This window comes from Anneissia japonica, unplaced genomic scaffold, assembly GCF_011630105.1.
Source record: "Anneissia japonica isolate Jap-2015-1 unplaced genomic scaffold, ASM1163010v1 scaffold1356_len1145284_cov175, whole genome shotgun sequence".
In the NCBI taxonomy this organism is placed as follows: Eukaryota; Metazoa; Echinodermata; class Crinoidea; order Comatulida; family Comatulidae; genus Anneissia; species Anneissia japonica.
Window position 1 is genome coordinate 666,337 of NW_022706987.1, and position 64,398 is coordinate 730,734.

Consider the following 64,398-nt stretch of genomic DNA (forward strand, 5'->3'; position numbering starts at 1 on the left):
GTATTGCTTTAGAAATGTGCTTTCAAAAAGTGTATTAGTCCATCGTATACGTAAGGGCTTGTATTGTTGTTTTTTTTTACTTGCAGCGTTTTGGAAATAGGTAGGCCTAATAGGTAAATTGTAATGAATATAATCAATAACTATAGCCTCTAAAACCTAATATTATTGAAGGGTCCTTTTAAAGTTTGAATAGGATTTTTTTAAAGTTAATTTTTTAGATCATTATACATATTGAATGAGCCCCCAATAGCCCCGGGCCCCAGTGCTGTGGTTACATAACGTTTGCTATGCACTGTATCATGTGCTATAGAAGTGGAAGACCATAATGTATTGGGAATGTACCTCTCTCTCTGGTAGGGCCTACAGTACAATCAGTTTAAAAGTGTAAGGTATAGGATAGTGTGGATTTTTAAACATTTTTCTAATGGTAATGTTCAAAATAAGTGTCAATGAAAGTAAGTATGATGGTTGGAAAAAATGGTCAACATTTTATTTTGAATTCTCACCCTGAACTTCGCTTGGGCGAAGTGGGCGAAGGTCTGGATCCGCGTCTAGTTAGCATGAATTTTGTAAGCCAGGACCCATAGTGTTTTGTTACGTTTCTTCACAGAGGGGGGAACGAACCCCCCTCCCTAACCCCCTGGATCCGCCACTGTGATTAGAATCAAATATAGAATTTAAGCTAACAAAGACAACACATCCAAAACAAGCCTGTTATATTAAGGCCTGTATTGAAAAAAAAATGTAAATTAAAAAATTTCTGCCAAATTCGGCCAAATATAGTTTGGCCGTGACTTTTCAAACGTTACGGCCAGGCAAAATTTTATACGGCCAGATTTGAGGAATCTGGCCGTCAAAAAGGCCAAATGGCAACCCTGATTCCCGCTATCTACGAATTAAAATTTTCCCTGGGGAGAACCCCCGGATCACCATTTCTTTTTGGGATTTATCGATTCATGGAAAAAAAGAATACGCATGCAACTACTCATTTATTTACAGGCCCGTAGCCAGGTCATTTCAAGGGGGGGTTCTCTGGGCGTGGGGTCCAGGACACTGAATAAGGGCCTGGGGTGGGGTCGGGGGCGAAGCCCCTGAAGCCAGAGCAGTTTTTGTGTTTAATGGGTCTATATAATGTTATAAAAGCAGTTATGTTTTTAAAAAAGATCTATGTAATAAAAGGTGGTATATAATAAAATTTGAAAATATTTTCTGAGAATTGGCATGTTTTAATCAAACCGACAGACAAAAAAAAAACCTCATCGCATAATCAATATCAATACACTCAACACATTTATTATTATAAAACAAAACAAGCTATTATATAGGCCTATAAAGTAATTTACAAAGATTTACTACAACTGACAGGGCCATCGTTAAATTAAGTCAGAGCCCAAAATATAGCATCATATTGAAAACGTCATCTACCATCATGGGGACCTAAACTTTAATTACAATTATTTGTTTACTAGGCCTAATTCGAAATTATTGTTTTAAGACTTTAACCTAATACAAACTGCTGATTAATAATAGCTGAGATTTGATGCACATTTCAGAATTAATAATCGTTTTTAGTATCTTACTGAATATTTATTGTCTACCAAATGAAATATGAATTATATATGAATCTTTAGAAATACAATTTCTACAATATTAATCTTGTTTTTATATAGATAAATGTTCGATAAATACTATCTTTCATAAAATAAACGAAATTCAGCGCGTCTATTTTCATTCCAATCAATGGCGTTTGTAAATATGTGTACTGACGCCATCGTCGAATCCCTGGACTTTCGACGGCAAAGCTGGCCTGCCTGGTCCCAGGCCAACCAATAATAATTAACAAAATGTATTATTTTTTTAAAATATAGGCCTATGGCGCATCCTGTACATGCACTTCAACTTTTACAACAAAAGCCTAGGCCTAGTAGTACGTCTGACTGTACTTAAGCCTATGCCTACACTAGTTTGATGTCGTCGGGGTATAATTCTGTCTCTAAATGCAGCGTGACCACTAGGGAAAATCAAAATTCAAGATTGGGTCTAAAAAATCCCAAGATTGCTTTTAAAAACCCAAGATTCGCAAAATATTAGTACTGTATATAAACTTCATTTAAAAGTCCTTCATTTTTTAAAGCTTTTTCAATGAATCATATTCTGTACAGTATTTTGTACTGTATAATCCTTAACGAAGTGTCTGATTTTCGAGACCAGAAACTCGTTCGCTTTTTGCCATACTATTAGAAAATTTAAAAATCTATTACTCTGTGCGTCCGTGTGAAACCGGGTCTATGGCAACTATAATTTGATACTACGTCTAGAAGTGTAGAGATGCGGACCTATAAAAACTGTTGCATTCTAAATGATTACAAGATGACCAAGCATATTAATGAATTAGTCTAAAATGATATTCAAAGATATTACACTGTACAGCTAACCGCTAATGTTTGTTTTGCATGTCTATTACACACCGTCACTCACAAATGTATGTAAAAATTGGTCGTAAAATTTGATAAGTTGACCATTAAAATATATTGTAAATATTTATTTAAATCCGTACACCGATTTTGTTTCAAGTTGTCTGTTTTCAATATTATAGCTGTTTCTTTACGATGACAATATTTTGAAATCGTACTGTATAACACTCCAAAATTTGTTTTATGGGCAAACAACAGAAGGCTCTAAATTTTTACAAGTTGACCAAGCGTGTTGCTGCATCATTATTTTTCAGTTACGATCACTATTCAGGCAGAGAGCAGCTGTTTCGTTACCGGTTGGTACATTTCTTACAAACATTCAGCCAAAGGCCAGTGAAAGTTTTTATCGATGTTTGCCATGATCATTATGTGAGCTATCGAGTCATGGTTTGCCGTAGTTGCGTTCAATTTAAATCTCCGAACTTCTGAAGCTGAGATATTCTAGAATGTAGGCTTGTATTGTAGGCTACAATTTAAAAACGGGTGACCAAATAATGAATTAGGTGCTAAATTTTGATTTAATACTGGGTAAGTTAAAAACAGACATTCCGTCCGAGTGGGACTCATTCAAAAATTCTAGGGGGTTCGCTAGAAAACAGGGGGGTTCGCTAGAAAAGGGGGGTTCGCCCGAACCATAAAAACCCCCCCTGGCTACGGGCCTGATTTATGTAGGCCTATGTATACACACATAAAATAAAAAATGAGAAAAATTTACCTGACCATTTCAAGAGGGGAAACCTTGTATTTTGAAGAACTTAAAAAGTCATTTAAAAGACCTTTCAGAAGTCAGGGAAGGTCATTTTCCGCATTCTAGAAATCGAAATTTTCCCGGGGGAACCCGGACTCATTTTTTCTATAGGGTTCATGGGTTCTATTGAATCATTTTCAAGAGGAGGAAAACCTTGATTTTTGAAGAAATTAGAAGTAATTAAAAGACACCTCAGAAGTCAGGAAAGCTCATTTCCCGCTTCTAGGAATCAAAATTTTCCCGGAGGAGAACCCCCGACCCCCTTTCTTTTTGGGATTTTGGGAAAAAATTACCTGACGGTTTTCAAGAGAGGAAGCCTTGAATTTTGAAGAACTTAGATTAAAATCGCCAGAAGATACTTCAGAAGTCGGGAAAGCTCAATTCCCACCATTTAGAAATTAACATTTTCCCGGGAAGAACCCGAACCTCCCTTTTCTCTTTGGGTTTATTGATTCATTAAAATAATTTTCAAGAGGGGAAAACCTTGAATTTTGAAGAACTTAAAAGTAATTAAAAGACTCAGAAGTCGGGAAAACTCATTTCCCGCCTTCTAGGAATCAAAATTTTCACGGGAAAAAACCCCCGGATCCCCCCTTCCTTTTTGGGATTTATGGATTCATGGAAAAAATCGTATGCAACTACTCAATTTTTTTAATGAACGTATACACACATAAGGCCTATCTACTGTAATAACAAAGGGATAAATTTACCTGACCGTTTTTAAGAGGGAAAACCCTTGAATTTTAAAGAACTTAAAAGTAATTAAAAAACACCTCAGAAGTCGGGAAAACTCATTTCCCGCCTTCTAAGAATCAAAATTTTCCCGGGGGAGAACCCCCGAACCCCCCTTTCTTTTTGCGATTTGTGGATTCATGGAAAAAATCGTATAAAACTAGTAATTTTTTTTTTATGTATGTATATACACATAAGGTCTATCTACTGTAATAACAATGCGATACATTTACCTGACCGTTTTTAAAGAGGGGAAAAGAATTTAAAAGTAATTAAAAGACACCTCAGAAAGTGAAAACTCATTTCCCGCCTTCTGAGAATCAAAATGTTCCTAGGGGTGAACCCCCGGACCCCCCTTTCTTTTTCGGATTTATGGATTCATGGAAAAATTGTATGCAACTACTCATTTTTTTATGTATGTATACACACATAAGGCCTATCTACTGTAATAACAGGGATAAATTTACTTGACTGTTTTCAATTTTAAAGAACTTAAAAGTAATTAAAAGACACCTCAGAAGTCGGGAAAACTCATTTCCCGCCTTCTAGGAATCAAAATATTCAGGGAGGGGGGAGGGGGGGGGGAGAACCCCCGGACCCACCTTTCTTTTTGGGATTTATGGATTAATGGAAAAAAAAATCGTATGCAACTACTTAATTTTGTTATGTATGTATACACACATAAGGCCTATCTACTGTAATAACAGGGATAAATTTAACTGACTGTTTTCAAGAGGGGAAAACCTTGAATTTTGAAGAACTTAAAAATAATTAAGACACCTCAGAAGTCGGGAAAACTCATTTCCCGCCTTCTAGATATCAAATTTTTTCCCGGGGGAGGACCCCTTTTTCTTTGAAGCTTATCGATTCATTAAAAAAAGAATACGTATGCAACTACTATTTTTTTATTTTTATGTAGGCCTATGTATACACACATAAGGTCTATTTCCTGTAATAACAATGGGAAACAATTACCTGACCGTTTTCAAGAGGGGAAAACCTTGAAATTTGAAGAACTTAAAAGTAATTAGGACACCTCAGAAGTCTGAAAAACTCATTTCCCGCCATCTAGGATTCAAAATTTTTCCGGGGGAGGACCCCCGGATCCCCTTTCCTTTCTGGGAAAAATGTTGACCCCCATCCCCTAGGTTTTTCCAGATCTGCATGATTCATATTCCCATTCATCTTATAAGTGGGCCCCCCCCCCCCACTTTGAAAAACGTTCCGCCGGCCCTGCAGGGGCAGCAAATCATGGAAAAGGAAGGAGAGAAATGGGTCGAAGGTACATCAAAACAAGCAAACGTTGGTTTGAATTTCATGTACCATTAGTGTCTGTGGTCAAGCATTTATACGCACGTCACATGGCACTACCCAAATTTTTCTCGGCATCCGCCCCAGTGGTGGAACAAGTCTATTTGGGACTCTGTGACCCTTACAGGATAAGGAAGTTTAGTCCATGCCGCATATAAAGGGCTATTATATAAATCTAACTACTACATGGGCGCTGTTTCAAGACCCTCCTCGGTCATGGTTCTGGTGGTACATTGCCAAGTCTTCTTGGATAATGACAATAACCGTAAGCCCTGTGAACACAAAATAGTGTGCACGATAAAGAACCCAGGAATTCCTTTAAGAGAAATGGGGATTACACCAGCGTTCTGATCCAAGCCATTAATCTCTATTATGATAGCTGGATTGCTCATTGGCTGGTTTTAGTGAAGTGGTAGTGAAGTTTTAGTGGTTTGGGCTCCACATTTTGGGGAGCCCAAAATGTCACAAATATTTCATCACAAAGCAAAACTTTAGAACCACCAACAATTTGACATACGACGGTAGCGCTTTTGAAAACTGCAGAAACGGGCGCACCGAGTAGTTAGAGGATGTGCAAAAAACATTTCATAAAATATATATATATATATATTTTTATGAATAAGTATGGCAAAAATCGTTAATGCTAACAATAATTTAAACAAATGCAAACAATGACTTGTCTAGGCTTTCTTCTGTACAATAATTGGCCTATGAGCAATCCAGCTATTAATATCAAATATCCGTAGCAAATAGGCCTACAAAATTTCAGTAGCACCTAATAATTTGTTTTGATGGTGGAAATTCGGATTGCCTTAATTACAGTACAGGATAATCATAGATGTGGAATTTCAAACAAACGAGACAGGATGAAGAATTACTGGCGAATTTCCCGGTTTTCGCAATAATTTATAAGTAATCCGACCAAAATTAGTATGAGTTAGTGACAATGTAACCAAATATCCTGATGGAAAAGTCATTTGTTCTGGACCCATTTATTTATGGGTCTAGACCTACGATAAATTTCTGTAGCATTTTTATTTCCATACGTACGTAACTAGGCAAAATTTACGTAGCGTTTGATTTTATATTATCATTGCTCACTTCTCAATATCAAGCAATTTTCATGTCGCCTTAATGCTGCTAAGTATTTTGTTTTGGCTTAAATTTTTGGTATTGGAACTGAAAAAAACAGCAAAAAGTAGACCAAGTGCAATGATAATGCACATTTTACCAAGAGAGAAGATAGTATAATACATACTCCAAGTATCGAAATGCACGCCATCGTGTCGGGATTCAATATTTCGACATTAATTGTGTCATCATCAGGAATGAAAAACCAATAGAGGGCAGCAGACAACGTGTTAAATAGCGAATAACTCCGTACAGTAACTATGCATTTGTTTATGTTTAGTGTAATGAGAAAAAATAATAATCAATGCATGATTTCCTTTCCAATGATACCACATACGTATATTTGACGAGTTACGTCCGTCATCTTGTTTTTCAAGATAGCTACCACTTAACGCACGCAAAAAAAAAAAATTGGCACCAACATTTTTCTTGTTCAGTATATAAAACTCTGAGTCGAAAAAATGTTGTTGCCATAAACTAACATGAATTACATAAGCCCCTGCACTATCATGTATGTTTGTCATGTGAAAGGATTGTTACTTTGAAGAGTGATAAAACCACTGTTTGACAATAGTGCCTAAATCTGAACAAAATAGAATAACAAGCCAGGATGAAATCTTTAGTGAGGAAGTTCCCAATGAGAAAGTGAAGGCTTTGGTAATATTACCATAGTAGTATGTCTCTAACTTCTGTTTATTGTTTTCTGTTATCTTCTTTTTCTCTTTGTATATCATTTTCAATCTTTATTACTTTGTTTTTGCTCAGCACTCCCTCAAATTGGTGCATTGAGACACTGAATTAATGTGTCATGTAAGTTGTTGAAGTTTGTGTTGGTGGATTGGATTATTTCATATTGTATCCATGTACAGTACTAGAAAATTGCAACTTAGATTCACTTCAGTTTTTGTTAAAAATAAAATTTATTTACAAAATAAAGATAAAAACCTATGCAATATTTTGTATATTCATCGTAAACATGACTCAAAATACTGTCTCTTATACACATCTTACTGTAATAACAATGCGATACATTTACCTGACCGTTTTTAAAGAGGGGAAAAGAATTTAAAAGTAATTAAAAGACACCTCAGAAAGTGAAAACTCATTTCCCGCCTTCTGAGAATCAAAATGTTCCTAGGGGTGAACCCCCGGACCCCCCTTTCTTTTTCGGATTTATGGATTCATGGAAAAATTGTATGCAACTACTCATTTTTTTATGTATGTATACACACCTGTCTCTTATACACATCTAGATGTGTATAAGAGACAGCTCTAATATCGATTTAATAAGCCTTTAAAACCCCTAAATTTTCAAAATTTTTGAGGGCTTGCCCCTCCCACAGAACCACTTTGGGAACCTTTTAATCGAGGCTTGACCAAGCCCACTTTGCTTTCGTCGGGGAAATCTGACCCCTCGTCGGGGCATCGGCCCTCTCGTCGGGGACCTCGCCCCCCCCCTCACCGTCGGGCAAATCCTTGCGCCACCCCTGCTGGCCAAATAAACATAGAATTGAAGAGTGATAAAATCACTGTTTGACAATAGTGCCTAAATCTGAACAAAATAGAATAACAAGCCAGGATGAAATCTTTAGTGAGGAAGTTCCCAATGAGAAAGTGAAGGTTTTGGTAATATTACCATAGTAACCATTTGTTTTCTGTTATCTTCTTTTTCTCTTTGTATATCATTTTCCATCTTTATTACTTTGTTTTTGCTCAGCACTCCCTCAAATTGGTGCATTGAGACACTGAATTAATGTGTCATGTAAGTTGTTGAAGTTTGTGTTGGTGGATTGGATTATTTCATATTGTATCCATGTACAGTACTAGAAAATTGCAACTTAGATTCACTTCAGTTTTTGTTAAAAATAAAATTTATTTACAAAATAAAGATAAAAACCTATGCAATATTTTGTATATTCATCGTAAACATGACTCAAAATATGTGGAAAAACTTACTACATAAAATATCTGTATAATAAATTCATAGCAATTATTAAACATACTTTATTAACAATAACAATACATTAAAAAATATCCATGTACATACATACACATATATATATAATATATATATATATATATGATAGATAGATAGATAGATAGATAGGTAGATAGATAAATAGATAGATAGATAGATAGATAGATAGATAGATAGATAGATAGATAGATAGATAGATAGATAGATAGATAGATAGATAGATAGATAGATATGTGTGTGTGTGTAAATACTGCTTTACCTTAAAACAAGTTGAAAACAGCAATTATACTTCAAAAATTATACTATAATTTGAAAAATTACTAACAAATCAGCATTTCTGAATTGGAAAGTGGATAAAATTGAGAAACTGATTAGTACTTTGTATGTCTGTAAGATATTAATTATGTTGAAAAATCTAGTGCCTTTTTATTCCCTTCAATAAAATTGAAATTATTTCTTCTCCCCCCCCCATTAACCCCACTTGCTAGCTAGAAGCTTGCACTACCAGAGTTATGTTTAGTATTTGTAAAATGAACCCACGTAAACATAAATTTTCCTTTACTGTTAAGTTAATTGCAAAGACTGTTTTACAGTATGCTATAATATATTTTGGTTATCAAATATAAAAATACTCATTAACAATATATTAAAAACAAAACTGAATGAACCCTTTTACTAGAGCAATAGTTATCATAATAATCATAATAAAAACAACTTTAATCAGTAACTATGAATTAAGTAGTAAAATAAAGGAATAATTATTAACTTATTAAAACCATATATAATAGTAATCTACAACATTGATGAAAAGTTAATTGTGTTAAAAAAAGACAAAGCAATTCATAAGATTATCAAAGATCCCTCCACCATGTATGTATTTCTGATTGTCATGAGCTAAGAAAATGAAAATCTACTGGAAATATTAAAGTCATACTCCGGAAGAAAAATTTTGATTGATTTTTGTAAGACACAAAAAGTATATTTCACCAAAAAACTCAAGAGTGGCCAAAGAGATACAGATTTTTGAACATCTAAAAACTGATGAGGGAGGTGGTTGCACTTTTAACACCCCCCCCCATTCTTGAATATTTAATAATCTGTTAGCCCCTTCCGAGTTTTTCGTCAAATATGCTTTTTGTGTCTTAGAAAATCAGTTGTACAAACTATCAAAAATATGGATTCCTCTGGAGCCCGACTTTAAATGATATGATTACAATTTCGAGTTTGCAACAAAAATTGTTTATGCCTGTACATACATGATCACGTATTAATAAAATCAATGTACTGATTATCCTATACCCCAAGTTGTGTTTGTTTGGAAGTGACGATGGACTGGATCTTGAAGGTCAGTAGCACCAACAAGGACTATCTTAATGTAAACTCTGTCAAAAAGTTACTGACACCACGCCAAGTGACTGGGGACAGGATTCTGTATCTCAGTACAACCAATCAGGGCTTTACAAGTTTCATGATATAAAAAAGCAATTACAACACCATCTTAGCTATATAAAACAGTGTCAAGGGATAACGAGATATGAAGTATAGAGAATGCGTGAGAAGAGCTGAATATCGAGAGGGATGGAGATCCATGGTTGTTGAACTGCTGACAGCAGATGGCACCGACAGGTAACAGGTTGATAACAAACCAGTGTTCATGTACAGTGTATGCAATTCAGTTGCAATCAAAGATCTTATAATAACAAGATAGGACTCTTCGCGAATCTACACGTAAACAAATAGAAGCGTCGATGTTCAGTAAAATGCAATACGAAGTAATTGAGAGAGGGCGTCCTAGTTGTTACTATGGTTGTTGTTCCAGAAATTGAAAGTAGATCATAGATGTCAAAAGTAATTGTAATTGTTAGAGGATGCCCTACACTGCATTATTACAGAATTTGCACGCAGAAATCGAGGAGAACACTATCTTTTAATTCTAAGATCTTTGGTTGTAATCTATGTGTATAGTTCGCGGAGAACACTATCTTTTAATTCTAAGATCTTTGGTTGTAATCTATGTGTATAGGGTATTTATAAGTAGGGCACTGCTAGTATTCTCGCACCTTTTCGAATTGTGAATTAAAAAATACTGGCAAACAAGTTTGCACAACAAGCACTAGCAGTTAAGAAAAGATATGAATCTGGTGATTTTAAGGGAGTGTAAAAGAAAAGATATGTATCTGGTGTATTTAAGGCAGTGGATATTGTTACACCAGTCATACAATACCAATTCTTAATTCTATACACATTATATTTATTAGATTAGGACAGTAAAATCTAATCAGATTTAGGAATTTGTTTAAGACTGGTTAACAGCCACTGCTTTTTTTAAAAGTAGGCCTACATTTTATTAGAAGTTTGCATACATTATCCAAGTTAACCTATCTCAACTGTGTTGTAAGAAGGAATAGAAAGGTATATGTACAATCAACATCTGCTTTTGTATAAATTAGTTACAATCATAAACACTCTAATTTCATCACAAATTCAAAACAAAGTAATTTGCCTGTGATATCTTTGGTTTTCAATGAATGCATTTTGTTATCACTCTTTCACGGAAGCCAGCCAGAAATGTAATTTTAAGTTGATAAAGATTTTCCATTTACAACTTAAAGATACAAGTGCCAGTCAAGAATTAAAAAAAAATCTAATTGGGGATGGTGTTAGGAAGGGGAAGGTAGGGCTTGGAAGGGTGCTTAATGTATTATAGGGCAGGGGTGGGCATAAAAATCGGTTGGAGGGCCAAAGTGAATTTTCGATTTAACACAGAGGGCCGTACCTAAACTTTGATGTTTCCAGTGAGCTTCAAAAACCTCTGAGCACTGCATTTACACCACTTTATTCTGAATTTTAATGTTACTTTTTACATATGATCGGTGTCGGGCCGTAAAAAACAAGGTGTTTTCTAGCCAATGTCGATCGGCATGCCGCACATATAGGGTTTTAATTTCTATTCGCCCACCTGTGGTATACGGTGTAAATTGATAGTAAATTAATAACTGTTTATAAATCTCTTACAAACTCCATTTCTTTGTCTATATCCTTTTGCAATATTCATAAAGGATTACAGAAAAATTACCAATCTGTCTGCTATTGTAATGCTATTGTTTAGGAATTCTACTGTAGAAACATTCTCAAGATTTAATAATTAAAAATACAGTAATTTTTTTTGTTCAAAGGAACAAAAAATCGAAATTTTAGAGCATACAAAATGTTAAATAGTTTGTTAAAAATACCATGTTACTTTGTTGCCTATAAGTTCTTTTTGGTAAATTATTTGTTTTTTTTTCTCTCTCTCTCTCTCTCTAGTTTGTAAGAGCTCATTAATTCCAGTTGCAAAATATTGTTCACAAATAGTAAAAAAAAACCGATTTAATTATATCTCAGTTTACAAATATTGTTTTTGTATTGTTCAGAAATATATTATTAGCATAATAATTCAAGTATCATGTTTACATAATAAAATGCACTAAATATTATATTTATATATTTATGTACATTTGTACACGGTATAAAAGAAGTGTTATCAGTTAAAAAATAATTAACAATTTACAGTTTAGACTTCGCCAATTTGAACAATTAATTTATGAATTAAAATTAATTTAATTAGCATAAATTTCTTATTTGGAATTCTAGATGCACAAATCTTTTTTGGAAACACCGCAATGTTGGAGTTCAATTCTTTAATAATACACTTCAACAGTAACAACGGAAACAATATCATATACAAAGCAAAAAGAAGTAAACATTATATAACTCAAGGTTGTCTGAAGGTTTAAATATTTTTGTACTGGTTTTTGTACAAGTTAAAAATTGTATTACCACTACAGACAGACCGAACCTGCATATCTTCATAATGATGCGATGTGCTGTCTTTCAACGACATGGTTATACTACCAACTCTCATATAACCATTTCGTCCGAGAGGATGCTGGCGCGGAATTGGTTCTCTTGTTTTCTTCTCAAGCTGCGTCGCACAGCATCAGCACGCCTGTATGGTTCGTTTTTTAGATCTAGAATTGAATGAAACAATAACAATTATCATTCTCTTGCTTTTATTCTTTTGCTTTTTGGTATATAAATATTAAAAATATTTGTGTATTATTATAATGGAATATTTCAAATGACTGTATATCAAATATTGTTTATAGTAACAAAAACATGTGATAAGATAATGTACAAAGCACAACAATTTGTGTATCTGCAGGATTAAGCCAATATCCTCACCAAATTGGAAATTCATCACGAAGAAGAATATTTTTGAATTATCATAGAAAACATGGATTGAGTTACAATGGCAAGGAAAAGTATATTTAAAATACTTAGTGGTCATTGTTATTCAATGAACGATGAAATAAAAATATGATAAACAAAATAAGAATTTGCTGATGATGTCAGGCTGTGATGATGTAGTAACATGTGATGTTTAGATCTGCAGTAATATGGGAGGTGTGACAAAGTATAGATATGTATTAATTTAAAGGAACATGGCAATAAATGCAAAGCTCTGAGATAATGGGGATTATGTTGGGGGTCTCAGAGATATGCAGGGAATGTAAGAAAAAGTATGGGTATAGTTGTCTCAGGAATAATATAGGCAGAAATTGATAATGTAGGGAGATGTCCACTGCAAAACACAAAAAAAGGTTTAAAGATGTGGAGTGATGCAAAACGTGAGCATGGTGTGAGGCAGTGATAGACAATAAGTCAGTTGCCATAAATAAAGTATATATAATCTTGCAATTATGTCCGAGTGAGAAGCCACTTACAGTACTCAGTCCCATAGCTATATAGTGACCATCACCTATACAGAGTACTGTCTGTTACAGATGTAGAAGCAAGGTGTTCATTACAATTACCTTCGCCTCCGAAGGAGGAGGAAAAGTTATTGCAATAGCGCGTGTCTGTTTTTGGTGTGTTGTCCTTCCAGGCGCTTAACTCAAAAACTACTGGGCCGATTCCAATGTGGGAAACTTTCACACATTGACAATATTACATGTATTTCACTCCTCGAATTTAGTGCTGATCGGAAGTAAGATGTAGATTTCTTTGGATTAGGCTTCGTTTGGCGGATGGAGTGGAGAAGTAAGAAGCAGATTTTAGAATGTTTTAATATTTTCCTGATTAGAGTGAGGCAGGGATAATGGGATGTAAATGGCACAGTGATAAATATATTTGAGGTAATTCAAATGATGATGGTTTAAATAATATAATCATGAATATAATCAAAGTTATTAATTATTGAATGACTCTCTTTAAAGGACTCTTGGAAAAAGGACAATAATTTAGCCTTTGTTTTTAAAATGTGATATTTATAAGGTGACCAAGCCTGCATTTTGAATAATGGAATATATTATGTTACCACACAGTGCTGGAAATAAAAGCCATAGTTACCCAATTAGTGTTTTATGATTTTTTCCTTGTATAAGAGAAAAGAAATAATGGTAACCAATTATTTCAGCAACAATGGGAAGTATCTTATGTTATACAAATACTAATATAGTAAATGCCTTTCATTGTTACAAACTTCAAAAACAATTAAGTTATGTAGACAAGCCAAACCAGTCATTTCTCGCAAAAAAAAAAATCAATTTATAGTTATTAATAGATGGTTACAGTGTAAAATGAAAGTTATATAATGGTAAAAGAATCATTTAAATCCGACATTTTGATATGAATTTACATTTGGATTATCGCAAGGATGTGAAGACTTACCTGTAATAATACCTTCTAGTGCACCATCAGAAACCGGTTTAATTCCAAGCTCTTTTTTGTTAACATAACAATTTTGAAGCTCTGCTACTAATGCATCCTGAAAGACAGTAAAGCAAGAACCTTTGTCAGTCCATTGACTACCAGATTAAATATAGAATTTCAGAATATATTTTTTGAATGACTACAGTATTAATTCTTTATTTATTGGCATTTTTTTTTTTAAAGACTTGAATGAGTTGTGTTGCCAGGCTCGACAGCATAGGCACTGCAAACAGCAGCCATGCCATTAGTTGTCACAAGAGACAAATATTTTGATGGGATTTTTTTGGTTATTTATTTCATTACTAACGAACAGATTAAAAATCTGTTTGTTTGAACAAATAAGTCAAATCATTTGTTTTGTATTTAAAGCAATGGAACATGACACACTATTAAATAGGAAATGTTGCTATTTAATGGTGTGCATTCAAACTTTAATTCCCAATGCAGGGTTGGTAGCTGCATCTTTCTTGGAAATAAATCGTAAATAATATTTTTGATAATCATTTGTAGCGTTATATTTTTTGTGTATCTTGTAAGTTTGTGTTTAACCCTTTGTCAAATAGCTTCTGAAAGGCTGTGTGACACTGGTTCTGGTTTAGCTACAATAAAAACATTTTCCTTTTTTTTTAAAGTATTGATAGGACTTAACCCAGACACTGCAATAATTGGGACTGGAATGCAAACATCTTCACTGGTAAGCCAATCTTCAATGTAGCTCTATAGAAATAATCTGTCTCATGATCAGTTGCCATACTCTTTCTTGCTCACAATTAAATAGTTCTGGTTAAAAAATGTCGGATTTATCTACACATTCTGCTTAGCATCCCATATTTAATGAGTTTAATATTTTCACTTTTGAAACCCAACAAATCTTTTGCACTCTTCTGCAGCCTTGGAAAGATAGCACAGAGTGAAAATAATCCCCATTACTCCCACCTAACTTTCTTTCACCAATGCAATATATCTCTTCGCAACACCCTAATTCCTATCCCCTGTTGCACCTCCCACTTTGAAACATCATTCCTTGCATATTCTCTTACCCTTGCATACTCCCTTTCCATTCACCCCTTCCACAATCTCCTCTTCCTTTAGGTCTGAACATGTAGACCAATATTAACTCACTTATACAGACAAATCATACCTATCTTTTTTTAAAATAATTTATTGAAGTGCACTGTATTGTAATGTTTGTCAGAGGAAAATGGCCCTTGATGGCACACTGAAGTAATGAATTGAACCGAATTGCAAGTATTAGGAAATAAAACACCTTGAATGTAGTTTAATGACAATTGATGTAAGTAAGAGCTTTTTTCATTTAATCTACATTTTTTACCTGGCCCTTCCTGTTCTTGTTTGCATTGGCATGAGCTTTCTTCGCTGCTTCAATATTGGCTTTCGTATCATTTGCTGCTTTCTGTAAATAATTTTTTTAAAGGATAATAATGAATGATTGTCATTATTGTTTTTTGCCCAAAAAATACATAAAAATAACAAACACAGTACAGTACCATTAACCATTAAACTATTTCAAATACAATTCTGTGAGTTAAAAAGTGTGTACAAAAAAGGACAGCAAACTTACAGCTAACTTTTTTCGTTGTTCATTCTCTTTTTCTGCTCTCTGAAACATAAACATTATATTTAATTGTCAAGGTTTCTTGATAATTTTATAAACATCACAAAATGCTTATAAGCACTTTTCGTTCGTATAATCATAAACACGACACATCATGAAGTAAAAAAACTACCTTGTAGGCCGATGCAAACCGTGAGAACATGGGGAAGAATTCCGTAGGTGGACACATCTTGGGGTTTTCACCAAAATACACAACTACCTCACTGTATGCTTCCTAAAAATACAACAAAATAAACCACTTAGTGTCTATATTTTGGTTTTGAACCCTAACATTGGGTGTACAATATAAAAATTGATGTTACTAAGTTGGTTTCTAGTGAATGATGAGAATAATGATTTTAATTATAATAATATTTTTATACATAGTTTTATAACTGCTTTGTAAATGATAAATTAAATATTTTTGTTGTGTACTTACATGATCTGGCAATTAGTTTAATAATTTTATTGAAAAGGTCAAGCTGTGCTTCAAACTAATTTTATTATAGTTTTAATTAAAATAATGATTTTAATTATAACACCAATACATGACTTGGGATAATACTTTGCAGGTAGTTATGCCATAATTAGACACAATTTGAAATACTGTACTCCATGAAGAGTTATAATTGACGAAAAACCATAATGTATAAAGTAAGCACAAAAGTATTTTATTTGGCACAGTTAACTATTTATAGAACAGTAAAATAAAACAAAGATAACTCATATTTATAGAGTAGTCAAGAGTGTAAGTTGCTTGTGTCCTTATGCAAGACAATACCTATGTTTGTCTCTCTCTTCTCAGGAGTGTAAATGGGTACATGAATGTTAAACAGACTTGCGGTGTGGGAGGACCGGCAACCCCCCTCACAGCCTTGAGGTCTCGCCCGAACGCAAAGGAAAAAGAGAGATTGGCAATCCGGCCTTGTAGCAGAGCTTCAGGTTTACCATTACCATTAGGGGAGACTTTTTTTATTCCTTGTTTCGTGTACTTATTTTGTTAAAGATTATCGCAGGAGGGTGGAATAAAAATAAAATAAATTTTGTATTTTTTTTTAGCGAAGTTTTGCCAAAATCATCCGGACGGAGGAAAAAAATTTTTTTTATTGGTAAACGTAAAATAGGATTGTTAAATGCATCAAATTATATAATTAAGAAGAAATATATCTTTGGAGATTTCAAGGCAGTGGAGGGCATAATAAAAATAAAGAAAAACTTATTTTTTTCTGCCGGTGGGTGCGCTAATTGGCCAAAAATTAAATTTTATTTTGATTTGAAATCATCGTTTGCAGTCAGCGGGTTCACTAAACAAGGTATAACGAAAGACTTGCCTCATCATATAAAACAATGATTAAATGTAACTTACAGTAGCTTTATTGCCTTCAATTTCAATTTTTTTGAGTTTTTCCTCTGAATTAATTAAGAAGTCTCTTAAGAGACTGTTTTCACTGTTGACAGCGAACTCCCTCTTACATTCCTGCATCCCTTGTTTCAACTGATGGATGTCAGCTTTTAAATTGTCTAATGAAACTGCAAAAATAAAACCAAAAACATTTTAAATATATATATATCATTTAAATCTTAAAAATAAACAATTTAATTAGTCCGAATCAATGATTGCATAATAGTGTGTTAATAAAAAGGAGGAAGAATGCTGTATACTTTTTTCACCTAAATATAAAAAATAATTACATGATGGGAATGGTTGTTATAAATTGTAGTATATTTTGTATGAAAAAAAAAATGGTTGTCATTGTCACAGGTTGGGTGCACTCTGATATTAGTCACCAGACAGGGACAGATCAACAATTTTTTAAACTCATGGGGTACCAATTTCATAATATAATATAAATATACAGATAACTAAGTATACAATAATGGTATAATTCATGTTCAGTATATGCTGTTACTAAACATATTTAGTATTTTTTCTGTTAAAAAATGAAAGAAAGCAGTGGCAAAAGCTGGGGAACATGTCCAGTTCCTCCTCCCTATATCATTTTCTAGCATATTAGGCTTGTTATGACAAGCTTTTGTTTCAGATGTTCAAATGTGTTTCTAGTTTGTGCCATGATTCTTAAGCTGAGTTCCAGAGAAGTATGTTTAATATTACCTCCAACTTTCTTCTCTGATAATCCCCCTAAAATGGCATCTGATTTCAGGAAAGGCATTTATGATTTCAATGTCTACACAATCTTCTTCTTCTATTTCTTATTATTATTTTTATTTACTTTCCTTGCTTTTTTTTTCCTTCCTTCCCTCACTTCCCTTCCTCCTCACTGTAACAAAAGGGTGATGGCAGTTTCTTTAGAAGAAAATATATATTTTAAAAATAAAAAATAGTTAATACCTGCCGATGCCTTTTGTACATACTGCAGATCAGTTGTAAATCCCGGCAACTCAGGAAATCTTTGGTCAATCGTTTCAACGATAAAATGTAGTAACGTCATTTTCCTGTCTGTCGATTTTGTGTCTAAAAGCTGAAATAATATTCAAAACATCTTTAAAATAAATAATAAACTGCAAAATTACTCCGATAAGATAGTAAAGAGAGACTCTAAAATAGTATGCCATTATGTTTGTCACCTGTAGGAATAGAGGATGACAAAAAAAACAAAACAAATAGTGGCAAACACATGTCACTTGCAATGCTCTACAAACTAACTCCCTCTGTGAGGCTTTAAGAATGGACTTGTTTAGTTACAGTATGAGAAATATCTTGTATCTTGCAGGATTTGAACCATGGACCTTGAGACTGTAAGGTGAGAATGGAAACCACCCAGCTACAACCCTATCCATAATAATTACCAACACCACAGTTCCTCTGGTATAAGGCAACCGCCTTCAACACAAAAAATTGGGCTGATTTTAAGGGGTGAGGATATACCCGGTGAATACCGTTTTCAATCAAAAGGCAATTTTCCATCACAGCATGCCTAATCCAATAGTTCATTTTTTGTTTAGTATTTTTAAAAGTCTCTAAGCATACCCTCGACTTTTCTCCAAGGAAGGCTTAAATTAGTGGGTAAGCTTATAAACGAGGATCTACGGTAATATTTTTTAAATTAAAAAGAAACCTACTGTGTCAAGGCTAGATAACTTAAATCCATACGCTGCTCCTCGTTTTGAACTATTCAGGTAGTTTCCAAAGGCTAAGATCACCTACGAGTAAAAATATATTTTATAAGCTCATTTTTGTAATATTGTTTTACTGCAAAGGGAAAAAAAAACAACACACAAATATTATTAACATAAGCGAAAGAGTATAGAAAGGAAAAAGAGAAAACTTCAATTTGTATTTACTGTACGTCACTCCCCTAGTAACAATGGAAGTTGCCATCGTCATCACAAAGTGTACCCATTGCATTAGGATGTCTCAGGGAAGTTCACTCCCACGAAAGATATTAAAACGCATTCATTTCTAAAAGTAGTAACATTAATCCAACTATCGGCCTCTAAAAAGGAATCCAATAATGTTGAACACAGATAATAAATAAACTGTGCTGGGCACAACTGGTGACAGTAAAAATGGCAACCGAAAGCAGCAGGTGTTTTCTTATAGCTGTGTATAAAGACATTTTGAGCTTATTCGACTGGTTCGTTTTGTTGAGTATGAATTTTCGTTGAGTATTATTTTCATTCAACTGGTTCGTAAAATAGACTTCGTTGACAACGAAAATTAATGTAACCAGAATGCGTAAATCAGCATTAAGTTATGCAGGTGACAGAAGGCTAACAGAATTCAAAAACTGGATGAAAACATTTTTTACGAAAAACCCATATTGCCACAATCCGAAGCAGCCTTGATTACGCAGCGTGTATCACGGTAACTATGCAGCCATTTTTTTTTTTGTCGAGTATTTACCAGTTTTCTATTCGACTGGTCATCTTCGTTAAGTAGGATTTTACCACTGCGCAGGTGGCAGTGGTTTAACGAAGAACGACCAGTCGAATATGGCCATATTTTGTTGACACTCAAAATGAGCGTGCTTTCTATACTCTTTGTATAGTAAAATGATGATTGTTGTCCTTTGAAATAATCATTTTTTTCATTTTCACAAGAGGTGCATACACTGGTACACCTCTCCATCCTAGTGTATGCTTTGTGCATGATGAAAAAAAAAATTTGTTTGTTTCTAAAAAATTGCGCTTAAGGCTTACCTCTAACACTTTCTTGATAAGTTTGGAATTCTTAATTGAAATCGAAGCTGATATAACAGCATGTATTTGCTGAAAAAGAACAAAGCACGATTATTTCCAATTCTATTCCATTTCATTAGGTTATTATGTCTAAAAAAGGGTCCTGGAACTTCTGAAGAAGCCAATACTTCTATGACTTGGTGAGCCAGAAATCCCAGTGTTATCATTGTTTCTGTTGAATCAATGAATGCTATACAAAATATTTTACGGATTTATAATTGCAATTTGAAATTTTGTTCAAAAATAAATTGGTTGTCTGAAAATTGTACTTTTCTTGCAAATCACAGAGCTATTTAATAATAAAGATATAAAAACATAATAAAATATAAATAATAATAAACTTATAGGATACAAATGGTTCTGATTGCTATACGCATAATAATCAGTTTTAGATTATGGTGCATTATTACTGTAAAGGACAAATATATTTTTTGTATTAAAACATTTACAGTCTATCGGGTACCAATTTAAACTTCTAGGCAGAGAAAAACATAGTAAGGTGGATAAAGTGCCTTACGTAAGGACACGAGTAACAGGAAAGCCCCATAGTCATGAACTTCAGTCTTCCTTATAGAAGGCAGATAGATACGTACCGGTTGCAGGGCATGGATGATATCCAGGAAATTCCCAATATACATCATGATGCTGAGTTTTTGAGGAAGACGCTCCAGACGGCACAACTAGAAAGTTAAAAAAGTTTACATTTCAAAATGAGCATTAATTATCATAAGGCAATTTAATAAAAAAAAATATAATAACTAATACATTCAAATGAGGGAAAATGCTGTGCAATGCATAATTAGAACAATAAAAAAAACCATTTAAACAAAATAACTTAAATAATAGTCCACATCACACATACTAAAAGAAATAATAAATTTAGTAAACTTCTTTTAAATGACAAATGTAAAAAAAAAGGTTATATTTTTCATCTTAATCATCTCATGCCACAGATCACACTTATTTTTATTGTTTCAACCATATCCCACGGCCATGTGGTTGGTCTAATTGTCAGTGGTTTATAAATACAGTAGAACCCTATTTAGGGGACACTTTTTTTGGCCGTGAAGTGAGGGAAATGTATCTTTTAACACTACAACCAACCCCTATTTAGGGGACACTTTTTCGGTCCCGAAGTCTACTGCAGTTACATCCAACTATGACAACATAGGTCACATCTGGCAACCTTGATGCTTCCCTCACTGAAGCATTATCTACATGTTTGGTGTCCTCTAACACCCAAAATGAATGAAAATGATTTAAAATAATTAAAATGATGAAGCTCACCGAAAACATGAAATTATCTTCATTGGTTAGTTTATCTAGTGGTAGATGATCTTTTTCGTATCGTTTGTAACTCTTGATTTCCTGGTCTGTGGGAATGAATTTACTCAGCTGTTCCACTTGATCTAATGGCAGAGTGTGCAAGTCCATCCTGAAGAAGGAGGAAAGAAAAAAATAATTTTAACATAAAATGTGGAGAACAAAATCCAAACCAGTCATTTGTTGCAAATCATGTTTCTGAGATAACAGCCAAATTTTGCAAAGTCAAAATTTTAGAAATCTATTTTATTGCACTAACCTACACTTCACATATCTACATCATACTATTTAATTTTTTTCCACATTTTATACGTTAAAACAATATTTGTTAATGATTTGGCGATGGTCTCTGCCCAAGGAAAGTAAAATCGCAACTATGTGAGGGCTGTAGCCCTCCTAGCCGCCCAGCAGCGTCGCCTCTGATTTCTTTGTATCTGTACCACCTGGTAAACCGGTATCAGCATCTCTCATTGTCTGTACCAGTACAGCAGAGTATCCTCTACTTATCTCAAATGATGTACTGGGTCCTTGTGTACGCTGGGCCTACGGTTTATAGTCCTTATCCGAGAAGACTTGTTTTACCACCAGGAAAATATAAGAGTTTGCCCCTCTAAACAGCCCTGATAATATAGGTTTAGGTTGCTTGGTTAATCAACTCGTCAAAAGTCATCTGAAAATAATATATCAATTAAGCCGTTCTTACGCTCTAATTGCTGCAACAATTTGATCGTTTCGTAGCATGATCTTGCGTCGTGTGATAGCCAGGTTCTGTAGCCTGTTTCCATCTAGCAACGATGTCTTCTCCTTACGACTTAACGTCTTCAACTTGCCATCAGGTATATCTTTGGAATGCGTTTGGCTCTTTGTCTTAAACACCTCTTCAAATTGATTAAAATCAATATCCTATAAAATAAGTAATGCAATGTACAGTAAAAAAAATGCAATTCACTCCAATCAAAACTTAGCAATCTTGTGTCTCAGCTAGGTGAGTATCAGAAAAGAAACAATAAAAAAAACCCAACACAATACAATTAGAGTTTCACATTACAAATTTGCCGCTCAAATATTGTTGCAAGGTCCCGCAAAACGGAAATGTGAAGGAAATTAAAATGTGCGTTTGTGGGGGAAAACGCATAATCTTGGCTCTATTCTGAATGGTCAATTGTTTATGTTTAATACTCCAAAAAGGTCAATTTAATTTCCATTTGATCATTTAATGTTGCTACTTAAAGATACAAACCAATGGGGAACACTGGTAGTCCTATAAGTGAAATATTTAGTTTGTAATTAAAACCCAATAATCTATGTGTGACAAACCCTGTACTTGAAACTCACAATGAAAATTCCGCTATAATGATAGTTAAACCTACTACTTAAATACTAACCCAGTTGGTTATATTACAATACCCAATTCTTTAGAACATGATGCAAATAAGTAGAGGGTTGCTACCAATAAATTGACTTTACAGTAGCCCAATGTCATCACCACTAGTGTTTATATCGTATTGAGGAATTTAAGCAGTAATCGCTATTTTTCAGGGAGTGTGCTTTATGATACTAAGAGGTGCTACCAATCTGGTAAAGAAAGTAGAGCTAATTGGTACCTTCATAACTCTATCGTCATCTAATTCACTGAAGACTGTGCCTCTGATTTGGTTTGGCTTGAAGGCCACCCAATTGAGAGCTGGTAAACGATACTTAGTCTTGATTCTTCTTTTGATTGTAACAGCTACAACAGAAAAATTACACATCACAGTTTCATACTTCGTGTACAAAAAAGGAGAGGGAATACAAATGTACAGGACTGAGACAATCTGGCTATCAATTCACACAAGCAAAAACCCTCTGTCCACTTATAGACTCGGAAACGGCTGAACGAGACTTTAACATTTGAGTACCATTGGAAACGTATCATGTTAGTTGAGCATTAAACAATGAATTGCACATTTATTTATAATCAAATAGTTATGTATTATGCGCTATATAAGTCTCCAACCATTACCATTACCATCAATATAAGTCAATTTAATAGTCTATGCAAAAAATACAAAATTATCACAATGTATATACCTGGTTTATTGGTTAGGAAACTTTTTTTTCTCATAAAAATTCATAGGTAAATATCTTACTTAAATGAATGACTAACACGTTGAAAACTTACATCCAATTGGTGCTCCGCCAATCATTCCAGGTGGTGGTGGAGCTCCTGGAGGAGGGGGAGGTGCACCTGGAGGCGGTGGGGGTGCTCCCGGAGGTGGAGGAGGTATTCCTGGAGGTTGAGGAATTCCTGACGGGGGAGGCGGTGGCGGCGGTGGTGGGGGAGGTGCTTCTGCTTCAGGTGGAGGGGGTGGAAGTGGAAGATCTGTAGATCAAAAAAATTAGGCATGATTAAAAAGTGATCGTAAAAACGATAATATAATGAAGAAGTGAGAGTTTTATTTAAATGTAATGACTTGAGATATAAAAAAGAGAATAATTTTTAAAATATAAACAAAATAAAGAATAAAGTGTTGTAGTTATTAGTAATTGAGATACAAAAGATATAGCTTAATTTGAAATTACAAATAAAATTAATAACAAAGGCATTAGTTATTAGTATTAGTAATTGAGTTAATATATAAAGATAGCTAAATAATAATAGATAAAATGAAAAAATAGTTTTAGTTATTAGTAAATAAGATAATGTAAAAAAATAGCTTGATTTAAAAAAAAAAGATAATTAAAAGCAAAAATGAAGAGTTTTATTTATGAATTGAGTTAATTTTGAATTTCCCATAACCATACTAAACTATTTAAATGTTAGTCACCATCGGACAAAATTCAAGGCCATCGTAAATTCTCGTGTATAAGACAAATACTGTAGAAACAGATACAGTAGTATCAAAGCAGGGTGTAATCTCTATTGACAGCTGAATATATGCGATGCTTCACATACTGTACACACACAATAATATAACTGATTTGTGAACAACAATTAAAAGCAAGAAGCATCAGGAACACATGTTGGGCAGGAATCCAGCACATTTCCAATTAGGTACGAAGCTGTACATACAGACTTATGAATTATAAAAATATAAAAAAAACTCAGAAAAATGTAAAAATACAATAAATATAAATACACATCTAAAATACAAGTACTGGATAGCAAAGATGAATGAAATCTAACTATTTCAAAAGTTACACCACACTTTTATAAAAAGAAACATAAAAAAACACCCAGAAAATATGCAGCTTATATGCCTGAAAGAGGTCATTTACGGGTGAGTATTTTCAAATGAGAGAATTGATGGTACAGTATATGAAAATGATCCTTTTATGAATGACAACTGCAATGGTGCACACTCTGTATTGTAATTAATTGCATGTCGAATGTGTTATTTCCATATTAATGAAAGAAAGAATAACAAAGAATTAGTAAACTAATATCTAAAAATATAGATATTAATAAATCATAAAACCAAACCTACCATTAATATCAATATGGAGCACAGGTAAAAGTAGAAAAAGAAACACCATGTCCATCATGAAATTAAATAGATTATGAGTTAAAAATACAAATTATTTCTAATTTTGTATATGTAATTAATATTCATATTTATTTATTATATGTCCTGTAAAATCTTAAATAAAATCCTTGAGCTTCTTTTTTTTTTTTTTTTTGTGAAATTTGGATAGGCTTCTTTTTGAGGCTATGTTTGCAAAGTAAAGAAGGGGGTTCTTTTCAAAATGAAAGCTGTAAATTTTGGGAAATACTATTATAAAATAATAAATAGGGCCACTGTAGCATGTTGCGTATTAAAATACTGTAGGTCCTAAACCGAGCGCGTTTTTAACAAATTTTGTTTCTTTGAAATTCAAGTACAGTGTATGTACTGTACTACTGTATCTCGAAAAGAAGCCTATGCTATCTTGAAAACAATACCAAGGGCTTCTTTTCAAGGATACTTTTGCAAACTAAAGAGGAGGGAGGGGGTAAAATTCGAGACGGACTTCTTCTTGAGATTAAGCCCATTGGGCTTCTATTGGAGGTTTTACGATAATAGAGAAAAAGTTCAAGCTGTGTTGAATGACCTACCATTTGGTGCATTTCCGGAAGGAGGGGGTGGCGGCGGAGGTGGCAAGTCTCCAAAACCTTCCATTCCATTGGTTATTACACCACCCGGCCCTCCACCACCTGGTCCTCCGCCGCCCGGTCCATGGCCAGATCCTAGCTGAACAGCCCTAGCAGCTGCTACCTTGGCTTCTGACAATGCAAGTTTCAAAGACTCGACTTCTTTATTAGCTTCTTCGTTGTGGTACTAGTTAATAAAAAAGAAAACAGTAAACAATCTATATATCTCACACGTAAATGTGTGTGGCGCAGCACGTAAGGGGTTGGACTTGCAATCAGAAGGTTGTGGGTTGAAGACCGATGATCATTACACTGCTTGTGTCCTTAAGCAAGACACTTATCTGCATTTGCCTCTCTTCACCCAGGAGTATAAATGGGTATTTGGTAGGAAGTGGATGATTTGAAATGAAATTAGTAGTGCTGATTACACGCATAACAAGGAATACTCTTCAGGGAGTGGAGGAAGTTGGACGTTGTGTGTGATTGATTGTGTATCAAATGGCCAGGGAAAAAGGCACTTAATTGGATATGTGTGCTATATAAATCTTATAATATATGTACCAAGTAGAAAAGTCAACCCACCAATCCCCAAATAACCACACCCTCTTCCCCCACCCCCACTAAATTACCTGCTCCAGCCCAACATACATCTCAAAACACAAGTATCAGTCTCATTCCCAACCAGCTTGCAATCCCTAAAAAATAATCTACTCCAACATATATTCCACACACTAGCTAAACCGCACAACATCACTTCACTCTGGTGGTAGCCACTGTGTGTGCGCTGAACCGTGAAGATCTCTAGGTCACCGGTTCAATTCCCATTGCTGCCACTCCTTGTGTTTCAGCTGGAGGGCTGAAATACAAGTTACAATAGCACACTGTCTTTCGGATGAGACATTTAAGAGGTTGGTTCTGTTTGGATTTATGGCCCATGTGCACGTTAGAGAACGCAGTACACTCTTTGGAATGAGTAGGGGATTGTCGTGGGCTATCCTTGGTGTTTACACCGAATAACTAAAATTCTTAGCAACCAATCACCCAATCTCCCAAAAAAAAAAACACTATATTTTCCACAGCTTACTTTTACTTCATTTAACTCCTTGGAAGTTGTTTGATACATAATTTGTAAGTCAGCAATCTTGGCAAGGCAGTCATCTTCAGTTTGTTGTAGTTTCTCACTCAGCTGTTGGTTATGAATAAACAATAAAACTATACATTTTTTCTCATTTTTTTTTACAAATCCGCCACTGGTTTATCATTACAGTAATCAAATATCACTGATTTACAAAAAAAGTTCTATTCTAGTACAACCCTTTTGCCAGAATTCTTTTTAAAGAGTTCGAGTTGAATCTGGCGAGATCACTGCTACTATTTCATTAGAAATTTGATCTGTTCTTCAATCCAATTTTTTAGGGCTGCAGTGATCAGCATAAACCAGATTGCCTATTCTTTGAAAACATGGTTCAATGAAAATTGAAATTAAAATTTTATATTTAAAATTGTTTTAGATTTAAATTATTAAATTTCTATTATACCAGGAAAAACAGGATACTAATATGAGATAAACTTTAAAGTAATTTAATACACTGAGCTTTCTGTTGGAAGTTTATATCTGCTGTATTGTTTGTGAAGCGATACTGAAAGCATTATTTGATATACGTCAAATTTACCCTATACATATGATCCTCGAGTTCAGCGACACGTTCCAAGGCAGCCGTCTTTGTTTCCGAGTCTTCCATTAGATTGCTTACATCAAAGTGGTTGTCCAGGTACGCCTGTATTTGCACCTGAAGACGATCACTCTCTGTATTGCGTAACTTCTGTAAAAAGAAAAAAAAATTAGTAAGTACGGAAATTATTGCTGGGGAACGATGCAGAAGTGTTTGGTTTTCAGCATTGTTTTGTTTATTCCTCATTTCAATGCTACAGATTATTAAAATTTAAAAATTTGCTCTGATCTTTTTTAAATAATGCTATATTGATGCAATGTGTATTGTTTTCCTTAAATAGTTACAATAATAACAGTACCAATAATATATATGTATGTACTTCCCATATATACACTTATCTCAAAAACTACAATTAATAATTAATTACCTCTAAATAGTTTTCAAGACCCAGCTTGGTAAATTCATATTGTAGATGAGACCGGAAGTTCATATTATCAACCGAATGTACGACAATATTGATAAATTGCATACAAGCAACCTGTTAACGAAAGAAAAGAAAACATTACATATTTCTATATAAGATTTTATATTACTATAAAACAATAAATACATACGTTGAAATAAATTCATCTGGTTTCTTGTGCATTTTTATACCAATTTTCTTTTGTGTTAAACCAGTAATATTGGTCGAAAATTTTCAATGTTTCATGGATTAGCAATCCACATTCTCAAGTGACGTATCCAACTTTATCAGGGACTATGTACATACTTTTAACAATAATACTTTGATATCTATTTATTTAGTTAATTTATTTATTCATAATTTCATTTTGATTAAATTCAGATATTAAATTTACAATTATTTCAAGCCAGACACGGATTAAATATTTTTGTTGATATGTTGCACACCTGATTTTCCTAAGACACAAAAAGGATGTAAAACACAGGAATAGTTTAATAAGATATAGATTTGTGAATATTTAAAAACATGGGGAAAAATGGTAGAAAAAATAGGTAGTTACACCCCTTTCTCCAGTTTTTAAATATTTAACAATCAGTATTTCATTGACTGATCCCAGTTTTTCATGAAACACCCTTTTTGTGTCTTAAAAAATCATTTGTACAACATTTTTTTTCTCTAGAACCTGGCTTCAATATACCTAAAAAAATGTATATTAAAAATTCCAGACACATATTCACAAATATTTTATGAATATATAATTCCATATTTTATAATTTTTGTATGAAAGTGCAATTATAATTGCACATAATTTAAAATAAATTATATGCATGATATGATGAATTATGCAGTGAGACAAACAACAAATATGTTTACTACAGTGCCGTCTGCCATTTTTTAACTCTTTGCAGATCCTTCTTCACAACACCATTGCTAATTCCACAAATCCATTAATAACTAGATTATACTGAATCCTTTAATCACACAGATTACCAATCTAATCCGGCAATATTCAAATGCTGAAATATTGGATTTAATTGATTGAACCAAATTATGGATGGATCAAAAGTGAATAAAATCCTTACCATAAAGTCGATACTTGTTTCTTCATAATTCTTAAAGTATTCAAAAAGACGCTCAAATCGTTTTGTTTCCCTGCAAACCTGTGAAAATCAATTAGTAGTATTCCATTTTAGTTAACACTTAGTTATAAATTACTACATCCAGATTTAACATGGCTAAAGGCCAGCGAATTGGCAAAAACAACATTTTAAAACTTGTTATTAGCTAAATTAATTGTCTATTGTTCTCTTTATTCATCTTGTTTCCGTAATTTTATGTGTATTTTTGAAAAATTGATTGAAAATGAGGAAGTATTTAATTTACAAAAAAAAAAATGTTTATTGCCCATATATAGTTATGATATGACTATGATGTAATGTCATCATGGCCATATTTAGACATGCCACATGTTCGAACAATAAGAATAATTTGATAGCCTGGATTATAGTATACTGTATATATGTCAAAATACTGTATATACTTATAAATTATTATTTTATCGTTCATTATTATTCTACTGAGTACAGTACATGAAGCAACAAAATTAAACTGTAGTTCCCTTAATTCTGTTTTCACTATCAATTTATAAAACAATGATGAATAGTGATTACTTGGTTCGAATAGCAAATGCCTGACAGAATAACTAAAGTGTAGTGGGGATTATATCATTATTATTTTTTGTATTCAACTTCAAAGTGGCAATCCTGTATAAGATAAAGATATTGAAAAGACTAGACATTTAAGGAGCAGATTATCATTGTTTAAATGCTATCCTCTGAGCAGAACATGGAAATCAATATCTGAAAAACACTCAAAAATTTAATGAAAACCATTTATTGCTTAATAAAGATTTTTGTCATCATATATGGGCAAACGACAGATTCTGGTCACCATATATGAGCAAACCACAAATTTTCGTCACCATATAGTGGGAAAACCACAGATTGTTGTCACACAAAACATAATGGTGTGCATAGTGCATCACTTAATAATAAAGAAATCCAAATAAAAAAAATCAATTAGATTAGAAGAGACAGTACACGCCTTGCATCACATTATCCAGTCATTGACATGATGCCTTTTAGTCATTTCGTAATTCTCAAAGGGAAGAGATTGTAATGGATAGCTAAGCTCACATATATCCTAATCGCTGAGTAGTGTTTACATAAACAACATTACTTTTTTTCTATTAGTTATCGATACAACATGACATAATGGATGGAATACAATGGTCTGGATTTAAGTGATGGATTCAAATATTTTGAATAAAGGGATCCACAGAAGGACTTTCACAGATGGAAATTCTAGTCCACCTAAGCCCCAGCTTGGTTGGGGCTGATGGTAAAAAAATTTATGATATGGCACTTCTAGATAGCCAATAAATTGAATTGGAATTTAAAAAATTATTCTTCATTTTTTGAAACAATTTTCAAAGAAGTAGTGGGAGCCCGTGAATTCTGGCACATTTCCCCTGAATCCACTGCTGGATTCTGAAACGGTCTAAACAAGTATTGAATGCCATGGAAATGTGGAGTAGAACAGAGATGCCAACAATGTCATATATTATTCCAAGCAATGCCTTCAGGGAAGAATCGGGAATATAAAACCAGCGGTAGATAAGAAATATGAGTTGAATGCTAGGAGACAAAGATGGTCTTGGTTAATATGAAACACCTGTTGATGAGTAGAGTAATATTTTTGTATCAGAATCACATTCCACTTAGAAATGAAAGTTAACTACAATTGCTATTAATGTTTATGACATTAATATCCTATCAATGTTTTGTTCTTGGTCATTATTGAGTGTTGGCTGTTTACTTTACTATTTCATATCTTCTTACACTTCTCCTTAATTTTGTTTTTTATTTTTGCTCAACTTTTTTGAAAAACATCATAAATAAGAATAATAATTATTGTTATTATTATTATTATTATTATTCTTATTATTACTACTATTATCTTAACTGTCATCACCATCATCATATATCACAACCATTCTTAATGCCATAATTGTTCAAAATTAAAAAGAGCTGATATCTCTCAACTTGATAATATATTAAACCAATACAGTATAATTATAATGATTGGTGTTCTCTTTTCTAATGCTACGTACCACATTAAAGTTATCAAAAGCACTTAAAATAATTTCATGGCCTCCTTGTACCAGACACACTGCAGCTAACAATTCCAGTACTAAGGCTTTTGTTCTGTGGATCAAATAAGACATAAATTATCGTGAAAACATTGAATAAACGTGAAATATTAAAACATGCTCATTCTTAGAACCATTTTCAAAATCTAAATGTAGTAACAATATGTAACATCTATTCAGTCAGATGACAGCTATTCTTGTCCATACACAATGATAAGCGAGACTATTATATGGAAGAATTTTTTTAATTTTTTATATATATATTATGTACAACTGATTTTTCAAGACACAAAAACATGTTTGACAAAAAGGTGAAGAAAATAATGGTTAAGGCCTGTTTACACTATGAGAAAAATGATCAATGATAAAAAGCTAAAAAATCAATTGTTCACATAGAAAATAAAAGAAATAAGAGAAGTTTTCACACTAACATGATTCAATTCAATAAGAATTTATTGTGTATACGATTACAAAATATTTTCACAAACCAAATCACAAAATGACGTCATAATCATGGGAAAAATGATAAAGTAGAATATAAATAGAATGTATAGAGAATGATGTTGCTTCCCTTATACTTGATTATAGTCATTGGGGAGGGGGGGGGGGCGGGGCGTTTATTCAGGGAAAAATAAATGCCAGAGAGAGGCCATTATTCCAGATGAGGCTCTATTCTGTGGGATGATTGGGGAGGGGGGGAGGCATTTATTTAAAGTAGAGCGTTTATTTGAATAAATAAAGTATTAATATTGTGTACGAATAAATATGCTGAACATAATAATGCTTTCACTTAACATCAACAAACATGGGAAAATTTAAATGAAGTCAGTAATTGCACATGAATAAACATTATAATAATATTAAATGAGGTCGTACCTTGGACTATGGTGATTTAAGCTGAGAGCAATAACATTGATACATTGACTATGATTGATGACCATGTTGAAACCATACTGAAAAATAGAAGAAATCATCAAATTCCAAAAATAATTACAAATCTATTATTATAAAGTACTAATTCAAACCTGCAAAAGTATGTTTTATATAAATATGTTTTATATTTTAATCACATCCAATACAAATTGATATTCACCTTAAAATGATTGATATGGTACTTTATATCTTAATGCCAACATTAAACTCAGGGTATGTAGTTGCTTTTGGACATAACAAACCCTGGGATTGTAAGAAAAACTATTTAAGTATGAAGCTCTCATAAACCCAATTCTTGTTATGCTTTAATACCATATACAATATTAGATTTACAAGTCATGTAAAAATATCATGGCATTTATGTAATCAAGGTGGAATATGTAAAAGAAATAATAGTTGCACATTTTTTTTAAGTTGAATATTTAAAGACTTATAAACTAGTTCAGTATCTACGCCCCACTGTTGAAGGCATATCACTTCAATTAGGTGAAAGCTTCATATTTCCCAAAATAAACTAAATTAATCCTCTTATGCATAGATAAATCTGCAGTAGTTTTTGTCTAAGTTGGTTTCATTATACTTTAATATGCAATTTGTATGAAATAATGAGAAAATTAAGAGATATATTTCTAAAGTAAAATCCCCAATAGAGTCAATGATAGCACGGCAAATGAAAGCGAAAGAATGTACGATCTGTTTGACCTCTTTACCTGGAAGTTCATTATTGCTCTTAGGCACAGGATACAAACATGGACGTCATCTCGTGTGATTGACAGATTGGGGGCGCTGTAACTCTTTTTAGATTGCTTCAGTGATTTCGAACTCTTAATGGCATGTGTACTCCGGGTTCTTGCTAGTGTTTCCTCCCGTTCTTCAAATCTGTGAAGCAATTACGAGAAAATTAGAAATGCATTTTCAAATTCAAAGCATTCATTTCTTTTTGTCAAAAGGAATTTTGAGCAATTAGACTTTGGGAGGGTGAAATTAATGACAGTTCATAAGTCTCTGGAAATCAGTCTAAAAATAAACCATGAATCACTTGTCAGCTACTACTATGGGATGTTATTTGATTGCACTACTGTCTGGAAAGTAAAAGCTTAAGTTAACAAACAAATTTGGAGAACAGAGGAAGCATGTACCAGTAGTTCAATTCTAAACTACTACTACTAAGTGCTATTCTTTCCTTTGGAATAACCTAGTTAAGTTTCAGTTTCTAACAAAGCAAGCCTTTGTGTAGATGTGGATGTTGTATTGAATCATCTAAAAGCTCACACAGGATCATGAAGCATATTGCATCAGAGTGAATGAGCTACAAAAATCAAACAAAACTAGAATGGCAAAGTAATACTGAAAGGTCATTTAGAAAAGAGTAGAAGATATAAAATCACTTATTATACTGTAAATTAATGAAAATATTAACATAGATTCAGTAGCATCAAAAACAAAAGTGACAATAACAATAGTAATAAAAAATAGTAATGGTAATTACATTACTAAAAATCAGAAAAATATTAAATATATTTACATTCTCATTTACAGACTGGTATTCATTAGTCACAATAGAACAGTGTAAACTAGGCGGAATATTACTGTTAAAAAAACCAAGTGGCCCACTGATTATATTTAGATAATATAACATCCAAAACGACAAAGAGAAGCCATGATTCAATATTTTGTTCTTTATTCAAATATCAACAGGAATGAAAAATAATTTTGTCCATAGGGACCACATACCAGAATTGAAGTAACTAACCAATCAAAAGCGAGAAACCGGTAAAATTAACCAATTAAGTCAAACAGGTGTGACATATTATTAATGTATTAACAGCATACATTAAAACAAAATCAATCTTGATAAAGTGTGAACCACATTGTTAAAATGAATAAATAATATATAAACTAGATGTTAATGGCTAGTTGAACAATGCAAGTTCTTTAGATGCTTTTAATCCGGTATTTAAACATGGTTTATAGCGTCTACCTAGGGCTTCTTTAAATAATAATTCAGACCAATGTCTAGAAAAGTCAATAACTTCAGTAATATTGGATATTAAAGAATGATAATTAGAACCCTGAGCAGCATCATATTAGATCACCATTAATAGGTAAATTATACATGGCTAGGATATGTTGAAAACCATCACATGAACTTATTGTGGTCAAAATATAACACTAATTTAAGGTCCTGTTGAATGTTATTTTATTCTAATTGTTAGACATCTGTCTGTTTTCCCAATATAATCTTTATTACAGCCAGGAAATTTGAAATGGTAGACAACAGAAATAAGAAGCTTACTTTACTTTTGGTGGTGCCCTGAGATCATGGGTTTGCAATAGTAGCTTGCAGGATAAATGCTGCCCGATTAAAAAACTAATCACCTTAGCTCTTTTGAGACCCAATATTCCTGATTTTCAATTAAATATGGTGGTTGATAAAGTGTGAACACATTGTTAAAATGAATAAATAATATATAAACTAGATGTTAATGGCTAGTTGAACAATGCAAGTTCTTAGATGCTTTTAATCTGGTATTTAAACATGGTTTATAGCGTCTACATAGGGCTTCTTTAAATAATAATTAAGACCAATGTCTAGAAAAGTCAATAACTTCAGTATTATTGGATATTAAAAAATGATAATTAGAACCCTGTGCATCATCATAATCACCATTAATAGGTAAATTATGCATGGCAAGGATATGTTGAAAACCATTACATTAGCTTATATGGTCAAATACACTATTAGGTCCTGTTGAATGTTCTTGTATTCTAATTGTTAGACATCTGTCTGTTTTCCCAATATAATCTTTATTAGTTTTAATGTTACTGTTAAGTTTGGAAACGTTCTACCTTGCTGCTGCCTTATTATCTGTAAGAGAACATTCCAACAGACCAAACCCTCCTGTAACAACACTAAGAATGTCTCTGGAGATGAAATAAACCGATGATGTTGACTTCTTGATGAGGAAAAAGAACAACTAGAGAGATTACTCCCCGTAGCTGCAGAAAGATTTAAAGATGCGAACCTGTTTGTGAATGAGACAAAATCTGAGTTTATCCACATATATCTTGCTGACATGCAGAAAAGTGATGAAGAAGGCCCTCTCCTTAGGGGAAAAGAAGACTGGAGGAAAAGCAAGATCCTCAGTTCCATGCTGTGTAGCTCATCCGATATTACAACACGATGCATCATGGGAAACATTGCCTTTCAGTCTTTCAGAAGATTTGGATCCACAGGTCACAAATTCCACTGAAGAATAATTACGTCTATACAATGCTACCAGCGTACCATTAATGATGTACAACTGCAACAGCTGGACAGCTCCAAAGGCAGCCATGAATAAACTCGATGCCTGCCATCGCAAACACCTTCGTGCTATCACGGGTTACTGATGGCCACACAGCCTTATTTCAAATAATGCCTTGTACAACATGTGCAACGCTACTTCTCTATCAACTAAAGTGGCCCAACTGAGATGGTCCCTGTTTGGACATGTGCTACGAATGCCAGAGAACACCCCTGCACAAAGAGCTGTAGAAAATGGTATAGTTGGATTCAACAAGTACCAAGCTCACAGAGGGCGTCATTGTACAAACTTACTCAGCATGCACCGAGCAGACCTCACAGAGGCACAGATGGGAGCTCTCAGAACAGGCAATAAACTGGGGCAGCTAAGGATGCTCGCAAGAGACAAGATGCTCGTAAGTGGCTTCAAATGAAGGACTGATAGCATCTGTAGGAAGTTTCTACTAATACAGAGGCAGTATACAGTAAATAGTAAATAATAAATGAGTTTGGTAACATAAGGAGAGCAGTAGATAAACCGGGTACCAAAGGTTCGCTACTACCACTTTAGCTGACTGAGCTATTAAAGCAGCTCCACCAATATGTTGTTCAAGATTTATATATCACTTTTCACAATCTGTATAAGGTATCGAAGTGTTTGTGGTACACTATTATAATAATAACTAGATTGAACTCGTCACTAGGACGAGTTAGGTGATCCACTTGTCCGGCAAAAGAAAGCAAAACAGAAAAAAAAAATTGTCCCCTAACCATTTCGAACTGGACACAGGCAAGCTAGACAAATGTTTTACTAGACTAAAGTACCATCCCCATAGACTTTGCACGTAAAGCTGAAAAAAGGGGAGTTGGTATATAGCCACAATTTCAACATGATTCCGACATATTCAGTTTTTAAAATTCACATGGCAATATGATGACATCACAATGTCTGATCAGTCATAATGATCTATAAAAATCATATCTTCAACTCATGGGGCGAACCCGGACCCCCTTTCTCTTTGGGGTTTATCGATTCATGGAAAAAAGATTGTTAATAGGAACCAAAAACGATGTATTTTAGAAATTATTTAAAACTTTTTTTTTTTCAGGCCTTCGCACATGCAAAAAAGTTATTAAAAGTGTTCCTATTGCATTATTTTGTATAGCAACTAAAATGTAATTCAATGATTAATAAAAGTTAAACATTATCAAGCGTTTTATAATGATTATTAATTGGCAATGATTGGAAGTTCCAGAATCCGCATATTTTATTTTTTTAAGATACAGCATTGTTTTAGTCAGGAACTACAAAAAGTTACATGATTTTAGGAAAAATTTCTACAGTGCACTGCGAAGGACAGTTCTTCTATTATTTTTTGGAGGGCTGTTCTTAATAAAGCAATATTTGTTTAATGAAGGTATTTCTTCACAAAATAAAAATAATAATAATATGTCGTTCTTATATAGCGCTTCATGCACAAAGCCTCTAAGCGTTTCACATTAGAGATTAATGAATATAAGGGCAACATGTTATTACTACCAGAACGTGTGAATCTACAATATTTAACCAAAATTAAAATTCTATAATATATATATATTCATTCTTTTATTATTTTTTAAAATTTTGATCATATGACTATCTAATGATTCATAAATTCTACCGGTTTTAATTTCATATCGTTAATTTTCACATCATCTTACTCATTAACTGTTACATTAATATCATGATTCAATTTATCTTCTGTATTTCAAGGAAGTATTTCAATTGGACCAATTTCAAATTACAAGATGTCATCCTAATTTAAAGATAAATAAAAATAGAAATTTTGTAATCAAAAATCGAAAAAGAAATAATAAGTATTGTCATTCGTTTCTTTGAATAACTCATCATATCTATATTTGGAATCAATAGTTTCCTTCCCAGTTTAAATATATAATGATTATATACAGTATCCACTCTAAAGATGTACAGTAATGGTGTCATCTAGGGACATGCATTCTTGAATGGTTATTTCAAACATGACAGCTAGATTGATTTAAAGTATGAGAAACCATTTATAAATAAAAACACTGCTACACTGTTTTTATTAAATGAGTAACCTTTCTAAAAAATCCTTAGTGTAAAGATTGTTTATAATTTAGCATCTAACAACCTTATATTGTATTTCTAGGGTTCATTAAAAAGCCTTTAAAATGGTTCATAGTTTTATTATCTATTTTAATTGGCAATGAATAAAACCAAACTAAATTCAATGCAAGGATAATGATATAATTGGTAGATATATATCTTAGCGTACTTAATTATTAATTTTTGTAAAAATGTTCTCTATATTGTAGTTTTTTGATTAATATTGTTTACTTATCTTTTCTATATTCTCTGATTAAAAGCCTCTCCCATATACTATATCTTTGTAACAATATATTTTTGTAATAATTAATTAATGTTAACAGACTACAGGTATGTTTCTGTACAATTTGACAAATACCAGTTATTTTTTTTGGCCAAGCTTAACTGATTTGTAAACATATGTAAGTGTTGTTGTTCAATTTTTTGCTATAAAAAAAATGGTTGTCTCGCTGGGTGGTCGGGGAAGGTATGATGACACATTACCCATAATGCTTTTGAAGGTCGGAAGTGTGCAATGACCTTTATATCATTTGATTCTTGTGCGCAAAAAAAGAAACAAGATGTTTCCGAATATTATCAGCAATGCTGTATTACATTGATGGCGATACTTCACGTTTTGTCTCAGTCGAGGTCATGTGTTGCTGTTAAAAAGTGCATAATAATAAAAAATAATAATAGAATGATTGTAAAAATAATAATAATAACAATTATAATAATAAAATAACAATAACCATAATTATAATAGTAATAAAAATATTAAGAATAATAAAAATAATAAGAATAATAACAAAACAACAATAATAACAATGAGGCTAAACTATTCCTATTTCTTAAACTAACTGATGGTTGGCTGTTGACTCCTAGGAACTCATCCACCCTGTTAACTGTATTGTACTGTTTAAATATGATTGATCGTATGCGGTCTGGTCTCGGCTCGCCCTCGTAGAGTGCTCTATAAACGTCACTTATTATATCTACATTATACTATTATTATCTTTACTATTATTTTATTTTTTTTTTTTTCTTATGGCTTGTGATATATAATATGAACTAAAACATTATTCTACATAACATGGCTGAAGAGATACAAAATACTCAAAGCAACACCAATCATTATCGCACTGTTTTTTAACAGTTGAAGACACAATACCAGCTAAATTATACCATGGCAAGTGGTCAAATTTTGCCCACTTTAAACCATTTATATTGTGAAGAGAATTGAAATGGTATATAGAGTACTTCTGTGCAATGTAATGTCACGATACCACATGATACTACTCCGTTGTATCGTTGCAAAATTCATTCAACCGGATGCCATTTTCTCCACTGACAAACCATTGATTCCAATTTCTAACCCCTTTCTAACATGATTATTAAGATGTTTTATTTTTGTTTTTCTTTGTAAATTTTAATTGATGATTAAATGTGTGTTCGATAACTAATATAATGCAAGCTTTTGTGTTTTTAGTACATTTTGATGGTAAAATATTAGATTTTAAAATGCCTATTCCAGAAAGCCTATGAAGTCATTCAGGCTTAATGAACGGTAACCAACGTCTGGTTGGCAACAGAGGGCGCTACCTGGCATTGTGATGACACGACTGTAGTACTTTATAAAAGAGTAATCATAGTAGTAGTAATCATTAGTAAAAAACTATAAAGTTAATGTCACTATCATGTTGACTGAAGCTAGTCTTACACTATTAGATTTTTGTCTGTCAGGCAGTAAATTAAAATTCTTCAGCAGCGGATCCATGATGTCTTTACCAAGACGGCTCATTTCTTGGGGCTAAGAACATGGGCGTAATGCCCATGCGCTCTCGTGCGGCGGTCCGCAAGGTCCCCGACCCCTAGGGTCCCGGGGCCCTCCTATATGGTCTTCGCTCTAGCACCCTGATGCAAAAGAGCTTTGTTGATACATAACAGCATGTTGTGTCTCTGACATCAGCTGTAAGACATATATCATATATCTAGTGACGGATTAAAGTGGAGACAAACAAAAATTATATTCAAATTTTAAGTCTGTGAGTGCCATTTCTGGCACTCTAGAGGTTCCATATTTATAAATTTTCTTACCTCAACCCCAACCATGGTGGGGCTGAGGTGGTATAGAGCCTCAATGCCAGATGCAAGGGGCCCAGTCGGCCTGGGGCCCCCATAATTTTTCAAAATTTTAACAAATCTGAAAAAGTAGGGCTGAGAAGGTATAGACCCTCCATCTGTCAAAGTTCCTCCCTGGGCCTCCTATTTCAAATTCCTGGATCTGCTTGAATAGACTCGATAAGAAGACAATGTATGTTGCCATGTTGGAAATCAGGCAATGCTTTCAGTCTCTTCAATCAATGTCAGACATTCTATTTTTCAAGAGTGTGGCAGACTTGATTGAAGGATTACAATTTGAACCAGAAAATAAAAACTGTAAGTTCAATTATGAAGTAGATAAAATTGCAGTGAAAATATATAACAACTTGACAAAAATATAAACGTAAAAAAACCCATAGGATTATAGAGTTATGACTAAACCCAGGAATTCCTGCAACAGGAAAAATGATTTCTGGATTTGGGAAATCACAGGAAGAATATCCAAAATTATAACACAACATCATACCGGTATTATAAAAATAGAAAAATGAGGTAATGGTAAAAGAATCTTTAAAAATAATGACGCAGGTACTAAGACGATTTGAAACCAAAAGGGCAAAATGTAAATTGGGTCAGTTTGCATAAAGTGTGTAGTGTAGTAGGATTAGTTTAACTATACATCACACACATAAACCAGAACCCTGAGGGCATGTACAGTATGTTCCTTTGTACACAAAAAATAAACTCAAATTAGCGAATTGCAATAACCAATAGATTGTATATTTTGAATAATTGTGTATAATTATTAATTAGCATTTACAGAGTCACCAAAGTCGTTCATTGCATCCTACCAAATTTGAATCTTGCCAAATATCAGTTATCGTCGTAACAAAGTGTCTGACCTACCACCGTTGTTGTTGTGATAATAGAATTCTATACTAAACAAATTTGAATACTTTTACTTTTTAAATCTACAACAGAGCCCATACATCAAAGAAGAATGAAGAACCATAATACGGTATTACAGTAGTACAGACACACACACACACACACACACTCGCGAACAAAGCCTTGGCCGGGTGACAAAAAGCCCTATCCTATGCCTTAAGCTATACCTAGGCTATATAAAATTCACCAAGTTTAAAGTGAAATTTCTCTAAATTTTGCAGTATATTTCATCTTGTTTTCATCTCAGATAGGCCCCAGAAATACAACAAAACATGCAAGTAAGTGGTTTTCTAAAACATAGTGATTTGAATGTGTGGTTTATATACACAAAAGGAACTGATTATCATCAGAGAAATGATAATCCAGAATTTACCTCTCGTCTACATCTACACAGTACAATCACTCACGCCACTGTGTTTGTTTACAACATTCAATGTGTAGTGTCACGTGAGATACATCAATATTCTGTAAAATTAGGCCTAGTGAGTGTCTATGGTACGAGAGTTCGCACCAGTGTCGGATTGTCAAGGCAAGCAAGGTATGCAGTGCATACCCTGGCTAAAACAAATAAAAAAAATATAGTAGTAGTTTCTCCGTTTTATTTAGCATTTCTTAGTCAGGATCTTCTATATACACCCTAAATTTTCAAGTGGAATGCTATTCATTGGAATAGCAAAGTTTTTCAATGTTTGGCCTACTTTGGTACCTAGGATAAGTCACAGTCGGGCCTATCACATCCTACTTAGAATTTCCGCATGGCTGGTCTTTGATATCAGCCAATCACTTATTCATTGAGTCAATGGAAGTCAGAGCATACCCTACAACGCTTAAATTTGCTATTGTGACAACCGTGTGGTGGCGTCAGAATAGCCAATTTAACACTGGAATAGAAGCAGTGCTTCCAAGAGTATGTGCGCATGCTCTTCTCACAAATTGGGACCTCCACTGCCGATCGGGTATTCTCTCTATAAGCCTAATCTGAATCAATTAAAGTTTAAATATATTTATATACATATGACCGGTATAGAAGAAACTTTGAATTATTATTATTTGAATTGAAATTTGTTAAAATACAGGAATAAAAATTCTTTTGAAGAGAAGACAACCATGCCGGTATTAAAAATAACATGCATTTTACTTTGACTATAGAACGCTATCTGATTCTGTAAAGTAGTAGGCTTACAAACTTTTCCTATCACTAGCAGGCCCTAGCATATAAGTGGCAGGATTTTAAATGGAAGGGAGCTGATGGTGTTTCGAAGGTATTGTTGGGGATCGGTGATTATGAGGGGATAACTCGCAAAATAAGGTGATTTTTAATTACTTGAGCATGATTTGTGGGCAGGGGGCACGACTGGGTAATGGGCGATTATTTTTTTTTCAGGGGTAGGTGGAGGACATGCGGCCCCTTGTACATCCTAGATATGCCAATACCTAGCATACCTTGCAATTTACCCTACGGTCTGCCACTGGTTCGTACTAATGCCACATGGTCTGCCAATTTTCCACTAGCTGTACTTTCGTACTCATGGATAAAAACTTTGTTAGACTCGATTAGCCGTTGTCAAGTAAAGGTAAATAAACATCGGCTATGTTCTCACACGGCAGCTAACAGTTAGCAGGATCCGGATACTAAAAAAAATGATGATCAAATCATCACTGGCCAATAAGAAACTAGAAATTGTAAACGCGTACATGTGATTGGTTGATGATAGAAACCGCTCAACTTGCTAACCGATAGCACTTGCTAACCGTTAGTGGTATCCAGATAGTGCTCGGGCGTTCTCACGCAGGTGCTAACGGTTAGCGCTAACAGTTAGCTCCCAATCCGGATACTAGGGCTCTTGTGAGAACCAGGCTAATGAGTGACAGCTGAGTTATCATTTGTTGTAATGGTCTTTTAAATTATGAATTCTTAGTTACCACCCTCAGAGATTTGAAGTGCGTGACTACACCAGTTTCTAGGGGCCGGGGGCGCTCGGCCCCTAGGGCACTCTTTAAGAGCCTATTTGTTTACAAACATTTTGTGCACATACTGTACATCTCACACACACTTCACACCTGCATCATCCATGTTTTTCCACTGTGACCTAAGGTCACAAAGAAACTAGAAAACACATTATTCACATCAAATACAATAAATAATACAATGTGAACACAAGTACAGAAGTCATACTCCCTAATCTTTCTTTTAATAGCCATTTAATTTGTTGCTTTTGTGGTATACCACAGGAAGTTGCTACTCAACCCACAAGAATTATCCGCTGTACAAATACTCTTTCGCATGTTTTACGCAAACATGAGGATATTTATATTTGTTTAAGGTGGTCTAAGTTGAACAAAGCTGACATTATCAAACCGTGGAGGAGATACCAAAAATAAAATATTTGTTCAGTAGGTACAAAGGGACAAGCTACTTCCTCTTAAATTTCTCTGACAGGACAATATGTACAAAACATACACTACTGCACAAGGTTAAAAATGTATGGATTCATAAGCCCCTATCGCACTGGACTTAATTTGGTCAAATTAACCGAGTCACTGGCTAAATTGACCAAAAAAAATCCAATCCGAACGTCGGTTACAATTCCCTCAGGTTTAAATTAACCAAGTCGAATGGTTAATTTTACCGACCTCAGTAAAACTTACCACGGTCTCGGTTAAACTAACCACGCTGGTCAAGAAGTCCAATCCGAACGTGCAACACGGTTAAAACTTCTTCCATGTTGACACCGCTCGAACAAAACCGGAAGTTGAAGTCACAAACTAGCGCCCTAAATAATATTTTTTATACACAAGGTTAAATATTGGTAAAACTAACCGCGTGAATAATCCAAGTGCGAACAATGGTGAAATGTACCCATGACTTTGGTTAAAGTTACCCTGGTTAAATTTACCATTTTTTAAATCCAGTGCGAACAAGGCTAAAGACATAAAAATCTTTATGATAACAATCATTATTTTATTATTTACTCGTTCAGTAGGAGGAGGGGGGGTCAAAGAATATGTTTTAAAGCCCTTTAACCCTTTTGCAGCGTTCCCCCGGTACTACCAGTGATAATTTGACGTCGTTAAACTGCCTTCCCCCGGTACTACTGGGGGACTGCAAAATAATTCTTTAAAAATACTTCCTTGTACTGACATCCGCCCTCTATAATTTTTCTAACAACTAGAATATTTTTCATCATTGAAAATTGTGTTTACCAGCAAAATAGTGGGTGCACAACCTCGAAAGAAGCTATATAGTGTGAATGAAGTTGTGGATCAGATTTTTGCTGACACAGATAGTGAGAACGACTGCGATTTGGATAGTTCCATGAATAAGCTTTGATCAGCTGACTATAGTTCTGATAGTGATTCTATAGATGAATTTGTGGATTTGGAGGGCCTTGCACAAGGTAGCCTACAGTAGGCTTAGCTTTGTAGATTCTGGAGGTGGAAGTAATGATAATAATGTGGGCGATTTAGGCAAAGGCAATCCCCTAGTCCTTTGATTTGCGTGTATTTTTTTATAAAATGATGAAAAAAAATTAAATGTTTGATATATTCATTCATATTATGTATCTTCATCATAATGAAGTGGGAAAAAAAACATGTCCCATAAAAATTTCTTGGAAAAAAAGTAGCTTTTTTCACAAATTTGATGAAAAACGGGCTCCAATAAGGCTACCATTAGGTCACATGACCACATAATTATGAAAATCACCAATTTTTTTTCTCCCCCCTAACATAGGCCAACCACTTGCCCACCCTACAACACAAAAAAAAATTCAAAATTACCTCTTTTAGTATTTTTTGACATTTATTTCAAAATCACCTTTTTTCCTTAAAAAATTGTCCAGCACAGAGGTGGGACAAACACTGTGCAGTGAAAGGGTTAAAAATTATGAAACTAGACTGGGCTATAGTTTATATTGTTAGTTAATATAAATGACAATGTGTAACAAATACTGTACAACTAGAAAAAAAAAAAAAAGGTAGGTAGGGGCCATGTGACTATCCTATGTGCATGTGTGTTTACAAAAATATCATAATCGTATTTCGGTACAACAAGTTTTCATATCAGACTCGATTTTATATTGAGGTCAGTATGCAACACTTTATTTAAAAGTAAATTTGTAATGTCAATGTGCCCTCAGGATTACAATCCAAGAGGTTTTAGCTTGCTCGCAGGAGGAGAGGAGACAGTGCCAATTTTTGTGTGACTCGTGAGAAGCTTGGGATCGCTGCATTCTGGCAATCTAAAAAATTTGAAAGCAGGGCTCTGAGATTATAAAGGTGTACATTTTAACAACAATTTTTTAAACTTTGATGCAAACAGTTGTGGAAAGAACACAGAAATTAAACATATATTAATGCTAAGAGTGGCATTGACCCATTTAGAGGTTTCCAAAATACCATTGCTAGCTTTGAATGGAACAATAATTTTGAAAGAGGGAAAAGTATTAGAGGTGATAGTGATAAAATGAATACTTGAGATAGAACAGTCACAAATGAACATTAATATAAAAAAACAAGATTAAATTATAGAATAGACAGCATAAGAAAGCATACTCTGATTTATACTGTAACCTTGTTTGATCAGCAATCACAGACTGTGAGAACAACCTTTGTTCAAGTCTCCTACATAAATAAATAGTAATTTGTTTTTTAATGTTTCCTTTGTTGATTATGAAAATTGTGATACTGTCCATGATAAATTAGCTATGTTTAACTGTGAGAAAAACATTCACAAGTTTCAAAGTGGATTATTCCTTTCAATGTTTCCTTTGTTGATTGTAAAAATTGTGCTATGAAACTTCTTATTATTGTACCTTTGAGCATGGAGGTATTATTGAGGGAGATCACTCAGCAACATATTCCTTTGATGCAACAGACCAATGTGTTCCCCGCCTTTGTGTGTCTTTCTTATAATTAACATTTTTTTCGTTAGCAACAACTTGTCAACAACAGGCTTTTATAAACTTTAGCACGCAGTTGTGCGATAAACCGTTTGATGGTAACTCATTAGATATCTTTAAAACTAACAATGTTCCAGATTGGATTTTTTTCAGTCTTTTAGTATGTTATTACACAAGTATATTTCAGGAACAGATTCCGCAAAATATTTCTGTTGCAATTAAGTGTTCATTATAATTTTGTCTAAAGATTGACTGAAATGACAATAAAGCTGAGGCAGTGAAAAACTACTGACTTTGATTTGAATTTTTGAATACTTTTAGGCCACTCTCATTCACCCTAAAAAGAATTAATTATTATAATCCTCAATCGTTCCTTAATTAATATCTGTTAAAATTAGAATTATCAAGTTTTATCCAATTTATGGAAATTCAAGTTGAAATATACCATACTTTAAAAGTAAATGTTTCTTTAAATTTGAAACTCCAAGTGATCGCCTCTCAATAATACTTCCATGTTTATAGTAAGATTACCACCACTTTTAGTTCTCTAGATTTAACTTCCCATCTAAAGTTCTCTTCATCAGTAGTATAGAGAATATCACTAAACTATGTAGTTGAGAAGGTGGTATGATCAAGCCAATACTATTTTCAAGTACACAATAAATTTATAATATACCGGTAAATACTTACGTCATTGCTTTGTTTAACCACTGCAGGTATTCCACAAGTATATCAAGACCCAAATTTTCTTCGTTCAGAAATTCCCTCACCCACCTGAAATTTACAAATAGTATACAAATATGTACTGGATTGAGGGGCATCAGTAGTTCAAAATATAGCCCGAGGTGATCTGGACGCTGTACCATGTTGAGAACATATTACAGCTTCCAGATCACCAAGGGCTATAATTTGAATAACATACTGCATACAGAGATTTAACAGGCATGTGATTGGCTAAAAAGCGGGTACTAACTTCAACTATCACTCCTATGACATTCATAAATTCCCGGGTAAAAAAGTACTATCACGTTAAATGATAGTACACCAAAAGAAGTTCTAGTTTACAAAAAGAAAAGACAGAAACCTTGGATCAGAAGAAAATCTTGGAGGCTAGTTGAAGAGAAAAGAAATCTGAAGAATGATATAGAGCAGACCAAATAAAGAAGGCTGAACATTAACAAACAGCATAAAATTCACAGTATAGCACTCTCTTACTGTGACTGCGTCTGTGTTAAGTGTTGGATAGCCTAGTGCCAGTAAGGCCTCCTTTTACATGCATAGTGTTGTAACTTGGACTGTAATTATTCTAAAAAAAATGAAGTATTACTGTAAAGTATTACGATTATCTTCATTCTTTGTTATGTTACTTTCAACAAATTCCAGATGTGTATAACTGTATCTAGCTACCTGATCTCATTTATTATCATCGTCAATATACTCTCTCATTCATTAGATATGATATCCACATGAAGCTCCTTCATAATAAACAAAATTCAAGATGAAAAAAGCCAAAAATAAAAAAAAAACCCACAGAATTTCTGTGGATCCACGGAATTATCACATGCCTGATAAAGGATTGACTGCTAGATTGATATGGTTGATTGATTGATATCTGTGACTTACTGAATATTATTTGTACGTAATGATATTTCAAGATCACGTAGGTTTTGAGTTGATGCGTCAAACATTTTCTTTCGTTGCCTCTGTGAAAATTTAAAAATGACAAATGATAATCTTCACCAAGTTCAGGAGTCTCATTGTGATACAGATACATACTTTGTTCCTAATAATGACAGAAAGAATATAAGTAGGAAATATTATTTTAATTATTAAAAATGATGGATATAATTTATGATTATTAATATGATTTGTGTTGGTCCCTGAATTTCCTCAAATGGATAAATTTCATGTTTCATAAACACATCTAATAATGAATCAATAAATCAATATATCAATAACAATAATAATCATCCTTTGAAGTGAGTTGTTAACACGAAATGATCAATGAAACCAACTCAAGCTAGAGGGTCATAATATTCTGACTGAAGAATGTTAAATTTGTACAAAAATACATGATGTAATTACTGCGAAGGTGTTGCAAGCCTCTGGTACTAATTAGCTGGAAGGAAATATTAATTATATACAGCTACATATAAAAATAAAACAACAATTTACACAAATGATTCATAGATCACATCCTTTTCATGCACAACACAACAGTACATTCTAGGTAGCATGAATGCTCATATTAGAAAGGATACTTTCTAGAAGCTTAATACTATTTTCAAGCATAGCTAGCTGCAGTGGATTTTAATATTTTAATAGATGTTAGGCTGTGGTTATACTAATAAGAAACTTTTTACTCATAAGACATCATATAAATATAGAGGTAAAGAAATTGGATAAATAATGTAAGCTCCAATGCTATTATGGAAATAGTTCTTAAAATTTAGAGTTAAGCAATATTTTGTTATATTTTATTATCTTTTTTTCCAAGATGGAAAACCCTCTGTATCTTAAAGTGAATTGGGGCTATACAACTGGATTGAGTGATTTATAATGCAAATACCATATTCATTTGAATAAACACCCTGGGGCTTTTTGTTTTGTTCGTTTAGTGTTGGGGTATGCAGGATATTAGGACCTAGTGTAGTAACGCCCCTACCACTTGATGCATAGTTCGATTAGGACTGGGGTATGTGAGTTATTTGGACCTAAGTGGAGTAAAATCCCTACCCCCTTGATGCATAGTTTGATTAGAATTGTTGTATGCAGGTCATTTGGACCTTAGTGGAGTAACCCCCCTACCCTGTGATGCATAATTACCATTGTATTGCTTTATTGTGTTTTTTTGTGTGGATATTGGCCCTTGGACATGTATACTCAAATTAAACGTCACTTAATTTCACTGTTAATATGTCAAGAGGTGTTATTGCGTGATGGTAAAGTCTTTCATGGTAACCAAGGTCATGGTGGGAGTGGGGGGAATGGAATTTATTCAAGGAAAAAATAACCACCACAGGGCATATATTTCAGGTGAGGTGTTTATTCCAAATGAGGCTCTACTAGATGGAGTTTTTTTCGATAAATTATCTGATTCTCATGGAAAATTTATTGGAAACTGTGGGCTCCGTTTCTGCAGCAAAAAATAACAAAATGGCTGCTTTCCGAATTTTTCGGGTAATACTGTAAGTGCTGCGGAAACACGCCCTTACTTATTTTTTTTTTACAAGATAAAGGGCCTCTGCATAGAAAACTTTACAGTTAATTTGGGCTATACAATTGGATTTACTGTTAGTTTTAGAATGTAAAAAATTATCATGTTTGCCAGATAAATCTATAATTACTTAAATTATTATCATTGAACTTTTTATTAACCTATTACAAACAATCTAAATAATTATGATGCTCAAATAATCATAAAAATAAACTGTAATGACAAGTAATTAGGAATTTCTCTGGCAAACATAATAATTAGGAATGACCCATTATTTGATGTAATATCCATAATTTTTGTGCAATATACATATATTCTGTTACATTTACAAGAATTTTGATTGTACTTCTTGTTAATTCTGCCATTTGTATTACAAAATAAGAAATAAATAAAAACAAAAACACTAAACTAAACACAAACTAATGATAAAACAAAAATGAATAAACTAACCAAAAATAAATCAGATTTATACCATAAAAATATATATAATTATAAATGACACCTAAAAACAAAACAAGCTAAACCAAAAACAAACTAAAGACAAAACAAAAATGAATAAATTAACCAAAATAATTCAGATTTATACCATAAGAAAATATATATAATTATAAATGATGACGCCTAGATTACTAATGGTAAATAAAAAAAAAATCTATCAAATGAAATGACATCAAAATTAGTATTGAGGATGAGGATGATATTAACACAATTAAACAAATATAGTTACAATGACTAATACTGTAGTAATATTCATTACAAAAAAAGGACAAGGAGGGTGATAATAACGACACATAAATTTTATATATTGGCACTAAAACCAGCACAATCTATTTTTAATTAGGAATGAATATTACCGACGATCCATGCAAGAATTACACTAAGAGTTAGGAAGGGTCCCTGGGGTATTACAATTGCCAACTGGTTATATTATTCTGATTTTTATTTTTAGACAATGCTACATTATTATGTTGGTTGTTTTGGAGTTTTATAGGCATTGTTAGCACCTGTGGTAGTCACTATATACAACTATTGTATATCTTAAATTCATTTGCACCTGATTATTAAATATTTACAATATACTGATAATTAACCTTTAACCCTATTAACCTCATCAACTATTACTGTGTCAATATTATATGGAACCAGATTAAACCGCACTGATATCAAATCTCTAGCCAGTAATCATTAATAAAGTTAGATTGTGTATGAAGTATGATACCATAATTAAAGTCCTTTTGATTCAAAAACATGTTAGTGTAGAATTACTTTTCACTTTTTATAGTCAAAATAGCTCTACCCATAAGTACCACCTTAAAAAATCAGGTCATTTTGATACAATATTAATGTGATATTTTATAACTACAGCATATTATCATATTTATTGTACCCATAATAAATTAAAATTGTGTGTTATAATCTTATCTTTGACAAATTTTATTGTAAAATTGTATTCGATCAAATACATAAGTCTATATATAATTATTAATAAATTCTTTTATGTTGTCTTTTTAACATCATAAATTGCCCGTTTCAAATGTATTTGCATTTTTACAATGGACATAAAAAGTAAATCGGTATCAGTATCTATTGACATTTACTCTGATTTTCTAATTACCTCTAATACCTTGATAATACAATCTACCACCAAGCATCTCTGCCTAAATTTAGGTATGAGTATTTTATTATCAGCTGATCTATAAGTGTAAGGATACCCTCTAATATAAAAAAAAAAATTAAAAAAAATAAAAAATAAATAAATTTTAATATCTGAAGAGAATGTATGATCATGCTTTATTTTATGAACTACTTTACTACTTTTCTATAATTTTAATGCTTACTGCTGTCAGTTCTAATAATGTTTTTAAGCCTCATGACAAGTCACAGACTGGTTGCCTAGATTTCCATATTATTTTCCCATTTATTTACCACTAAAAATAAAACATACACATTTCCCCAACTCCCACTTCTCCACGCTTCTTAGCAAATCCTTTGCTGCTCTTCTCAAGCGTTTCTACAGTTACGAGCACAGACAGACTACTGTTACTAACTCTGTCCAGATCAGCAAATTTTCTTTGACAAAAAACTGTTATGCCCATATATAGTCATGATGTGCCCATATATAGTCATGATGTGCCTATATATGGTCAAGTTGTGATGTCATCATAACCAAATTTTAGCATGTCACATATTTTTGTCAAACCAAATTTCATAGTCTGGTGAAGCTTTAGTAAAGGACCCGTAGGATGCTTTCTACTGCGATAATTCAGTCAAGACAAGTAGCCTAGTCATTTATATGATTTAAAAGATATACAATACAGACCAAGCGTTACCATAACATTAACACTCACCTCCAGAAGAAACTCTGGACGCTAGAAAAGATCCAATTTTTTAGGAATGTGAAAGCATAAGAACAGAAATAGTAACCAACAAATATTAAAAATGAAATGCAAGATATTAAAATTTAAAAAAATGTGAACGCTAATCCTGTAGCCAAAACAACTGTACATTTAATATTTTAAAGATAATAAATAGTAATAAAAATTATTGTTAACAATGATAATAATTAGCAACAAAAACATTTAATAACAATATTTTTATAATTATGAGTAATATTGCAAATAATAATTGTTAACCATAACACATATAAATAACGACTAGTAATTCAGGATTTTTTTTTTCAGGAAATAATATTCCTTCCTGTCATAAAAATTATGGAAAGCAATTTATTATCACCTGTGTGGTTTCAACCAAGGTTGTTGCACATTCATACAGATACTACAATTTGAAATCATGCTGGTTATAGCTCAAACTATAAATTAGATTACTGTACATTCTCAAAACATAATTTCCAGGCAAAAATTTTTTTTAAAAACTCTAGGGCTTAAGCCAGCCTGCGCTACTATTTAGAGATTCTTACCACAAAACCCCACATTAATTAAAGATACTCTCAATGATGAAACACCTCAAATACTTCATTGTATTAAAATTTTATTATGTTATTGCCTTTAACATAGTTTGTTTACTTTCTTGGTTGCTTTAGTTTGTTATTACGTTAAGTGCCTTTTGAATCTGATCATGAAAAGGGTGAATTTGGTGAATTTTTTTACTCCCAAAAAAATGTAATTATCTGCTAGCCAATCAAAGGGTCTACTGTAATGAATGTAGCATGGGAACAATATTACTTATTGCACAGCTGTTAATTGGTTAGGAATGTATTCTCTCAATCTTATTTTGAATAAGTCAATTTGTAGTTTTAACTATGCATGCCCATATCTAAGGTCAATGTAGGTTGTGTGTACCGTGTGTTTATGTTGACTGACCTTAATAAAGGCGTGTGCAGTTCAAACTATGAATTCATATTGAGAGCTAATACCTTTATACAGGTTTAGCTAAACACAGACAATCTTTAATATTTAAAAATATGTCTATCACTCAATTAAGTTATCCAATAAGCAATTAGAACAGACTTGGCGGCATAAGCGGGGGATGGGGGCTGAAGCCCTCCCAGCTCTAATCGTCAGGCAGTTGGACCGAAAAAAAAATCATAATAGGCCTATGATATAATGGTGGTGGTGACAACAATTAAGATAATAGTAGTAGTAATAAGAATAATATTAATAATAACAATAATTATTATTCTTTGATATTTTTGAAAAAAGTTGTAAAAAAATGAAAAACAAAAATAAAGGAGAAGTGTAAGACGCCAAGCCAATAGATGGTCAGAAAGGGCTCCTTCAGAGTCTGAAAGTGCCATTTCCGACCATCCAGAGGCCCCTATTTAAAAAAAAAAACTTTCCCCTCAGCTTGAGCATACAGCCCTTTGGATGTTATCCTTATCTCACTTTAGTTTCCCCTGTCGGACAGCTTAGCCCCCACAGAAAATATATCCTAAAGCCACCACTGAATTAGTATAGTTGCATATCATACATTATGTGGAAATTATTATATGAAGGAATTGTTTGAATGCATTAATCTAACCTAAGTATAAAAATATCCAAATATTGTATAGATAAGCAATATTCTGATTGTTTTCAAAGTAAATCGCCATCTTTTAATCAAACTGTTGCAGTAGTCATCGGTTGCTTTAGTGATATGATCAGTATATCTGTACTACATTTAGCTGTGCGTGCAGATTGTTGTTGTTGTAGACCCTAGCACAGCAGTGCAGTTGAAATGGTATGTACCTTCAGTACGATGAAAAAATATATTGTGTTTGAAGAACTTGTAATGAGTTTACTATTTTAGACATTCCTCAATAAAGAATCAAGAATTTGAGAGAATACAGTACCATGAATGCTCAAATAAGCGCCGCAGCGTTTTAAACATTTTTGGAGGCTTCAGTGCGGCGCTTATTCGAGAGCGAAAAAAATATTGGCATGGTGCATTTCATGTCCCATGTTACCTATTCATGTTTGACTTATAACAATTATTAGATTCCACACATATATTGATATTGTAGAAATGCAAGTTCATGATGGAGTCTTACCCTAGAGGTTCCTCCTGGGTCCATCACTCGTCGAATCTTGAGGATGTATACTTTAGGAGGGTCTTTCGCATGTACTTTTTCCTATCGGTCAAAAAATGAATACAATATATCATTATCATAATTATCATTATAATTATCATTATTAGCCATTCTTTGTGAGAATATATGGCTGCCAGTGATTAGTGTACCTCATATGGTATTTAAGAAAAATGCCAAATTAGAAAACACCTTTGTACAGACATGAATGATCTGGTTTACATTATGTAGGGTATAAAAAACACCATTATTAAGGTTTTTCTTTAGTAATGTTTAAAGACTGTTCGCACCTGATCACAGATAAGGTCCCATTTCTTGGTGTCGTCATACTGGCGTAATAATTTGGCTTTTTCAGGAGGCAAGTCCATCTGAACCTGAAATGAATAAATTAATAAGCAAAACATTATTTTTCAAATATTATTTCATCTAATTTGTGCCCTCAGATAGCAGCAGATTCCGTACTTCACCATCATTCAACAACTGTTTAAAATGCACCATAAGTGATCACAAGTCCCCCAAAAATTAGAACTGTTTCCCACACGCTCCAATGTAAGCACAAATTTCCTGTAGATTAACTTCTCCCCCCAAAAACTTTTACACATATATATTAAACTAAGGCATTAGTTATACTCTTCGTGAAGTTAGCTGGCCAAGTATCTTCACGTACCGCAAAATACAATAAGACGTGTTAAGAACTCATTCAACCAGATTTATTTATTTATTCTTTAAACTTTCTTTAATACCGTGTACTGGTTTTCAAAGTAGTATTACAAAACAAACCAGCAAAACAGGAAGAAAAAACAACACATAAAACAAAGTCAAAAGAAAATACAATGTAAAACTGATAAATTATTAAACTTTTAGAATGAAACTAATATCATTTCTTTAAAGTTCATTTCATCTTTTAGATGCATGATCTCTTAGAAATATTAGCTTCTACCAACTTGGGACACACAACCAAGAAATGGTTTAAAATTGCAAATTTTGGGACCTATAAACCTCTATAATTTTTTACATCAGCTTTTAGAAATGTTATTACTTGTGCTTATTCACTATCCTCTGAAATTCCGAACCAGCTTCTAGATGATGCATGTAGTGGATTAAAAACATCAAAGTCTGTACATACAGACTTTGATGTTTTTGACTTTGACTTCAACCAGGCCTATGATTATTTCTTCTCTGTCTACAAGCAAGAGCCATTTTATATTATACAAATACAAGGATAATAATGCGAAGAACTCCTGTAGGAATCATCCTAATCATGTGCTTATGCAATACATTAAAAGTCCCTGTAGCCAAATTTGGATGGAGCAATATACCTACTCACAACGGCCATAGGCGTATGATTTCTAGATGAGCTATACTCTCTTTGCATTTGTATAAAATAATATAGAATGATGACTGAGGTAGATGGTCTTCTACATAAATATGGTGATGTATCATTACAAAGACCGTGTTTGTTTGAACCAAGTGCTTCCAGGATGATACTGACAATAAAATTTGACTTTTTCAGAAGAGAAGTGTTGCAGTATCACGCACAGCTACATTTAAAAATTCACACTCCAGGTTCTAAAACTTATAAAATTACCGTTGTTCATTGCGTGTCTGCATCAAATTCATCTAATAAAGGTAACAAACTTTAACTAGAATTACTGTAGGAGATACTACGTACATATACTTCATTCAACACTCCATAGTCTTTATAAGTGCTGAATTTAAGGTTAATATAAATACATATAGAATGTATTTAGAATTACTATTAACCTTAAATAGAAATACATATAGAATGTTCAGAGTTATTGGAAAGATATTTTTTTTCTGAAGGCCAGTCGTATTTACACTATAATACAATATATTACACCAAGTACAACTGCCTTTTCAAACATGGAGAAAAAAAAGATAGTCAGTAACGACAAGAAGGATTAAAGCACACAATAACTCTTTATAACCTCTGTCTATAGTCCTAATGCCAAGTCTAGTAGGTTAATCTTTGGCAATTCAGTGTGTTTTTGTAATCACTGGCACCAGAATATACTTCAGAGTATGAATTGTCTTATTTGTTGTACGTTTATCATATATTTCAGAGGAAACTAAACAAGGCCAAGAGCAATTGGAAGTGGGAAGATGGGGAAACCTTGGGCATTTGTCAATTTATTATTGAGTTTGTGGTTACAGATTATTACTATGCTGACAAAATTATGTAATTGTAAATGTTTCCTCTGACTGTATAAAATTTCACTTTTTCCTAATTTTCTGTAACATTACATTCTTGATTTGTTATCAATATAGAAGATCCATGTTCGCATGCATTAATACATTAAAACGCAGCATCACTTAGCCATGTCAAAATGAAATTGATGATCTTTCTTTTCCCAAATATTTAGATTTGTCTCATGCATGGTATAAACAGACACTAGTATAATACTGCATTTGCAGTAGTGTAAAGATTCTGTCTATTTTAGAAATGGTGGTGCAACCATGACTTCTATTAACTATCCAAATATGTGGCGGTGTTAAGGAGAAACAGTCGGAAATCGTGTTGGCCCGTTTTGAAATATAGGCCAAAACAATAGTAGAGTTTAATATTTTCACCAGAATCATGTAGTTTTAATTAAATAAACGTATTCACTCAACAGTTTTTTAATTATTTACCTTAAAATGCCAAAAATCATGATATCAGAGAGCCGCTATAACCCGGAAGTATGAAAAATTACATTTGTCTACCCCATAAAACACTCGCGAAATCATCATTATACGTATTTATTACCAAACATGTTTTAAAGCCAGCATGTCATGCTTAGCATCACTCTAAAGCTACAGTCAACTCTCCCAATACCGACCACCCAGAAAACCGTAACTGTATTAAAATACTTTCTGAAAACCGGATCTCCCAATTCCGAATTCCGGCCAAATTCTTAAGTCCGGAACAATAAAATTACTTTCTGAAAACCGGACGGCCAGTTTAAAACGATGATTTATTGATGAAATGTTAAATAAATCATTGGAGACACATCGACTGACTCCAAATAACAACTATCAATCACAGAACAACACCATGTGTACGATCGTTAGTGTTGATCGTGTGACACGCCGATAGTGCATTAATTAATTAATTGCAATAAGCCTAGATTTCATTTGTTTAATAAACTGATAAAAAAAAGTTCATGAGTGTGTTTTCTTTATTAAGGAACGTATCCTTTTCTCACATTTTGCATTCCTTCTCACGCTAAGGCAAACCAAGTGGTCCCAACATAAGGCTATCGATTTCATAAAAACAATTGCGCATGACACTTTGACTGTCACCTCTGACTGTTTTCTATTGGCTGACGCAGTTTAGGGGGCGCTGCATAAGTTAGCACTTATTTTTAGCATTCAGTGGCCCACCAAGATTATGCCAGCGGCATCGAAAACCAATCAAGCGTGCAACCACGTTGAAGCGAAGCAGATTATGGCGATCGAACGAAAAATAACACTGACACTTATTATAAATTACGATACACATTAAGTTGATTTGTGTAAATTTTTATTGATAATAGACTTCGACACAAAAAAATAGGTACGTACAACATAAATAATGTAAAAATAAAGTAAAGCATGAATTTTAAATGACGTTCTCAGGTCAGTAGGCCTACACAGTACATGATGCAGTGTGGTGTACCTATCTGCTGTACCTTGTTAGGCCTAGGCTTTTATATCGACTCAAGGTCGGGGAACCAAGGTAGGTAAACATGACGTTCTCTCAACCGGTCCGTCCGGAAAACCGGTCAAAGTGAATGGTCCGAAGGGTGGTCGGTATTGGGAGAGTTGACTGTATTTTATAAGCTCGATTATGGTTGGTCAATTGATTGTGATAATTTTTATTTTCAACAGTTAAAATCAGGTTCTTTTTATGTATACAAACCCAAGCTCTCCTTGACGAGGACTATGAGAACGGCCCGCTGATTGGTTGATTTATTTCATCATTTTATTACTCACTGCACATGCTCTGTGCGAGCGTGAATGCTTCCTCCTTTATTGTTTGCATACAATTTTGGTTTAATAATAATTTAAATTTAGCAGCATATATAGCTTAAAATAATTAGTGAATGTGTTGAAGTTTACAAATTTTGCTCAGAATTTACAGGAGGCCTAATCATGCTATAACATATTTCACTGATTTCGAATCTTCACAAGACTTGGCAAAAGTGTTTGAAATATTATAATAAACAAATGTGCCAAATTTCAGCAGATTTAGAATAAGTTAAGAAGTAAAGTAAGTTACCCAAACCGCAAGTCGGCTAGGCCGGTAGCACGCCCGGTTTAAACGATGACAATGTTTATCATCGTTTTTGTTGCTTACACATTTCACAGTCTTTGCATATAGATAGTTATTAAGTTATAACAATTCAATTGGAAGTACATTCTTTACAATAAACAGATATTAAAATCATAAAATTTCTATGCATAGACAGTCACCCACTAAAATTGGCTGGGATTCAATACAAAGACTTGTGTCTGGGATTCAGAGCCAAAGCATGTTTTGATCTGTGTCTGATCATGGCCTAATGTTCTATCCACACTATCAGATTTTCTTTTGATGTTATATGCTCATATATAGTCATGATGTGCCTATACATGGTAATAATGTGATGTCATCATGACTATATTTAGGCATGTCACATGTTTTTATCAAATAAAATTTGATAGCTTAGATTTAATTGAAGTTTACAATATATCTGATACTTTTAAAGTGGATTAAAATTAACCTTTTTTTTTTTTTTTTTAATTATTTTCATGTATTTTTTTCTTATACAGTATTAGCTGAGATGGTATTAAAGTGGAGTCCTTTACCCGGGTTTCTTTCTAAAAAAAAATTCCCCTGTTCTCTGTGAAATTCCAAGCTGTCCAGCTATTAACCTAATAATTTCCAGCACTAGTTAGTATGTTTAGATCCGGAACAAGTTCTAGTCGATTTTTTCCACATGAGCTACTTTCATACATTTGATATGGGAAGCTATGTCTCTAATAAACTTATGCTGAATATATTTACTTTTATATTAGTTTCAAAAGTGCAGTATTTTCAATCATTATTCAAAAATAAAAAAAAAGTAAAGGTTATTTTCCACTAGGCGAATCAAAAGCATTGGTTTAAGCACATGCTCATTTACATTTTTATCAGAGTTTTTTTTGCTTCAGCAAAATTAGTAGTTTGAAATGTTTCTACTGTTTCTTAAGTGAAAAAAATGCGCAACCAATCAGAGCTCAGGAAGCCAACCGACACTTTTGATTCGCATAACTAAATTTCGCCTAGTTGAAAAAATCCCTTAAGAGGTAATTTTAGTAGTCTGAACAACTAGAAGATTATTCAGATTTATGTTGCATTTTTAAAATTTGAAATGAAACCAGATAAAATGTTATCATTAAACAAACTAATAAATCCTCAACAATTAACTGGAATTGGAAATTTTCAAAAGAACGATTGAACAGCAGACAGCTAATAATTTTCAAAAACAACACAACAGATTGTATCTTCATCATAAGCAAAGCCTATATTTATTCCAATATATTATGGCCTTAAACGGCCCCAACAAGACATGTTGGGGCCGTTGTATTGGAAATTTTGAATTGACATTCAACCATGATAAGAGAGCAGTGTCATTGACTTACATGTGTATTCCAAGCAGCCATTTGCTGTCTACGTGATAAGAACTCCGTAGAAGGTATACTCTCAATAATGTGCACACTATGTGTCTTCTGCTCCACGGCTGGGTCACGACTCTTTCGTCTACCACGCGCCGAAAAGGCACGTCTGCGTGGAATGGACGAGTCTCGTCGCATCTTCACAGTTTTTACAGGAGTAGTAGTTGCTGGAGCAGCTCGACTTTGATTTGATCCCATTGTCAGTATATTCCTGTTATAACGCTACTGAGAACAGCCAACCAACAAAATATTTGTCACCAACGCACCAACAAACCACAACTCCAGGTGGAGGAGGGGGAGGGGGATACTTATTAACTTCCTGTAGGTTTCAAAGTTGAAGTTCTGTTCTATCTTACTCCGGAAATGTGAGAAAAAAACTAAAGTACTCTATCCAAAGCTACAAAATAAAATCCATATGTGCTAGACATCAGTTCTCAGACAGTAATTTCCAGCCTCATTTACAGAAGCCAATATAATGTATAGTAAAAGATTCCAAATTCACTTAATCACATTAGCAAGGTATCTATTGAGTAAAGTTTAACAGAACAGAGGATGTCTTCAATTAAGATCCTAACCAGTCACAATCTACACAGGAAACTTGAAAAGTCGTCTCAAATTGTTTGCTTCCATGTTATCGGATTGTTTTAGGCTAAAAACGTTAACGATTTAAAAATTGCACTGCCGGTTGCATATTTACCGCCGTCTGTAGTCAATCTTGCTACTACTTACGGATTTCAACACGGTTTAATGAAATTAACACGTTCAACGATCGAAAAACATTGGTGTGGTGATTTCAACATTAAAACAAAAACTTATCTCTTTGACGTGCACAGATTCCAAAGTGTTACGATCTTTGCATCAAAATAGAAGTTAAGAAAGTATTCCCTCGTGAAGTTGTTATCTTGTTGACTACTGCTGTTGTACGAGCCTTCTAAGTGATCACCTGACTGTGTAATCCAATCAAACTCAAATTTAATCCAAAAGGAGTACTTGCTCTACAGAACAATGACGTTAAATACATCCCGTTTGGATGTTAGTCATTTAGGTTGGACTTATGACGTTTGCACTGCACAGTTAACGTAGGAGGGAGTTTTTGCAACAGAAAGTCTGGGTGAGGAAATCGTCACTTCAAGAAAGAATAATAATTCACAATTTATACTAAAACAGAATACTTTCTCCAGTTGCTTGTGTCCCGGCTTGTGTGGTTTTTGCAACAGAAAGTCTAGGTGAGGAAATCGTCATTTTTTGAAAGAATAATTATTCACCATCCAAACTAAAACAGGATACTTTATCCAGTCGCTTGTCCACACCTGCTGGAATTGTTCACAGATATAAACTTCAATTTGATTTACAAGCTCACACTTAAAGGGTTTAATTTTTCCAGACTGAGAAAAAATTTGTATCTATAACTGAGATGATCCAGGCACAACCACCAGCTGATCAACCTCAGCTGCGTCTTCAGTCGAGATAAAAATCTATAACTGTCATTGTGTTTGCTCTCCTCAATGTTGATTCATAGTGGTACATGGACGATTGTCACAGCGACGAACTTAATAAGTATAGATTTAGTTCGTGTTTCAATATAGGCCAACCAGCATGTTATATACCACCACAACCTTGTCTTTTCACACCTTTCGATAAACGACAAAGCTAGTCTATGTGTGTTTCCTTAGCACTTTATCTGCATAATTAAAAACCAATAGCTGATAAAGGTCTTTGCTAAAACTTCAGGATGTGTTGGTAGAACAATATTAAATATCAAAGCCTTGACCAAGTGATCCATAAAATCACAACAATACAAAGGTAGACATTACTGTACATCAATTAATTACAATAAAATTTGATTCCTTGTTTCAGTCTTCTTTTGATTTTCAATGTTGTCAACAAGTCACCCCATTAAAAAATCTTTTTTTAGGATTTTATGAAAATTGCTCTTGCGCAGTTCAGAGACTACACTTGATTCTGTAGTGACTATGTACTACAAAGTTTTGAGCAATAAACAACATAGCAATAGCATCAGCAGATGATATTTCCAGACAATGTAAGTGAAAATTATTTGGTGCAACATCAAAAAATTATAAATTCAGAAGAGTACATACAGTAGCACAAGAAATTTACCCTTGTGCAAAACTCCTTGCAAACTGACTAGATCTTTAAACAAAAAAGCAATGTTCAGATATTTTCTAGACTACAGTACCCCAAAGTCCATTTACAATGCATCATCAAAACTAGATTGAGATCGAACTACGGTAAAAAGCTCCGATGCTCCTCTCCTCAATTGCTTACGAATACATGGTATGGTAGATGCCTCACTATCCTCTATGAGGTAGGATACCCAAGTTTCCTCAATCTCGTACTGTATAAAGCTCAGAATAGAAGAATACAATGTGTTTGTGCCTCATTAGTATCCTCTTCACAATGGCTCCAGGTAGAATACACAAGGGTTATAAGACGCTTTACCTGTCCGACCAGCTAGCACTAAAATGTATTTCTGTACTTCCTCTAATCTCCTTACGTTTGTTAGAATCCTGTAATTGTTATTGTTCAGCCGAGTCAATTAATATTGTATCCTTCCTTTATTGTTCTAAATACCAACTTCCTCAAATAAAACAAAGTATTGCCTTTGACGTATACTTTAGGCACATCTGCAGTACCTATATCTTTACATTTTCTATTGAGGACATTTTTCTAGGATATGTTTTCATTTACATACAACTCTTAATTTTAATTTCTAATATCATACTTGTTTCAAAATGATAAATATTTCAAGGGCGTAAGCTGGGAGTGGGTCACCCTCCCATGGCGACAAATTAGTTCTACTAAGTGGGTTAAAATAAAGTTTTCATACAAATAGGGATTTAGTTCCGCATTGCTTTTCCATTAGCCAGGCTCTGACTTGATCCCTCTGATTTTTTTTTATGAGATACTAGTGAAACAATTATAAAAAAAATAAATAAATGGCCAGTAAACTAACAATAACTACCAGTCCATAAAAAAAAAAACAACAATCTTTATTTACATAACAACTGGAATGGAAAGTATTTAATAAAAAAAAAAATCTTCCACAGGGACAGTAAAAAAACTAATAATATAAGTCAACAAAATAAAAACAATTAAATATTGCCTAAAAAATTTAGTGTGATGCAATATTAAACAAGTTAAATAATAACAATAAAGAACATGATTAGTTTATCACCCTCACCTACATATCTACTATAGTATTGAAGAAAAAGAACATTTTGCATTTTATTTTTTCATATATTGTTTTTCTTTTTTTTAAATAATTATAGTATTGAAGAAAAAGAACATTTTGGATTTTATTTTTTTTTTTATTTACTATTATTAATTTTTTTAAAATAAATAGTTAAAAGATATTGTTTGTATTATGTAAATCATGCATTTTCCTTATCACTGTTCCAGCCTAGATAGGATGAAAAACTAATATTTCAGGCCTAATTGCTCAAAAGATAAATTTTATGAACCACAGTGTATAAAAACTGAAATCGTTTTATTGGTGATGTCATTGCTATAATACTAACAATGACATCAGTCTGTTCTTGCCAACTCTATGACCACATGACGTATGACCACAGAGTTCATTTTTCTTGACCTCGAGTTATAAATCAAAAAACAAAACTATAGAGGGTGCCCTTCAACCTTCTGTTTTTCACATTTATTAACTTGTGTTGATGTATATCAGATTGCATTCCTGGCATACCACAAGGACTCACACTGATAATGATATCAGAATAAATAATGTTTCTTGCTGATAGATATGGACAGACTCAAATTAACTTCGCCAAAACGTTTATAAAATATGAATACATTCAAAGTTACAATTTAAATTATAAAAGGCACAGACTTTGAAACTGAAAATATTTTGATAATGAATGTGGAAACACATCTTAAATCAACCAGAAAATTGATTAAATAATAGTACCCAATGAAAAACTAATGAATGGATGATCATATTGATTTTTGTGATCAACTATTATAAATTTTACTGTTACTGTTAACATAATAACCAAAGAAAGAGATAATAAATTTTTGAAAGTCAAGGTCACAGAAATTTGATTTTTTTTACATGAAGAAGATAATGGAATCACCCATCATACGTTGGATATTCAGGCACAGGATGGAAAATAATGGAATGCCGCCCCAAAACTATGGAATGGTCTTCCTCATTACATCAAATCAGCTGTTTCTATCGAGTCTTTTAAAACCCTACTAAAAACTTTTCTGTTTAACTAACGCTGAATACGTATGATATGTTTTCCTTTATTTCATCTGGGGTGGTTTTTAAAAAATTATTAATGATGCAATGCTATCGTTTGTGGGGTGTCCAGAGCTGGGCCCCACCTGTTCCTTACTCGAGACAACGTTGTTGTCTTTTGCAGTGCACGATAGTAGAGCCGAGGGCTTATTCTGAGGTGGAAGCTACCGGAGCCCGGCATAATGCTTAACAGAGTGAATGCGTGCACCTGGGTGGGACAGCGACGTTGCTTTCGACATCGGTGGGTGGAGCCCTGTTTTGGATACTTATACCGATAGTGCAAATGCTTTTTCGGAACTGTTTTAGTTTAATTACCGTAGTTTAAGTCAAAATAATTTACTGCTTGTTTTTATTTTTTTTTCTTTTTGTAAATGCATTGAGGTTTTTGGGCCTGTGTTTTGTTCGGTATTCAGGCACAGGGCAGGGGCATGCAATCTATGGAGTGAATGCTCCACTTGCCCTAGTATTTTGGATGTATTTGCTATCTTTTTGAAATGCACAACCGTTTGTTCACATCACTGTATCAATCTGACCATGAAGTCTACCATTCAGTGAAAATGCTAATCAAGCGGTTTTAGATATTTTTTTTTTTTTTTGACATAGCTCCTGAAATACCCCGATATATTAAATGCGACAAAGAGGTATACTGATGGTGATGATGCAACAAACTTTAGTGACGAAGCTTTGAAGAACAAAACCTCATCAAATATAGATAATAATTTTCAAAATGTGCTACATTATTTTTAATTAAGATATAAAATAGATCATTATATCATGCGGTAAGTGTAATTTAAGTTGACCTAAAATGAAATTACAAAAAAAAACAAAATTTAGTGTCAATTTGGTTTATCGTAATGTTGGTGTATTTACCGCAAATTTATAAACCTAAATATTTATTCCTAAATCATAATTTATGCATATGAGTGTTTACCGAACATACATACTTTATTTATGAAGGTAGAGTGATGTAGTGAACATATGGTTATGACAGCTTTCATGGAATAGTCATGATTCCAGTATTGCAGAAAATAACATATGGTACACTAGTCCTTTTTTTTAATTTGCTGTATTAACTTTCTATCTAACTTTATTATCAGTTCACATAAAAAATAGATTAGCAGCATATGCTGAATGAAAGTATTTAAACAAACTTGAAATTTTACAAAAAGACTACTGGTTCTGTTAGCAAATATCTTACATAGAGAACTTCCATGTCAAGAGATAGGTTCCAGCCCTAATTCTTCAAGAGAAATTTTATAGTGGCAAGTATATTACCAAGGATAGACCGACCAACACGACAACATTAAATAACTATGTATGTTGTTAATCTACTGAATGAAGACAAAGTATTTTGCCCCACCAACGTTTCTTACAAAATATGGTCTTTACACTAGTCATTTTTAACAGGCTTCTGCGTATCTGCATTGCTTACTTGACTCAACTTCACAAAGTAAGGTGGAGTTAGTGGGACTTCATATTTAAAAAAGATTTCTATTCTAATTGGAAAAACAAGGACTAGAAGTTGTTGGGTTTAGCAGTTGCTGTTATACTTTCTCAACCTCAATGTCGCGGTTAATTCCTCGCTCTGCATTTTGCTCTAGTCCTTGAGCAAGGCGCTTTGCTCATGGCGTGCCTCTCTCCAGAAGTAGGGGCATATCTAGAAGTCTTGAAATGAGGGTGCTGATGGGAGAGTGGGGGGCGTGAA

At 33.4% G+C, this 64,398-nt stretch overlaps 1 protein-coding gene across 7 annotated transcripts; it reads right to left on the reverse strand.

The window, feature by feature from the left end:
• Positions 1 to 8,255: 8,255 nt before the first annotated feature.
• LOC117106240 (formin-like protein 2) lies at positions 8,256 to 60,644 on the reverse strand. Of its 7 annotated transcripts, none has more exons than XM_033247593.1 (29): positions 60,618 to 60,644; positions 53,032 to 53,115; positions 52,706 to 52,786; positions 50,568 to 50,588; positions 46,626 to 46,705; positions 45,693 to 45,776; positions 44,656 to 44,724; positions 32,368 to 32,536; positions 31,601 to 31,677; positions 30,686 to 30,779; positions 28,596 to 28,673; positions 27,478 to 27,588; positions 27,051 to 27,200; positions 26,462 to 26,563; positions 25,342 to 25,564; positions 23,428 to 23,628; positions 22,871 to 22,995; positions 21,970 to 22,169; positions 21,231 to 21,378; positions 20,537 to 20,623; positions 19,905 to 19,973; positions 18,825 to 18,905; positions 18,094 to 18,223; positions 17,110 to 17,273; positions 15,877 to 15,978; positions 15,711 to 15,749; positions 15,462 to 15,542; positions 14,087 to 14,183; positions 8,256 to 12,384 (listed from the first exon to the last, which is right to left on the reverse strand). In XM_033247593.1, exons 1-29 carry the CDS (start codon positions 60,627 to 60,629, stop codon positions 12,275 to 12,277), a joined length of 3,069 nt encoding a protein of 1,022 aa, XP_033103484.1. In that variant the 5' UTR covers positions 60,630 to 60,644; the 3' UTR covers positions 8,256 to 12,274. The 7 variants fall into 7 exon arrangements, with proteins under 7 accessions (XP_033103484.1, XP_033103479.1, XP_033103478.1 ...); XM_033247588.1 differs by lacking the exon at positions 60,618 to 60,644 and adding an exon at positions 58,388 to 60,573 and having other exon boundaries at positions 44,674 to 44,724; XM_033247587.1 differs by lacking the exon at positions 60,618 to 60,644 and adding an exon at positions 58,388 to 60,573.
• Between the last annotated feature and the right edge of the window lie 3,754 nt (positions 60,645 to 64,398).

Excerpts from the sequence above, each read along its gene's own strand:
- LOC117106240 (XM_033247587.1), bottom strand. The coding sequence starts at position 58,618 with ATGGGATCAAATCAAAGTCGAGCTGCTCCAGCAACTACTACTCCTGTA. Across the intron at positions 44,725-45,692 it reads TGGTTAAACAAAGCAATGAC|GAGACTTGAACAAAGGTTGT; the intron begins GTAAGTATTTAC and ends TTATTTATGTAG. Across the intron at positions 22,996-23,427 it reads TGGCGGAGCACCAATTGGAT|CTGTTACAATCAAAAGAAGA; the intron begins GTAAGTTTTCAA and ends TTTCTGTTGTAG.